Source organism: Vombatus ursinus, unplaced genomic scaffold (assembly GCF_900497805.2).
Source record: "Vombatus ursinus unplaced genomic scaffold, bare-nosed wombat genome assembly UNPS02014924.1, whole genome shotgun sequence".
Lineage (NCBI taxonomy): Eukaryota > Metazoa > Chordata > Mammalia > Diprotodontia > Vombatidae > Vombatus > Vombatus ursinus.
Genome location: NW_020954702.1, coordinates 5864439 through 5925386, shown reverse-complemented (window position 1 = coordinate 5925386; position 60948 = coordinate 5864439). Strand labels below are relative to the sequence as shown.

At 38.4% G+C, this 60948-nt stretch overlaps 1 protein-coding gene across 4 annotated transcripts; it reads right to left on the bottom strand.

The window, feature by feature from the left end:
• Nucleotides 1-8421: 8421 nt before the first annotated feature.
• U2AF1 (U2 small nuclear RNA auxiliary factor 1) lies at nt 8422-27036 on the bottom strand. Of its 4 annotated transcripts, XM_027843650.1 has the most exons (9): nt 26945-27036; nt 22209-22296; nt 18290-18356; nt 14691-14740; nt 14232-14330; nt 13663-13796; nt 13411-13503; nt 10535-10723; nt 8422-8770 (listed from the first exon to the last, which is right to left on the bottom strand). In XM_027843650.1, exons 1-8 carry the CDS (start codon nt 26986-26988, stop codon nt 10552-10554), a joined length of 747 nt encoding a protein of 248 aa, XP_027699451.1. In that variant the 5' UTR covers nt 26989-27036; the 3' UTR covers nt 8422-8770; nt 10535-10551. The 4 variants fall into 4 exon arrangements, with proteins under 4 accessions (XP_027699451.1, XP_027699452.1, XP_027699450.1 ...); XM_027843651.1 differs by lacking the exons at nt 8422-8770; nt 18290-18356 and adding an exon at nt 19142-19208 and having other exon boundaries at nt 9253-10723; XM_027843649.1 differs by lacking the exon at nt 8422-8770 and having other exon boundaries at nt 9253-10723.
• Between the last annotated feature and the right edge of the window lie 33912 nt (nt 27037-60948).

The following is a 60948-nucleotide window of genomic DNA, read 5'->3' as shown; positions in this document are numbered from 1 at the left end:
CTGAAGATAAAATAGATAAACTCCAAAACTGAAAAACTTATATACAGACAAAATTAATGCACCTAGGATAAGGGAAGTAGCTAAATTGGAAAAAAAAAGTATCAAATTTTTCTGATAGTTTGGTATTCAAGATATACAACAATTAACATATATATATACATGCACTTGTATATATACGTATATATGTATAACATTTGTTATATATAACCAAAAACCAGTCCCCAGTAACAACATGGTCCGATGATATGAACAAAAGAAGTCTCCAAAAGAAATTTTGAAGCATTAACAGCCACATGCAAGCATACTTTAAATCACTAATAGTAAGAGAAATGCAAATAAAAACAACCCTTAGGTTTCACCTCACGCTATGAAAATTGGCAAAGATGACAAAAGATGGCACTAGACAATGTTGGAGGGGTTGAGGGAAGATAGGCACACTGTTGCATTGTTGGTGGAGTTGTAAAACAATATAACCATTTTGGAAAGCAATTTGGAATTATGCAACTGCCTCTTTATAATCTATTTATCTTGCTTATATCTTGTTTGTATATATTTGTCATCTTCCATACTAGATTGTGAGCTCCTTGAGGGAAAGGACTGGTCTTCTCTTTCTTTTTGCATCCCCCTTAGCACCATGTGTAGCACATAGTGGGTGCTTAATAAATGTTTATTGATTGATTGACCAGAGGGCAAGTTGAACAAACCATTGGGAAAATTAAGGAGCAGGTCAGTTGGCTCTCTGATTGCAACTAGGATTTATTTTCATGGCTGGGACTTGGTTCCTGAGGTGCCTTCCAAATCGTGGCCTGCTGCATGATAAGCTTGGTCATAATCCTGATCATGACACACCATGTGCTGCAACTCACCCAGTGCTGGCTCACTAATGCCTTTGCTATCTACCTTGTTCATATCCTGGATGGAAGAGTTTTTGTTCTTGACAATGGGGTGGGAAGTGGATTGTGAACCAGTGAAAACCAGTTTGTCAGTTCTGGCTCCTGGTTAGGCTCAATCCCTAAGATGCATGTGTGATCCAAAGACCTTCCTGCTTCCAAGCTCCTTGCTAAATGGTGCCATTAGATTAAGTTCCCTAAATCTCTGCCCTTCATTCTTCATTCTTTATTAGGCAATACAGAAAATGCCCTTACTTGCTCAGATTCCTTAAGAACCTAGCCAATAGCTCACAAATGTTCAGATTCCTTAAGAGTCTGGCCAATATGGCAGATCTTTAATAAACCCTGTCTCTGGCTGAAAGAAGGCTTGGGTCGAATTCATTCTGGCAGGACATGTGTGTTGTGATTTTGGGGTCCCAGCACCCCTAAACCTCTACACCTCTTCATGTGGTTCCCTATACCGGGAATAAGTCTCAAATCCCAAATTCTTCTCCAGCCAAGACTGGAAGGCCCCTGCTCTGAGTCAGCCCCTACTCAGACTTTGGACCAGGGCCCAGGGCCTTGCCTCAGCACCTCCTCCCCAGGCCCTTCACCCTGAGGCAAGGACCACCCAGACCCTAGCCTCACCCCAGTCTCAGTGGTATCTCCTCCCCTGACGCCTCCCCCTCTTCTAGTGCCAGCTGATTTTTTCCCCTTGCCAGCCGGCAGTCCCCAGTCCCTAACTCACAAGAAGTGGGACTTCCTATCTCCCTTACTCCCTAGCCCCAGTTCCCATAGCGCCTTCAGGGCTTTTTCCCTTAAGCGAAGTGTCTGTCTCCCCTAATGGGACAATTAGGGTGCGTGTTCCGTTCTCCATTTCAGACCTTGTTCAGGTCAAAGAGAAACTGAGGCAACACCCAGAAGATCCCACTAAGTTTACTGAGGGCTTTAGGGATGTGAACCTACAACTTGAGCTTTCTTGGGGTGATTTGCATATCCTCTCCTCCACCTGTTGTACCACTTAGGCGAAGAGAAGAATCTGGAAACAAGCCCCAAAATTTGAGGACCATTTCGCTAGCAATGATCTCACAAGATACCCCCCAGGAGCAGCTGCTGTTCCCACTGCTGACCCAGGATGGGATTATCAGAAGAGTGAGAATAGGGAAAAGAGAGATTTATGTGGTAATTTGCCTGTTAGAAGGCATGAGAACTGCATTTCAAAAGCAAGTAACTTTTCAAAAAATTCAAGGAATTACTCAGGGAGAAAAGGAAAACCTGCCCTTTTCTAAGACGGGCTAGGAGAAGCTATTAAAAAGTATTTGAATTTAGATCCCAACTCTATTGTGAGAGTCAGGTAAAGGTTATATTTCCACAGAGAAAGAGAGTAATTCAGAGATCTAAAGAACAATCCCACGAAGTAGTACACTGTAGGTGGGAGAGGGCTTAACCCATAAGAAGTAAATTGATGGCTCTAAATAGACTCCAAATTCAAGATAAGGGTCTAGCTAGCTGACGACACCTGAAAAATGTTAGTGCGCCTGCTTAATGAACTTCATTACTATTATCTGACACACCCCGCATAAAATTAGAGCCTCATTAACTAGTCGTGGGATGTATGACCAAGGGAGGGGGAACATACTTGAGCATATCAAGGGGAAACATGTAAGGACGGGTGTAACCCGGGAAGGGATGGACCAATCCGGGCCTGGGAGGTTTTGCACCGAATTTGAATGTATAAAAGCATGCTTGCCCTTGTACTCAGGGCCCATCTATCCTTAAGAGGGGTGGAGCCTGGCCAGAAATGTCTAATCCTCTGGACGTTCTCTGTAATAAACTTTCTTGATACTGAATTTTAGGTGTCAAGCGTATTTCTAACATCTATGGAAGGGGCAACAGTCCTTAGCATGTATTTCATTAATCAGTCTGCCCCAGATATTAGGAGGAAACTGCAGAAATTGGCAATGGGACCCCAAACATCTCAGGCACAATTACCGGAGATGGCTTTTGGAGTGTTTTAACAACAGAGACTTAGTAGCAGCAGAGGAAAGAAAAAGAAGGGAAAGGGCTAGAGACAGAGAACATGTTCAATTCTTGGCTGCTGCTGATGGGGTTGGGATCTAGACCCCCAAAAAGGAAAAACCCTGGACTTTCCCACCTTTCCCACAGGGCCAAATCTCTGGCCTTTACCTGAGGCTATAATTCCAACAACTGGCCTTTTATTGTGCCTACACCCAATCTCCCCTCCATTGTCTTACCTCCCTATGGCCCCTAGCCATTTCCCACCCCTAATCCTAGCTAGGCTCCATTCTCCCTTGGCCTAGTGATCCAGGTCCCAGGAGTCCTGTTCACCCCAGTTTACTGGCCACACCCATTCCTTAGACCCCCTCCTCCAGTCATCCCAAACTACTTGGCCACTCCTAGATCCTTCCCACAGTCTTTCTGTATATAATGTCCGTCTTATATCCAGTCTTAAGTCAGTCTCAAGACTGGGAATGACAGTGGAGCCTGGGGTTTAGTAGTGGTCCCACTTGTTCCATCTCTCTCACTGAGCCCTGGGCCCCCCCTTTATCACGGCTCCGATCTCTTAACCAATTATTCTGGCCCTACCCACTCCTCTGGTTATGGGCATTGAAGCACTAAGGAACGTCTCCAGACACTCCCTCCCCGTTTGAAGACTCCTTCCTCATGCTCCCCTTTTGCCCTGCCTTTTTGCTGGGAAGGGACCTGATGGGAGCCGATCTTCTCTGGAAGTGTGGGAGACACTTGAGCTAATTGTTTGTGATTAGGGAATTCCTGGGTGAGCTACTCATGCCACCCCAACCAGGTTTGTCTCTTACAGGGTCCTAGCCATCAACTTCCAGATGATTGCTCAGGCTATCAACCTCCGACTGAGTCCAGGGTTTTCTAGCCCACTAGATCTGAAGACTGACTCCTTGAGCGGGACCCAGAGAGGCAGGGACAGCTCTATGCTCCTTGCCAGCAAAAAAGCAGTTTCAGAAGCAAAGAGACCTTTGCTCCTTACCCCAAAAAGAATTTGGATCCCATTTGTCTAAGGGATTCTCCTTGAATTCCCCTACTTGATCAGGGAGGTCTCTGGCCAGTCCCCTGAGGTTATAATCCTATCAACTGGCCTTTCATTATCACCTACATCTAATCTCCCAATTCTCGGTTACCCTTAATTTAGCCCAGCCCTCCATTGTCTTACCTCCCTATGGCCCCTGGCTACTTCCCATCCTTGACCCTAACTAGACCCTATTCTCAACCTCCCAGTCACTCCCAACAAGATCCTTCCTAGATGCCTCCCACAGTCTTTCTGTGTATAAGGTCTATCTTGTCTCCGTTAAGGTGCTCAGATTCCTTAAGAACGTAGCCAATAGCTCACAAATGTTCAGATTCCTTCAGAGTCTGGCCAATATGACGGATCTTTAATAAACTTTGTCTCTGGCTGGAAAAAAAAGAAAAAAAGAAAATGCCTTCACTTCACTAGTCCTGTAGATAAAAAGGTAGTCTTATACTGGTTCGCTGGTTACACTGGTTCCTTGACTAAAACTTGCCATCTTTATTGACTAAACCTCTATATAAGTTTCAACACTGAAGGGCTGAGAGTCTTTGACAGTATCCACCCTCTTCTCATTCCACCCCTAAGAGATTGCACACTGAGACTATTCCTACTGGTATCCGTTTTTCCTTCTCTCCTTGTGATCAGCAGGATTAGGTTCAAACAATGCAATAATGTTTTCTCCCAGTACCCACCACTGAATCAAAATTTTTCACAAGACAGAAGTTGGACTATACCCATAATTGAATAGAAATCGAACTGGGCCAGCTCTAGAATTGAGTCATAAGATGGAGTTGGTGTGGTTCACTCAATTACCACAATAATCAGAACTAGAAAAAAAATGATAACAAAATTCATCTGGAAGAACAGAAGGTCAAGAATAACAAGGGAATCAATGAATAAAAATGTGAAGGAAGGTGGCTTAGCAATCCCAGATTTCAGACTGTACTACAAAAGCCATAATCATTAAAACAATCTGGTACAGGCTAATAAATTAGTGACCTTCTTCACTGGCCACATAGAGCTGTTGAATTGAGAGAGAATCTGAAGCTGAAGAAAATCCTCTTGCCCTAGAATATGGGCATTTGGCCTTTGAATGTTGTTTGTCCTTCATTCTTGAAAGGGACCATGACATCAGGAAGCTGATGCCGTGACTTGCAAGTGAACTGGATTTAAGTGAGAGAGGACTGTGCAAAGTGACCAGCCTTTCTTTCTCCTTGGGAGCCATCTAGGTCGAGTGGCATAACCATGGAATATGGCCTGTGACCAAACCCCGTCTCTCTTCCTGTTTGTGTTATTCAAGGCAGGGGTGAGGTCAGAATAGACAGAAGCTATCTCAAGTGTGTCTTCTCCTTCCTCAGAAGGATGTAGGACAACGGGGTTGGGGGGTGGAGGTTTGTTTGAGTATAAACCCTCCAAGTCAGCTCCTCCTCTTCCTCTTGCCTGTAGGTGCTTCAGGTTCCCCTGCGATCCATTCTAAAGGTGACCTGCCTCCCCAACCCTAGGTCCCTCTCATTCTGAGCTTCCAGTTTAACCCAGTCCTACCTCATGCCTAATCAGCTGGATCACTTTCCTCAGAATCTCCTTGTATTAAGACGGCCCAGGAGCACCCCTGCATCACTGTATTTCTGTTATGAGGTGTTAAGGAACAGATCTACTTATTAGGTCCTAACTCCAAGCAAGCAACTTGGTGGAAGAGGGGAGTTTCTAGTGTTTAGGTCATACATGTATTCTGTGAGTTGAGGGATGGAGCCTGGGGTTGTACTAGTCAAATCAGTTTTCACGAGCTCACAATTTTTCTTATTGTTGTAACTAAACAATGATAACCAACCTCTTTGATTTACTACAATCTTTTTGGAAAAGTCTGTGGTATTTCTCTATTACAGATAATGTTGGCTCTTTAAACAGATATTTACCATATTAAGGAAACATCCATTTTCCTTTGCTTTCTTATTTTTGACATAAATGGTTATTGTATTTGGTCAAAAGCTTTCTTCTTCATCTGTTGAAATATTTGTGTTATTTTTTGTTATGTTTTATTATGTTTATAGTTTTTCTAATATTGAACCAACCCTGCATTCCATGCTTGTAGTACATAGATCTCTGGCAATTCTAGTTCAAGAAAACAATGTGGGTTCCTCTCCCAGTAAGTGAAGGCTCTAGAGACTGGGTTTGGAGGGGCTGAGGCTGACAAGCAAGCTGGTGATGTGGAATGGAGCATCCTGAGAGGTTAAGGTAGTGAGAGCTCCTTTCATTGCTGCTTTCTCAAGTATAAATATTTGTACATCTTGATGGAGGTGGAGAGAAGAGAATTTGAGCATTTGCTCCAGGATTTTTATCAGCTTTTATAGTACCTGGGTACACAGGAATAAGGACTAAACCTGGGATTTCATTGATGTAGTGAGGCAACCTGCTTTACCTTCTCCATACCTTAAGTCTTGAGTTACCTACAACACTGACTGAAACTTGTCCAGGGTAATAGTCATTCCTCACACCTGAACCCAGGTCTTCCCAGGCTTTGAGGCTAATCATGCTGTCATGCTGCTTTTGTATAGATTAAGCTTGCTTTATAAAAAAGGAAATATCCTAGTTAAACATTGTGGTTAACAGGGTCTTGCACAATAACGTGCATTATCATTTAAGAGTTATGACAATGAAACATAGCATTACTATGATGATTCATAAGGTAGGGTCATTGTTTTGCCTATCACTGTGTTGTAGATGTGTGAACTATTAACGATTAAACATTTTTGGAAGTAAGAGAATGCTGGCTGAAGCAACCTATTATGCATAACAGACTGCTTTGGTACAGCTGTGGAAACCTTTATACAAGCCTCCAACAAGTGATTTGATACTTCCTACAACAAGCCTAATGCTTAAGAATAGAGCATTATGCTAGGTATATTAAGACAACTCTATAAGCAGTCCCTCTGAGGTTTTTTTGTGTGTGTGTGAGGCAATTGGGGTTAAGTGACTTGCCCAGAGTCACACAGCTATTGTTAAGTGTTTGAGGCAGGATTTGAACTCAGATCCTTCTGACTCCAGAGCTGGTGCTCTATTCACTCTGCCACCTAGCTGTCCCAAGGAGGTTATATTTCAATGGAGCAGTAGGGGGAATAGTAAAACTGTGTACTCTCTATAGATGCTATGAGGTACAATTTAGTGTGCACACTGGAGCACGTATCAGGATTTTCATTTAGTGCCTGGGTGAAAGATATTTGCTCTCATTTCTTTCTTAGGCAAAAATGAAAAGCTGTGTCCTTTAACGAGCAAGATTGTTTGGATGATCTACATTTAAACCCCACTTCTAACACACTGGCTGCATGACCCTAGGCAAGTTCTTTAAATTCTCAGTGCCCTGTGAAACTAAGACTGTAAAATGCTGAGCAAGTGCTGATCTGATTTCACTGGAAAGTTGCATGCCAAGTGCCCCTAAAAAAACATCTAATGGATTGGAAGACATTGTGGACTCTGGTTTAACTGTGGCAAAAAACTACGTGCCAGTATCCAGTAAGTGAAGAAAAGTGGATGGCAGTATTGTTAAAATTCATTATACATACGCCTTGCTTCCCCTTCTCCCTAATAGCTAAAATTTCTAATAGTGAAACATTTAGCAGTAAAAATGCTGATTCAGGATAAGCAGATTAGTAAAGTTTGGACAATGGCATCTTACATAACTTCATGTTCTTTAGTACAGAAATTCAGATTGCTCTGTAGCTCTTTTAAGCCCTGGCACATCCCATTCCAACATATGTGGCGATCCCAATTGATTTGGTTTCACAGTGAATGCCATTCAGTTGCCACGGGTTGCTAATTTGGCCTAGGCCGAAGGCTAAGTGGTATTTCAGAACTGCCCTAAGAAGTTGCACAACCTGAAAACTGTTTAGAGTGGTCCAAGGAATGCTTTTAAATAGGAAAGGTTCTACATTTAGTATCAAATGTTATTCCCTGATAATTTAGACCAAAGGAGTATTTTCTCTTACTAAGATAACTGAGACCATAGAATTGAACCAATTTATTTTTATTTTTTTGTTTTTTAGGCAATTGGGGTTAAGTGACTTGCCCAGGGTCACACAGCTAGTTAAGTGTCAAGTATTTGGTCTCAGGCCTCATTTGAAGTCAGGTCCTCCTGACTTCAGGGCCAGTGCTCTATCCACTGTGCCACTTAGCTGCCCCAGAACCAATTTTTTACTAAGCCAATTTTAACTACAAAAATAGCCAAAATACATCAGCAGAAAAGCATTAAAACCTTACAACGGGCCACTTTAAGGAAAAAAAAATCAAAGTAATCAGGATGATGAAAAATTACATTTCTTATTGCTTAAGAAAAATATTCCAAAGGAAGGAAAAAATGTCAAATCAGAAATGAAGCAGAAGAAAGTATTTCATGAGTTTTCCTACTTAGATTCATTTTATCAAAAGAATGCCATTTAGAAGACTTTCCTTTTTAAAAAAGGCTTTAAAGCAAAATGCTTAAGTTCTGCAATGTGCAAATTCCTTATTTAAAAAAACTTTTATTTTCAACAACTTTTCTCCATTTGGTTTTACATTCTTTTAAACATACATCATATAATATTCACGGACAAGCAACATTTTACAGAAATAACTGGATTTTAACCTAAAGCAAAAAAAGCCAGCTGGGATAAATTCCAATCAAAAAGAAAAATTTCATGGACCCAAGTAAAGTTATCACTTTACTTCCTGTAGGCTGATTCCATGAGTTTACTTAAAGTTTATTAGCTGTTATTCACCAGTTGAGATCATAGTATACTCAAACAGAAGTAGCAACACAGTGTGATGTCATCTTTGGAACAAAACTTTCCTCTTCTTCCTTATTCCAGTCCTGTATTAGGGGCACAGAGGGGGAGGGTATGAAGTGAGTAGGTTTCCTCAAGTTTTACTGTCTGAATCTTCAGTAATTTCAGGTGAAAATGCTTAAAGAAACTTTAAGATTTTAATTATAAGCTAGGTTCACAGGAAAAATCAAGAAATACAAAGTAAAACTTCCCCTACCTTTCTTGTCTAAATGGCGATTACAAGTTTTCACTGAAATCTATGATGCACCAAATGATTGATTTCATGTTTATTTTGGAGGGAAGATACAATGATCAAAACTAAGTTAACTGGTTCACTAACTTCAAATTAATTTTCATAAGTCCCCCTATGACTAGTATGGTGATTCCTGTAGAAAAAGATCTAATACCAAATTTCTACACATCATATCTGGGTTATAATCAATGGAATTAATTTCACAGATTAGTGAAAATTTTTATCAAGTTTATTTCATAAGCATTACCTTCATGAAAAATATAGGCCGAGAATATGTTCTTTTTAAAGATTTATTGAATTTCTAGCTTTTGAAAAGCAGGGTGCTGCTCTCTCCAACAAAGCAATGTGCATTTTTTTGAAAATTAAATTGAACAGGGGGGGACTGCGTATACAGTGAAAAAGCTGATTGTTAAATACACATACAATAATAAAGGTTTGCCTACACTCTATAGAACAATCATGATAAAGTAGGCTTGGATAACACCTCTGTTGGAACTCTAATGCTTCTCTAGTCAATCACTTAGATATGTGTATTGAGTTTGCCTTTGACAATTGTCCATTTCAGCTAAAAAGCTTTTTAATTCTTAACTTTAATCTTAGTTCTGCTATGCACTGAAAAGGAGGGAAAAACAAAAACATTTTCAGCTGCCAGCATTTAAATAGTATATTAAATGATGGAAGTTAATTAACAATTATAGAAATTTAAATGCACAACCACCAATCATTGTATCACTTTACAAAGCAGAGAAATTAAATATGAATAAATCTGATCTTTAGGTAGGTGATTTTGAGAAACCTTTAAGGATATATTAGTTTGATTTAAAAGATTTAACTTGCCTTGTGGAATATCAATTGTGGCAGAATGGCCCTAATGGACTGTTATGAGACACTATCAATATTGGCATAATCTTAATACTGATCTTCTAGGCACTACTCTAATTTTGGGGCATTATGCATGAAATCCATTTAAAAAACCTTTAATTATATACAGACACCACTATCAATTTCCATTAAAGATACACTAAGACAATATTTTATACTAAAAAATTGGCTTTACTGTAAATATGCTAGTTTACAGTGCAGAGATTTCTGGTCACAAATCAAGTTTCTAGCTAAGTGTTTCTACAGAGTAAATAAAAAAGATGTTTCCAGGTCTGTTTAAATTAACCTGACACTCGCAGAGCAGGAAAGAAAATATTATAAAAGTTAATTTTTATGCATCAAGCTTTTTTAGTTACTTTTCAGTTTATGGTTTCTTCAAATAAATTTTCTATTTATATAAAGTTCACAAATCAGGTTTTAGCTATCCCCAAACATTTAAAGGGCAGGGAATCTGTATTACCTTCACCTCAAGCACTGCCAGGTCATGCATTTGACGAGGTAAAGAAATGAAAATTAATAAGACTTCCCACAAGAAACAGTTACGCCAAGAATACTGTATCACTACAAATTTTATTCAGAAGCCCATCTTTTTTTTTGTTTTGTTGTTTTTTAGAAAAAAATTCTCATTATGAACTTTGTTTGGTCAATCAACTACAAGACTTTCTAGCAGACATACAGTAAAAATGGCATGGCTCAGAATCGACCAGATCTTTCACGATCTCTTGACCGCCTCCTATCGCGTTCCCTTCCTCCACCACCTCCGCCACCGCCACCACCACCGCCACCACCGCCGCCACCACCGCCACCACGGCCACGATCTCTTGATCGAGAACGACGTTCACGAGATCTTGATCGGGACCTATGCCTGTGAATAGAAAAAAGGTAAAATGAAGTGGTTCACTAAATCAAATTATGATTTAAAAGACAGTATACAAATACAAAATTATTACATGATAGTTCCAAATTTTCCTTCATTTTTCTGAACAACTAATTTAAAGAACTGAGAATAAAGTAAGATGAAGGGATATAATTTCCAGGAAAGTATTACATAAATTAGTTTATTATTTCACATGAAGTTTGGTTAGTCAGGCCCTTATGTTTTTCCATTCCCAAAATAGCAAAGCAGACAAATAATGACAAATCACAATAAGGAAACCAATTGAGTTATTCAAGATTCATTTTGAGTTGAGCTATTATAGAAGTATTCATTGTTTTCTAAGCTGAATGATGGCAACCAACAATGCAGTTGCTATGAATAATAATAAGCCTAACTTATTAGATACAAGTCAGCTTCAAACAGCAGCAAAATTTAATACCTTTGGCTACGTTGTCAATATTAGTATTAGGGTAAGAGATGTTTGAGGGGCAGCTAGGTGGCTAGAACCCTGGCCCTGCAGTCAGGAGGACCTGAGTTCAAATCTGGCCTCAAACACTTGACACTAGCTGTGTGACCCTGAGCAAGTCACTTAATCCTGCCTGCCTCCAAAAAACAAAAACAAAAAAACCCCCCAGATCTAGAACAAATGTACATACACAGCAGCCTAATCATACTTAAACCCAAGAACAAACATTTGGGGAAGGGGCTCCCCATATTAAAAAAAAAAAAGTTGGGAAAACTGGAAAGCAGTTTGACAAAAAAGAGGTTTAGTTTAGTTCAGCATCCTATGGCACAATAAATTCCAAATGGATAAGTGACCTAAATATAAAGGCACACGTGTGTGTGTGTGTGTGTGTGTGTGTGTGTCAGTGTAAGTGTGAGAGAGAGAGAAGAGGGGAAAAACAATAGTAGAATCTTTCACATTTACGAAGGGGAAAAAATTTAACCTGGAGAGATTATTTAAGAGACAAAAGACACACTTTTATGTAATTACATAAAATAAAAAAAGTTTTGCACAAATATTATCAATATAGCTAGAAATACATGAAAAATATTATTTTCATTATTTGCTAAAATTTTGACATTTAAAGTATGCTGTGAACTGACACAGAAGTGTCATGTCCCAACAAACAAATAGTAAAAAATGTGATACTTTCAAAAGAAAAAACATCAAAAACTACTTGAAAAGCTTAAAATAATGGGAGAAATGCAAATGAAAACTCTGAGGTTACTACATAACTATACTCAAGCTAGCAAAGATGATGAAATATAGGAAAATTGGATTAACAAAGATGACAAAAAAATAAAAATGACACGCTGGAGGAGCTGCAGAAAAACAGGCACATTAACGGTCTGCTAGTGGATTTATGAACTGGTTCAGCCATTATGGAAAGCAAACTGGAACTCCGGAAATGACTAATGCGGGAATTTGTTTTTCTTTACTTTCACTGGGGGAAGGGGGGGGATGGGGACAGACTTTAACTGAAAACAACAAAATTTAGATCACACATACACACACACACACACACACACACACACACACACACACACACACACACACACACACACACACACACACACACACACACACCCCCACCCCTTGGCTAGGGCAATGGGGTTAAGTGATTTGCCCAGGGTTACACAGCTAATAAGTGTCAAGTGTTTGAGGCCACATTTGAACTCGGTCCTCCTGACTCCGGAGCAGGTGCTCTTATCCACTGCGCCACCTACATGCCCCAATAATATGTATTTTTAAAAGATAGAAAAACTTCAGTTTATTGCTAGAGAGGCAATACTAGAAAGACCTACTTACTAATTAGCTATTGGTGGAACTGGGAATGGTTTGACTATCCTGGAAAATAATTTGGACTATTATGTTGTTACAGTCTACGTCTCAGAAAAGGCTAGATACAAAAATATGCTTTCACCAGTTGCCAAAAGACTAAGTAAGTTATGGTTTACAAAAAGGAAAACAGTTATCCCTTCCCCATCATAACTTTCCCCATAGTAGTTTGGCATTAGAAATTAAATGAGATTTTTTGAGAGGTTTGTGGAAGCCACAGATAACAAAGAAAAAGTTTAGAATACATAAAATATATGTATAATATTCTCTTTCTACTATTGCTTTTCAACCAATACATCTTCCTCTTCCCTCTCCTGGTTCTTGGGTTTCTTACATAAAAATATCTTCCTAATATATAATGCTTGGCCCTTTTCCCCTTCCTTTTAATAAAATATACCTGTCTACAGTCACGTTCCAATTGTGGGGCCCTTTCTATCAAATTGCAATGACCTAAAAATGTTCACTGCTTTTCTATTAATTTTCATTTTCCTATGTTGGGGCCATTTCTCAAAGGGTATAAAGTAAGGGCTAAATGTTAGTTTTACAGTAGACAGGATGTGAAATCCAACCAGCTTAATTTACTTTAGCTGGTTAACTAAATTCAGGGTCTGGAGCAACAGAATACCAAGACCTAGATGGCTACAGCATAATGAGTTATTAATTTATTATCAGATTCAGTTCTCTAATCTATTTCTTCCAAGTTCTATTAAAAAAAAAAAGTACAGATGGCCAAATTCCAGAGAGAAACTTATTTAGAAAAAATATTGGCAACAATGCATGATATTTTCCCTTAACTATATTTATTTTTTACATTACTGAATAAAAGACTTACTTCTTACGACGACGCCCGTATAACTCCCGTCGTAGTTCTCTAGAGATGGGTTTCAGATGCATAAAGTTACAGAAGCCTCCTCGAGTACATTCTCTGTGGAGTATAATTAGATAAAAATTGTCATGTAATCACTTCATTTTTATCATTTACATTATAATGTTCATCACGCTTATTAAATTGGTATGTTGAAAGTTGTCTGGCAAATAAGACAACTTTGTTCCAAATGGACACACTCCCAAATCTCATCATTACCCCATTTCATATTGGCGACAGCAAGCTTCTCTGAAGTCAGTCACAGGTGAAAGCTCTGCATGAATTGGCTGTCCATTAAACCAGCGATTGTTTAAGTCAATGACAGCCTTTTCTGCATCTTCTTCACGGCGAAACTAAGAAATGAATAAAACAAAAATGTTTTCACATCTCACTGTAGTTAGAGGTATTTGCAACAAGCAGGTGGCTACTAAGGCTAATAAGATGGACTAGGACAGATAATCTATTTCTAGTTATTTCTATTTCTAGCCCTTAAATAGGGCTATCCAGCCTCAATACCAATTTTTAAGTTATAGAATTCTACTATGTATTGGCACTCACTTGGTTACAAAAGATTTAAAAATACTTTCTAGACAATAAATATTTTGTAAATAAATAAATACAGTCACAAGCATCAAAGTAGGCAGTAAAAACAAACAAAAAACAAACCAGTAATCAATCTCACAATAACAAAATGGCTCTCAAGAGAAAGCAATTCCAGCTCTGAATTTACTAACAAGCTGTGTACACTCATTTGCCAGTCCTCAAATTACATTTATAACTTTACTTACCTTTACATATACATTTCCTACAAGATGATCCCCAAGGTTATCACAAACATTCATCTCCTCAACTTCACCATACTTTTCTTCCATTTCCGTAAAAACCTCCTAGGTAGAGAGAAAGATCTGAGGTTAGAGCATCTTCATATACCAACCATATTAGAATATAACAAAGAATAAGTTATTTCCAGTAAATGACACAAAGTTGTTACTAAGTGAAAATATAAAAGATAGCTTTTCTTAGGCAATAATGTTAGCATGCCCTCCCCACTTCCCCCAACACAAAGGTGCTTATTATAGTTCAACTGTAATATATAAGGTAAAAAGGGAGAGAATATTCTTTTGAAATCTGACAGCCATTACAATCATCATTGTCTAATCACTTAAAATGTTCTCTACTTTAACAAGGCACTGCATCAAAAATGTTAAAGAGTTTAACTTCAAACAGCGAATTTTATATCAACTCACCTCAAAAAATTCATCATAGTGTTCCTGCATTTCAACATCACTCACTGCACCTGAAAAGGAGAGAAATCTTTTTGGTTAGAATATTGAAATGAGAGACCTCTTGAATTTAAATTCAAAAGCTAAACAACAGTAAAGTATCTAGAGAAAGAACACAAGGTAATGTAGTTGTTGAAGATATAGCATAATAAAACTAAGAGTTCTTTTTAAACAGGTGAGATTTTTAAATCTCCCATGACATTCTTAATAGTTTAAGTTAAATCAAGTTTTAATCAGCATCAGTGCCACAATTTCAGAATTGTTAAGGAAATATTTAATATCAAATTGGAAAATTTTATGTTAGATTTCCTTTTTTCTCCTAACGAGCTGGAGTGGAAGCCAAGCAACCTTGTAGATTTATTAAAATTTATGATTAAGATTGAAGGGAAAGTATTAAGTTTATTTTCCTAGTTAAAGGAAATCTTTAAGTTTACAGCATAGAAAAATGCTATAAAATCCTTCGTGATGTGATTAAAACCGAAGTACACCGTGACAAAAATAATTTGTAATAAATTATGTACATTTATGGCATCTGTATGCCACCCAAATAAATGGAAATTACAATGCTTTGTTATAGAAAGCATTCTTAGTGTATATTCCAAAAGAATTTTCTTTAAGTATGTTTCTCTATGTAACTTATACACATGGAATGAAGTTATATCTATCATTTAGGTAGATTCATGCTACCTAAACAAACTGAAATTCTTCATTTCCACTCCCCCTCATCAAATTTTAACAATTCATATGCTGCCAAAAAGGATCTACTCAAGAGAAATTAAGACATTAGAGTTTGCTAAATTAAAGTGGCTAGATGGGAGAGAGTACAGAAGACCAGTATTAATGCTAGGCCAGCCTGCAACCTGTTTTGTCTATAAGCCCAGCCCTTATAGTTTGGAAACATGATGGGGGCAAGGATGGGCAAGTTTGTTTTGTGGGTTACTTCAGGCCTTATTCTATGAAGGCCACAATTTCTTATCCTTACTCCAAATAAAAATGCCAGGAACACACTTTTCTTCCTGTTAGCTATTTTGCAAATGTTCCCACAGACGTAAAAAGATTTCAATGTATAAACAAAACTTCTGAGAACCATTGTAATTTATTAATTTAGCTTCACTTTTAATCTGCATGGGGGCCTTCTAGATTCCAGTTTTTAAAATTTGTAATATCTATGAATTGTTTTCAAAAACCAGAATTTACTAGGGATTCAAAAACAAATTCTACAATTTCTGACAGCTGACCATCATTTGTAAAAATGTTTACAAGTGAAGTCATAAGTGTTATTTCTCCACTAAACAGGATGCTCAAAAAATTACTTTAAAAAAGACTTTACTGTTCTTAAATTCATTTTCTTTTGGTGGTTTTATATCACTTTCCACCAGTGTGAAAGAGAATGTAAAATGTAAGCTAAGTTATTATTCAGTAGCTTTCGTAAAAAGTCAAAATTAGATAGGGAGATGTTTAAACTACTAGCTATAGATTTGGGGATCATCATTGATTTTAATTTTATCCATGTCACCATGCTATAGAGTTGTATGCAATTTTAAAAGTGTAAAATAGAAATAATCTGATAATGGGCTAACACTATGGGGCAAAATACATTTTGTCCTGATCTCATTAATATTGCTTGTCAGGATTTAATCATTAAACCATATAAAAATAAACATGAAATATTTTAACCATTCACAGAGTAACAGATTAAATAAAAATACTACTCAACCATTTATACCCTTTAATGGAAAACATAAGATTTTAACAGCAAAGCATGAAACAATTATTAATTTTTCCTCTTAAAACTTATGCTTCTTAAAATTGGATTCAATCATTCAGACTGAATTTTATGTTTCACTGAAACAGCTATTCTCTGCATAAAAGGGGTAAGTAAATAATTTTAAATTTCAATTAACTGAACTTAGGCATTTGGGAAATATCAGTGAAAGGGTCCTGTAATTAAAGTTCATCAGTTTAAACTGACTTTATACTTAAGATGCAAACCAAACAAACTCAACTTGTTTATGCGGAGAGGGCACCAGCTTTTTGATATCCATATATGATCAATTCTTATTATGCTACATGCATAAAGCAGTGGAGTACCATGAATGTCTATTGCATTAAGAGTCTACAGTCAACATTACATATCTAACTTAATTTTAATATTGTATTTCCAATGAAAAATGAATACACACAACCCCTGATTAATGAGTAAAAAGCAATTATCACAATTATTCAATAACCTACTTTTCTTGAAAGGAAAAGAAGCAAAATATTTAGTATAGCTGTATTTAAATATTTCCCCCTGAAACTGTCCTTTTTAAAAAGTTAAAAAAATCCTCAGAAAACACTCTGTAGTCATTTGAGAAATTAAGGTCTGTACCACTACATCAATATCACAATTACGATAATGCATTTAGTGCCTCAACTGGCAGGATTAAAAATGAACAGAAGATCAGACCGCAAACTTCTGGTACAGGTTGATTTTTAAAAGGGATCTGAAGTTATATCTATCGCTACTAGGGGCAATTTCTCAGTATTTAGGTTGTGGACCATTCATTGGACATCTCTGATTTAAAAGGTAGCGAGTTTTTAATTCCAATTTTCCCAACAATAATTAAATTCCAAAGGGTTTAAAAAAAAAAAAAAAAAAAAAAAAAAAGCCCAACCAACCAGATATTCAATTATGCAAGATGATAAAATATAAAATTGTTCTGAAGGTACTAGATTCTCCATTACTGGCCTATATCCTGTTTTAAAACAACTATCATTTAATAGAATAATATTCATATGATACTTGCCATTTGAAAAATCGGAATATTTACTAAAAGAAAAATTACAGCTCTTTTCCATACAAGTGCCCATCTGTTTTCAAACTATAGTAAACCAAATTCTGAATTCCACAAAGAAGACAAACTTTAAATTTACATTCAATGTCATATAATGATGATCTTCAAACTTTTTCCACCAAGGACCTACTGGCATTTGGCAAATACAGATTTGCTCCCCAACACCTCCTCTTCCCCCGTTTTTCCCTCCCTGAACTGTCTACCTAGTGTCTATATCCTGCAATAAGGAAAGCTCAGGGTCTCTGTGACCCTATGGAAAATACTTAGAGCAAGGTTTGTTAGAACTAAAATGTGACTTCTGAAATAGCTAAACTTTTTTTTATTTTTAATTAGGGACAAAATTTTGAATGCAATTTGGGGAAAACACACACACACACACAAATAACCAAATTTCACCAATCTCTTTTAAAAAGAAGCATTTTAAGTAAAATGTCAAATATCCTTGCTCTTAAAAGAGCATAACGCTTACTTTGGTATATTTTCCCCTAGGATGACGGTCAAGTAAAGGAGGAAATAGTGGGAGCAGACCAAAACTACTTTAAAAAGCATAGTTTCAGCCCCTATTGGAAGAATTGGGTTGGGGGAAGGGTTGAATAGGACAAGTCTCTTGACACATTTAATAAAATGTGGTCCTTTATTAAACTAAAATGGTAGATCAGATTAAGTTGACACTGAGCTCTGACAATCAAGCCCAGGGAACCAGTGAAGGAACTTGTATGAACTTACAGCGCAAACCGTCAGCAGACTGGGAAGAGTTTTGAGGGTTACGGTAAATGTTCAAGAGGGCAATGGTCTGAAATACAAAACGCAACAACTTTATATTATGGAAAATAAATTTTTAACACTTAACCGGTTTCCTTTGATGATCACTTTTGCCGAGAGTCTGTGCTGAAAAAGAGCAAGTTATTTTCTCCTCCAGAGAGGGGAAGTTTTCCTGAACCATCCTAACACTGCATAAGAGATCTCATAATATGCTATTATTGTGTTTGTTTTATCAAAACATTCCTCTTTCACAAATTGAACTAAATTATAAAAGTAAAGAATTTGCTATTTAAAACTTCATTTAACAAAATAACTAAAACTTAGAACAGCTAGGACAAAAGAGCTGCATCATGTAAACACAATAATTACATGACATGAAATCTCTTATTTCCTTAACTTTTCTTTTCTTTTTTAACGAAACAAGACCCACACTTGGGCAACTTACCTTACGGAATCCTAAATATTTTTTTGATTTCATACCTATAGAAAGAACTTGATAAATGCCAGGGGTCCAATCAGTGTAATGATTGGCTGAGTTAAAAAAAAGAAAAAAAAAAGGTTTCATATGTATGGACCTTGTCAAATCAAATGCCAAATCAAAAGAAAGGTCCCATCAGTGAGCTTTCAAAGGTCACATGATTTGTTTCATGAACAAATACAGTTATCAAGTTCTTGCTGTGCGCAAGGAGTTCCATCACCTTGTCCTGTTTGCAACAGCTTTATGTCAGCAGCTCAGAAGCCAACATTATTGTCTCAATTAGGAGTGGGCTCTTTAACACCATTCTTTAAAAAAATTTCTCCAACTGTGGGACTTACAGTGTGAGCCGTCAGCCGTCTGTGCACTGTTTTGGGGGTTACGATAGATGTTTTGAATCAAGATGGTCTGCGGGGAAAAAAAAATAAAAAGGGGAATTCTACTGGCTGCTGTGCATATATTAGACAATTGCAAAGAGACAACTTGTTTGCAAATGGCTAAACAATTTTTTTTTGCAAGTCAGACATTTCGTGTGTGTCTTCTGAAGAGTACACTAAAACCATCATATTATGAAAACAGAGTTTCTGCAGTGACTTATTTCAAGTCAGCTAGCAACCAAGAAGGAACTATAATTGATTAGTTTAATGAGTAGCCCCAAGTTAAAATGGCAAAATAATAAATACTCTAAGTCTAACATTTTTGTACCTCAAACTAAGACACTAAAATGTACTGAAATTTCTCTAATATAAACACATCCCCATGCAAAGTTTTAACCAGTACATAACTTGAGAGTATGCAGTAGGTTCAAGTTTTCTTCCACTGTTAGCAAAAGTTGGCATACAAAGCAAGTTTCTCAAATGTCAACTAGATACCTTATACAATCTTATATAAATATTTCTTGGTGAAGTCTCTGTTTACATAATACGATAATTTTAAATGTTTGTATGTTTTCCGCTCCTTCTTTTAAGGAAAATATCCTTTTAGCCCTTCTGCTTTACACTTGATCAGGCAGACTTGAAACCTTACATTTGTACCGTTCTTCTTAAAACCAAGTTGTCTGAAAAAACAAACCATGTTTAAGTTAGTAAGCTAATATAGTACATGAAATTTCAATGTCCATTATCACTGTAAGTAGCTCAAAAATGTACTGTATATGCTAAAAATCTCAAATTTAATGTTAAGTGGGGAAAATTTAAAAAAACAAAAACACCTCATCTTCAATCGTGATAACATTGCTATGACACGTGTATAAAGGAGATTTATATCTAGTTTATAAAACCAATTAGTTAAATTCCCACCCTAGAGAGAATTCCTAATAATGGCCATAAAACCTCTCCAAGTCAAAGCCCCAGCTCAAACGAAATACATTACATTTTAGTATTGTTGAGCATGCAGACAAAAAACACAACATTAAGCAGAACTGTAAAACTAAAAAATTAACTTTTGTGAATGATTATCAACCCTCTTCTCTGCCTTTGACTATCTAAACTTTTTCTAGTCCATACCCACTTAGATTTCACAGATCCACTACAGGCATTCTGGGATACAGTCTTCTCAAGACTTTGGAGGTAGGATGGAGAGCTCTACATTTATTTGGGTAGTAGTTTTATTGCTTATGTTTATAGAATTCCTGAGCTGAGGAAGGTAACACAAAATAAAAATCCTGCGCCCATGTGTAGAACATGTCATGGGTTTGCATCTGGCACTAGACATTAATTTTTACATTTGAGGAGAATAATGGAGTCCCAGTCATGATAAACAGTGCCTTAAATTAACTCTAGAAAGCAAAATTAAAATTATATGTGTAATACACATACACACCCAAAGAGAAACCAGGAAAAAAGAGCTTATGAAATAACCTGTATTTTGATCCCAACATGGCAGATTTTAAAGTCACAACTAATAATCTAATTCTGAATGGAAAAAAAAATTTCTACCTTCATTTAGCTAAAGAGCAATGCTTATGCTCTTCCCACCCCCTTCTCAATTTCTATTTCATGTATAGACTCAGTGAAGACAAAAAAATAAAATCTAAATAGGCAGGTGAACTCTCCCAACCTATGTCTTATTGGAGTATTGAAAGATTTACTTAACCACTGTACATATATTTCTTTTCAAGTGGGTCCCTTTCAACTATCAAATGAAAACCAAAGTACATATGAAAAACTGTTCTAAAAGGTTAACATTTTTTTCTTTCTGTTGTGGGAAAAACCTTACTTTTAAAGTTTATGGTATAATTTATATATTTATACATATATATTATATATTTGGCATAATTTATAATTGTTATTATTAGCATTTCCTTGAGGGTAGAAGTCTAATTCAGCAGTGCCTTGCAGTTTTATTAAAGCCTACAGAAAATCATATTTCACTCTTTTCCAAATTGCGAATAGTAAACATGAGATGGGAACAACCTACACCTTTATTTCTCCTAATTCTTTTTAGTAGATGTATGATACTTTTCTCCAATGCTCCAAAATACATGAATGTCATTCCACTTGCAGTTTCTAGCTATTTTTTTAAGAGAGTAGCAAAGACTTTTATTTTTCTTCTTCATTAGTCTAAAGAAAATGTACAAGAATTTTAACCATTCAGAACACAGTACCCAAGAATTAATAATAGGTCAACTCTAGGGGAGTAGAAAGGTACCTAAATAGCAACATATAAATAATTTATACTTAAACCCATGTTTTATGCCCTAATTTCAGGGACTTTTATTTCAAAGACAGTAAATGTCACAAGGTTTTTTTCCCTTTACTTCCAGTTAAAGAAATGGAGTAAGAAATTCACTTAAGAGTAGAGGATGAATGAATCCATCCAAAATATAAATCTCTTTTATAAACTGGATATATAAAACTCTAGCAAGTTTTTTTTTTTTTTAAATTCCTGTTCCTAACCACTCAACCAAATACCAAGTAAGTCTTAGTTGGCAAGGCCTTTCCCTACCTCTTCTAATCCCAAAGTAGTAAATCAGCTGGCAGGGGAAACTGGCAGTTAATGTGAATTAAAGCTAACAAACCATAAGGGAAGAAAATAGTAAAAAAATTCCTACAAATCAGGACAGTTTTTGCATGTAAGGTCCACATTTTTGAGTCATATTAGCCATAAGAACAATGAAGTTCTGAAATTCTTCATATGGATACAAGGAATATATGAGCAAGGTTAGGGACATGACTGATTTGCCTTGAAATCAAATACACCAATTAGCCCTGACCAGCTTCCACTACAGTTAAGATTTTTAATAGCATCTCCTGTAAAAATGACCAGTACAAGTAAAAAGAAAATATATGCACAGATACATAAATAAAAGAGAAAAAAAGGGGGGAAAGAATTATTTATTATTAGTAGCAGTCTTTGAAAACTTAGATGAAGATTTAAGACAAAAAAAATCTAGGAAAAGACACAAACCTGGCTAAAAGTTGGTTTATTATGCAACCGAGAACATCTGTCTCCATGACGACAAGCTCCAATTTTGAAATAAAATGAACAGTTGACTCTGTAAGTGAAAACAAGACCTGATTATATTGCTAGGAAAAAATAAAATACATGTAAATATGTAATTAGCACAATGATGACTACACCAGACTATTTTCCATTTAATTCAAGTGTCAGAAATATAACTAGATGAATACTACAGTTTAATTTTTATTACCCAATACCCCTTTCCATAGAATTGCAAGAGTTAATTTAATCTAACCTCTAACTAATAGTAACATCTATAATATTCCCCAAAGTTGGTCATCTGGCTGGTATTTCAAGACATCCAGGGACGAGGATCTGTTCTACCCCTGAAGAGCTCTAGTCAGAATTTTACCCCCCACCCCCACTCCCCTGGTATATTAAGGCTACATCTACTTTTCTGTGAATCATTCCTCCTAGTTCTACCTTTTGGGGTCAAGAAGGACAAATCTAATTTTTCCTCCTCATAACAGCCCTTTGAATACTTGAAAACAATAATATTGTCCTCTCCCTAACTCTTCTTACCTCCAAGTTAAATATCCCCAATTCCTTTAGCACCCCATATGGCATGATTCGGAATAGTCTCAGCATCCCAATTCATCTGACTCTCTTTCAGTTTGTCAAGATTCTTCCTGACCTATGCTGTCTGCAACTGAATATAATTCTCTAGATGTGGTCTGACAAGGGCAGAGTATAGGAGGTCTATCACCTTTCTGGTTACTCTGCCTCCTTCCCAAATAATGGCAATGCAAATCCTTCTTTCTGCAGATACCTCATTAGGCATAAGGACATGAATTCTATTTGTTTCTTTTCCCCATTTTCATTTTCTAATGTTAACTCATTCTCTTTATTGGATTAATTTTCCTATTAGCCCGGCATACTCATCTGATAAGGATCTACAATTTCCTTGGTAAAAAAAATTCCTTCCACTCACAAATATTTCATCTCCACTACAACCTAGTAGAAGGGCCTCAGTTTTTTGAGCCTCAGAAAGATTAAATTACTTTACCCCTGATCACATAGTTACAAAGATTAGCATCAGATATACGATTTGACTATACAATTTGACTAAGTCTTTTTGATTCAAGTCCAGTACTCTATTTACACCACTTTGCCTCTATCTAACGTAAGTAATACTACCTCAAAACATTGGATTTCCTCTGCCCAGCTCTGTTGACCTGACAAAATATTTTCATATTCTTTCACACAAGCTCTGGTCTCACTTCTGAAAACCTGGACTTCCGGGGGGGAACTCATTTTAGTTTTCAGTATCTCTTTGGAAAAATTTAAAGATCAAGACATGCACCTGATACCTTTTCTTTTGTTGGAGAGGTAGGGGATGATATAGACAGAATATGGTTTATACAAAAAAAAGTACACTGTGCACCAATTCCTCACAAACTCTGTATCTTGTCTTGTTTTTCCCAACGAAGAGAAAATATGAAAGTCTCAAAGAAAATATTTTAATGAAATGGGGAAATCTAACACAGGATGCTTACCAACTTCCATTTTCCCTCTTTGCATTCAAACTCTTCCCCTTTTCTAAGATTTTCTATCATTTTCTTGTTTAAATTGTAGTCTGCTTATGAGTGATCATCAAGAAAAAAAACTGTGAAATTTAATTTAGAAACACAAATATATGTAGAAAAAAAGAAAGCTTTTTGTTTCGAGCTAGCCTATACAACTTACATTGTTTTGCAAACCTGGAAGATTCACTCTGCCCAGTTCCCCTAAGTTGCAGTTTAACAATTCAGTTACAAAATATTCAAAGAAAGGCTAAATTCTAATCACAGATAAAGTATAAGTAAAGCATTGAAGCTATTCCTTTGTCAAGGAATATGAGAGAAAGACCTTGTACTTAGTAATGAGCAGAGTAAATTGTTTTTAAAAAGTGTGGGAGGCTAAGGGACTTGATACTCCAAAAATAACAAATATAAAATAAAATAAAATATAAAATAAAGCATATTCTTATTTTGTGCTAGCCACAGAAGGGGGAAAACCCCTTTCTGATCAACAGTGTACACAGCTGAATTTTGGTTAGTTTTTTCAATTAAAAAATTATATTCCCAAAAGTATGTAACAGAAATAATGTAAAAACTGGCATAAAAAGATGCTAGAAATGGCAGGTTCCAGAAATGCAAAATTATAATTTTTCTAGTGTTATACTTATTTTCTAGCTTAAATTTTAAAAAAATTCTGTGAGAGCTCCTCAGTTCTCTCCCAAAAGGCAAGTAAGAAAAACACTCAGAAATACCTGATTTCACAATGCTGTTGAATGGTTTATTTCTGTTAAACACAAGACACAGAGGCAAAAAAGATAATTGGGATTAATGATCTTCCAAAACCGAGCAGATAAGTGTTTTTGGACACAGCAGACAAGACATAATTTCTTCTAACTTTTTCAAGGGTAAACTACAACAAGTACAGAACAATGGCTATCATGGGATACAGACCTACAATTCATGGCATTAAATGAGTATAATTGCCAGGGATCTTTGCTACAAGGATACAATCAATCAACAACCATTTATTAAATAACCTACTTCTGCCTGGTATAGGGGATAAAAAGAAAGAATACCTACTCTCAAAGAGTTACAAAATTCTCTATCCCCAAACAGACTGTATAGAAGTAAAAAAGATTTTAGACATGTTTCTAATTTGTTCCAATCATAGAAAAGGTGACGTTTAAAAAATTAGTCTGTGGAAATCTGAGTCAATAGTAAAAATGAATAGATTTATGCACAAGTTTAGAAGTATTGTATAAAATGGAGCAGTTTTACATGGTTTCAAGCAAGTGACTGCTGGGGTTATTCAAACAGTTTAAAAAGCTCCTAATGTCAAATTTTGGGAAAATTAAGTTTGGCATACAAAGAATGATTTGTTGTCACAGGACCTGGCTTGGAATCCCAACTCTGCCACTTCCTTCCTGTGTGACCTTGGTCAAGTCACTTAATTTCTCCAGACCTCAATCTCCTCATTTATAGGGGGTTAGACAAGATTTCTGGTGTCAAAACCTTCTAGCCCATAAAAAATTCCTGAGTACAACCCCTCCAGATTAAAATGTAATTGGGAAATGTTTAACAAAGAAATAAAAAATAGAACATAATGTTAAATTGTGTTTCTCTAAGGCAATATGCAGCCTGCAAATTTTTTTTTCAGATCACTTTTTATTGGAGTTTGACATCAGTGGACTAGATGGCCTTTATGGTTTTGGCTCTAAGTACACAAAAATCTATAATCCTAAAATTAATCCAATTCACTAAAATCAAGCAGGCCAAGGCAAAAAAAAAAAAAAAAAGCAGCAAACTATTTTATTTAGCTTTTCCCTACACTTATTCTTTTAGAAGTGGCTACAAGACCCTAGGGCACCTTTCTATTTGAAGAGAATAATAAATATCACAGGCAACCCTCCTCCAATTAAGAAGAGCTCCTAATCAGTTTCAACATGTTTTCACGAGTTGTACACATCCATTTCTTGGGTTACTGTCTATAAGGGTTCATACCTAAACACTCTTTTGGCTAATTGTGTTAATATTTTATATTTTGGAAATCTAAATCTATTTTTGAAATCTAACAAAAAGTACCAAAAATTTTGTGGACCAATTTTCCTTCAATTCAACAAACATTTATTAAACACCTAAGTTCTCCTAGTTTCCTTGACCCCCAATACTTTGCATTAACTCATCTCTGAACACAGTAATTCCCTCTAGTTGAACATAAGCTACTCGAGGGCAGAAGCTGTTTAATTTTTCTCGTCTGGCACACAGTAATCGCTTAGTAAACGCTTTAAGTGAACCGAAAGGTCTCTTTTCGGAGGTGACACTTGAACCGAGTCATGAAAAGAGCTACGAGTTCCAAGGGGCCAGATATGAGATAATTCTGGGGGAAGTGGGGAGAGGAAAAGAAGCCTTTGCAAAGGAAGAGGCAAGAAAGATCTGGAGTATGTAGTAACGAGAGGAAGAGTAACGTTTAATAAACCTGATAAGAGCTTTGTATAAAGTATTTAGGGCAAACTGCCCACCCTCTAAAAGCAAACTTCAATTGCGTCCCAGTCTGAAACAGTCCGTCCCCCAGTGGTCGGTGAAGAGCGGACACGAAGACTTATGAAACACTCGCTGTGTCTGGGAGCGAGGGGCCACATAAAGGGCCGGGGAGCCCGCACCCCCAGAACCGGCCCCGCGGGCGCACACGCTCCGCTTCCCTTCCCCCCGAGGCGCCGCGGTCCCTCTTGTCCTCGAGCCCGCCATGTGGGACGGTGAAACTGCAACGACTCCCTGCTGTCCTCTTCTCCGACCCCGAACAGCCCCGCCGGCGCCTCCTACGTCCCTCCGCCCGCTCCGAGCTCCATTCATCCACTTGGAGTAAAGCTCCACGAGAAGGCGGCGCGTGGCTCCCCGAGAAGCGCTGAAGCCCGCCGCGAGCTCGGGCGGGGGGAGGGGGCGAGAGGCGGCCAAGGGCTTTATGAATGAACTGGCTCCACGAGGCCGGGCGCCCGCTCCTTCCCGCCGCCGCCGGCTCCCCTCCCCCCACGCCAGGGTCCGGGCCTACGGCCGCCCCGCTTCCCCGCCGACCCCAAGCGGGGCTCCCACAACGCCGGCGGCCCCTTCCGCCCTTCCGCAACGCCGCCTGCCTCAAGACCCCCCACTACGCCCTCCCGAGAACAAGGACCGGCGGCTCGTACTCACTTGTCTTTTTCTGTGCCGAAAATGGAGGCCAAGTACTCCGCCATTTCCCACCCGCAGCCGCCGCCGCCGTCGCCGCCACCGCCACAGCCGGACGCTGGCGGACACGTCACCCGAACGCGACGGCGTCAGTCACGGCCCGTCCTCTCCACAAGAGGGGCCGGACCCTGCGCCCAATCACGCTCGCGCTCGGCGCGGCGACGCGGCCGGGCGGGGCGGGGGCGGGGGCGGGGGTGGGGGTGCCGCGGCACTGCTCCGCGGAGGAGTCCTTCCCGCCATCTCGCCTCTGCTCCGTCCTCTTTCGCCTGCCGAGTTCCTACTTCGGCCCACCCTTGGTGGGTTCAAAAGAGCAGGCTTCCCCGCGTCCTTTCGTTTTGCTTTTCACCTATTTCCTTGTCTTCCTTGCCACCTATCAGCTTCACCCAGGGTTTTAAAATTTTTACGTGTTTTTAATTGTCTCCCCTTTCGCCTTTCTTGCTTTCAAGTTTTCCCCATGACTGGAACATCCCTTATTAAGCGTGTTTCTGCTGAAACTTGGTGATAATCAAGGGGCGTTTTGAAAACACCACCAAAATAAATGAATAGGCAGCCCCAGATTTCCCTTTCTAGGCAAAAAGTTATGCGTTATTTTAAGTCCGTACCCCCCAGCTTTGACAACCCCAAGTTTTCACCGTTGGGGCTGGGGTGATGGCTGAAACCCCCGGCGTGGACCGACACGTGGCCGAAGAACTGCCCAAGCTGGCTTTATAGATCTGCTTCCTGGTGTTAATTTTTACTTAAATTCTAATGTTAATTTTTACTTAAATTCCAGTGTTAATTTTCACTTAAATTCACCTAATTAACAGCTAGCCAGTATTGCTTTTCTCTCTAATTAGCTTATCAGTTTCTATGCCTCTTCCCTCCTTGCCCCCACCGAAACCAGCCTGGCATCTTTTGGAAAACCTTTGTGACTGTATGTAAAGTAAAACCAGAAGAACACAGATAAGATACAGATTCCCCAGGGTTCACACAGACCGGGTCAGTTTCTGGCTCATTGCCCTCACTGGAGTTCTCTATGGAAATATCTATAATATCATGGCATATATAGTAAATTAAAAGTATATAGAAAATAATGTAGCATATAGTTTAAGTTTCCTTAAATGAGGGTAATGGTGTCTCCAACTACTGAATGGACAGCTAAATGTACACTATGTAATATTAGGTGTGGGGGTAGTCTGTATTTCACCCATGATGGAAAATGCTTGTAAAAGACTCACCTAAAACATTCCCTGAGAAAAGATTAAAAACACGTTGGGATTTCTTTTAGGAGGTGACCAGTGGATTCTTTAAATTTCTCCTTTACCCTCTGGTTCTAAGGTATCTGGGCAGTTTTCTTTTATGAGTTTTTGAAATGTGCTGTCTAGGCTCATTTTGTTGCTGTTCATAGCTTTCAGATAGTTCAATGATTATTAAATTATCTCTTTTTCATCTGTGTTTCAGGTTGGTTGTTTTTCCTATGAGATATTTCATATTTTATTCTATTTTTTTCAGTTCTTTTGATGAAGTCTAGAGGTTTAGGGGTTCTGGAACCCCAAAATTACAACATGCGGGTCCTGCCCGAAAGAATTAGACCCAAGCCTTCTTTCAGCCAAAGACAAGGTTTATTAAAGATCCGCCATGTTGGCTAGACTCTTAAGGAATCTCAACATCTGTGAGCTATTGGCTGGATTGTAAAAATATGAGCAGTGTCTAGATTATAAGAATCTGAGCATGGTAATGGAGACAAGATGGACCTTATATACAGAAAGACTATGGGAGGGAAGACAATGGAGGGCTAGGTTAGGTTAAGGGTAACAGAATTGGGAGATTGGACATAACCACAAGGAAAGACAAGTTGATAGGACTATAGCCTCAGGTGAAAACCAGAGATTTGTCCACGTGGGAAAGTCCAGGGTTTTTCCTTTCTGGGGTCCAGATCCCAATCCCATCACTTTGACTTTTTATTTCTTAATGTATCATGGCATCATTAACTTTCATTTGGTCAATTCTGATTTTCAAGGAGTTATGTCTGGCCTAGACTTTTGGCCTTTTATGCTTTTACAACTCAGGCTGGGAGCTTGCATCCTTTTAGTGCTGCCACAGTGGTGTGATTCCCGGCGAGGTTTGTTCATTCTCCTCCTGCTCTGAGCTCTGCAAGTTTCTGACCCAACTTGGGTTGGTCAGCTTGTTCTCCATTGGAGGTTTTAGAAGATTGCTAATGGACTTATCCTCTGTTGGCCCGATGAGAGTCTCTGCAGGTTCAGAATAACCGAACTGATGGATCTCCTTTGTTCTGGGACTCCTGCCCTGATTATTCCACTGTGGGTTATACTGGACCAAAGGTTAGAACCGAGACACCACTCTGCTCCTGGTGTCAGAGCCACACAACTACTATATGCTTCCAGAACTTGTTCCTTGCTCAGTACCACAGCTAGGGCCAAAGCTGAAGACCTCCTCTCTTGGTCCTGGATATGTGACCCAGAACTGGGTAGTATGGGTGACCAAGATGCCAGATGGCACTTATTCCTGTTCCCAGGGCTTATTTAGGGATCCCTTGGGATCTGCCCTAGGTCTTCCTACCCTTATGTCCTGTCTCAGCGCTCTTTCAATCCCTACATGCCAAAGTGTTTCCTGGGTACTGCATGCTCCTGGCTAGCATTTTCCTGGCTATCCTCATCCTCATTATCCTCAGACCTTTTTGTTGATCTCCCTAAGTCACTGTAAGCTGGAAATATGATTCTCTATGTCTTTTTCTTGGCTTTCTTTATCAGAATTCAGTCTGGTGCATTTTCTATACTTCTGAACAACATTACTCCCACCCCTCTCAATTGAGAACCTTGCCTTATATTTTACTGAAGAAAAAAAAAATCATTCCATGAAAGATCCCTCTTATCCCCCCTTCATCTCACATCAACCAGATGCCTTTTGCCACTATGTTCACCTTCACTCTTGTCTCACATTACCACTTCTAGGTCTGTATCCTAAAGAGATCATAAAAATGGGGAAAGGACCCACATGTACAAAAATATTTATAGCAGCTCTTTTTATGTTGTCAAAAAATTGGAAATTGAGGGGATGTCCATCAATTGGGGAATGGTTGAACAAGCTGTGGCATATGAATGTAATGGAATACTATTGTGCTGTAAGAAATGAGCATGTGGATTTCAGAAAAACCTGGAAAGACTTATATGAACTAATGCTGAGTGAAGTGAGCAGAACAAGGAGAACATTGTACAGAGTAACAGCCACACTGTGTGATGACTGACTTTGATAGACTTAGCTCTTCTCTGCAATGCAAGGATCCAAGACAACTCCAAAAGATTCATGATGGAAAAAGCTATTCACATCCAGAGAAAGAACTATGGAATCTGAATGCAGATAGAAGCATACTATTTGCTCTCCTTTTCTTTTGTTGTTTTGTTTTTCTTCTTCTTCCTTGTGGTCCCTCCCATTGGTTCTAATTCTTCTTTATATCATGACTAATGTGAAAATATACTTAATATAAAAAAAGAAGAGGTGACTCTTTTCCTTACCAAGGCAAACCTGTCTCTACATGCATCCTTGATCCCATTCTGTCTCTTCTCCGGCAGATTGCCTCTTCCATCCTCCCTACTCTCTCATTTATTTTCAATCTCTTCTTGCTAACTGTATGCTTCACTACTGCCTACGAAAATGCCCATGTTGGGGCAGCTAGGTAGCGCAATGGATAGAGCACCAGACCTCAAGTCAGGAGGACCTGAGTTCAAATCCGGCCTCAGACCAAACACTTGACACTTACTAGCTGTGTGACCCTGGGCAAGTCACTTAACCCCAATTGCCTGAAAAAAAAATGCCCATATCTCTTCCATCCTCAAAGAACCCTTACTTGATCCATCCATCCCTGCTAGCTAGCATCCTATATCTCTCCTGCCTTTTGTGGCTAAACTTTTTGAGAAGGAGCTATGTACAATTGGTGCCTCTTCTTCTTTTTCTCTCCCTCTCTTCTTAATTGTCTACCTTCTGACTTCTAACCTTATGATTCAACTAAAACCACTTTCTCTAAAGTTACCAATAATTTCTTTGTAGGAAGGAATGGGAGACATCCCCACATATAGAAAGAGGCCTACTTGTGGCAAAGAGAGGCTGTTGTATGACTCAAAAGGAGGCAGAATAGATATTTCTAGCCTCTTCTCTCCCTATCTTTCTCCAGAAACTTTCATTCCTGCCTGGAGGGGAAGCAGGAGGTTGGGGCAGGAGGCCTTTCTGCTCTCCTCAGAAAGAGGGGGTGCCTACTGAGTCTAGTAAATCTATCTACTATATGCCTACTATATCTGTCTGCTCCCTTAAATATTATTAGTCTAGAGGGTATGAACAGGTTCATCCTAATTTCTGATTGCTTTGTCACTTGGGTGGGGGGAGGAGGGCCCCAAGTTCTATATCTGAGTCTTGACCCCTTTCCCACCAAATACCAGTTCCACAATGAATAGAATAGAGAATGGCTAAGAAAATCCATTTATCCAAATTGGTAGCAAAACAGAAATCAGAGAAGGTATACATAGAAGAATATATACCAGCCAATCCAGTGTGAAGAAGCTCTCTCCTTAGGAGCTAGGTAACTCAGTTCAAATAGGAGAAATTGTCCTTGATCTCACCAATCCACATTCAACAAACTCCAGTGGCTCTCTATTACCTCTAAGATCAAATATAAAATCCTCTGAAAGTGAAAACCCTTCATGACCAAGACACTCCAACTCTAGACTCTAAGCATTTTCACTGGCTGTTCCCTATGCTTAGAATACTCTCCCTCCTTTTTTCTGCCTCCTGCCTTTCCTGGTTCTTCTCAACTAAACTTCTACCTTCTATAGGAGGTCTTTCCCAATTCCCTTTTAGGGTAGTGTCTTTTATTTGTTGGTTATCTCCAATGTATCCTATAAAGAGCTTATTGGTATATAGTTGTCTTCATGTTCCCATTAGATTGTGAACTCTTTGACATCAGGGACTGCCTTTTTGCCTTTTGTCTTTCTTTGTACCCTTAGCACTTCTTGGCACATGCTTGGTACTGTGACTGACTATAATGTTTTTTGGGAATTTTCATTTTGAGGTTTCTTTCAGGAGATGACCAGTGGATTCTTTCTATATTGACTTTGCCTTCTGGATCTAAGAAAACTGGGAAGTTTTCTTTTTATGATTTCTTTTTTTTTAAAACTTTATTTATTTATTTATTTTTTCAGGTTATACATGTGTAGTCATGCAAAACACTTCCATAGTAGTCATGTTGTGAAAAACTAAGTATATTTCCTTTCATCCTATCCCACCCCCCCATTTATTCTATTCTCTCTTTTGACCCTGTCCCTCCTCAGAAGTGTTTGCTTCTGATTATTCCCTCTCCCATCTGCCCTCCCCTCTATCATCCCCCTGCTCTGTTGTCCCCTTCCCCCCCTTATTTTCCTGTAGGGTAAAATGGATTTCCTTAACTAATTGTGTATGTTATTCCCTCCTTAAGCCAAATCCTTTGAGAATAAGATTCACTCATTCCCTCTCAACTTCCCCTATTTCCCCTCCACTGTAAAAGCCTTTTCTTGTCTGTTTCATGTGAGATAATTTATCCCATTCTATCTCTCCCTTTCTCCTTCTCCCAGTATAATCTTCTCTCACCTCTTAATTTTATTTTCCAGATATCACCCCTTCATCTTCAACTCACCCTGTGCCCTCTATCTATCCATATATATACATACATATAATTTTTCCCCCCTCCCTCTACCCTAATACTGACAAAGGACTCATGAGTTACAAATATCACCTTTCCATGCAGGAATGTAAACAGTTCAACCCTAATAAGTCTCTTATGATTTCTCTTTCCTGTTTACCTCTTCATGTTTCACTTGAGCCTTGTATTTGAAAGTCAAATTTTCTATTCAGCTCTAGTCTTTTCATCAAGAAAGTCTTGATTGAAAGTCCCCTATTTCACTGAATGTCCATTTTTAACCCTGAAGGATTATACTCAGTTTTGCTGGGTAGGTGATTCTTGGTTGTAATCCTATCTCCTTTGCCCTCCAGAATATTATATTCCAAGCCCTCTGATCCCTTAACGTAGAAGCTGCTAAATCCTGTTATCCTGATTGTGTTTCCACAATACTTGAATTGTTTCTTTCTGGCTGCTTGCAATATTTTCTCCTTGACCTGGGAACTCTGGAATTTGGCTACAATACTCCTAGGAGTTTTCCTTTGGGGATCTCTTTCAGGAGGAGTTTGGTGGATTCTTTCCATTGCTATTTTGCCCTCTGGTTCTAAAATATCAGGGCAGTTTTCCTAGATAATTTCTTGAAAGATCATGTCTAGGCTCTTTTTTTGATCGTGGCTTTCAGATAGTCCAATAATTTTTAAATTCTCTCTCCTGGATCTATTTTCAGGTCAGTTGTTTTTCCAATGAGATATTTCACATTGTTTTCTATTTTTTGGATTTGTTATACAGTGTCTTTATTTCTCATAAAGTCACTAGCTTCTAATTGCTCCATTCTAATTTTTAAGGAAGTATTTTCTTCAGTAAGCATTTGGACTTCTTTTTCCATTTGACCAATTTTGCTTTTTAAGGCACTCTTCTCCTCATTGGCTTTTTGGACCTCTTTTGCTATTTGGGTTAGGCTATTTTTTAAGGTACTATTTTCTTCAGTATTTTTTTGGGGTCTCCTTTAGCAAGCTGTTGACTTGATTTTTATGATTTTCTTGCATCACTCTCAATTCTCTTCCAAGTTTTTCCTCTACTTCTCTTACTTGCTTCTCAAAATCCTTTTTGAGCTCTTCCCTGGCCTGGAACCAATTCATATTTTTCTTGGAGGCTTTGATGTAGGAGCTTTGACTTTGTTGTTTTCTTCTGGTTGTATGTTTTGATCTTCTTTGTCATCAAAGTAAGATAATATAGTCTCACTCTTTTTGTGAAGTTTGCTCATAATTCCAGTCAATTACTTGAGTTAGAAACTCTTTGTTAAGGTAGGGGTCTGCTTCCACTGTGGAGAATGTAATGTCCCAAGCTTCCAGGTTTTGTGTAGCTGTTTTCTGAAATATTTCTAGGGACCTGTAAATTTTCAGTTCTTCCAAGGTGGTATGATAAGGGATGAGGTCTTTACTCCTTTCCTGGCCTGTGCTCTGGTCTATGAGTGACCACAAGCACTCTTTTCGGCCTTGGAACTGTGAGGAGGATTTCCTCTCCACCACCACTACAAGCTCCAACATGCCAGTACTCCTCCTCGCCTCAGGAATGCCACCCAGAACTGTGACCCAAATCTAAGCAGGGGCAAAGCAAGAGAATCCTGCACCAGCAGAGGGATCCCTGCAACCCCCCTCTGATCTGCCACTCAATTTCCCCTCAGTCTGTGGCCCAGAAACTCAGGAAGCAGCTGCTGCCCCTGGGCCGCATGTGGGGACTGTGGCTGGGACGGCGCTTCTCTCTCACTGCAGTCAGACTTTTCCTACGGACCTTCTAAGTTGTCTTAGGCATTCATGGGTTGAGAAGTCTAGGAACTGCCACAGCTGCCCATGATTCAGTCTTCTAAGGGCTTCTCCAGGTTCACTGAGGCCTATTTTGCCTGCGCTCTCACACCGAACTTCGCTCCTCTCCCTGCCCAGCACGATATACTTTCTGATTAGCCATCCAGGTTGTCTTGGGCTGGAAATTTGTTTCACTCTGTCTTTTTGTGGGTTCTGCTGCTTTAGAGTTTGTTTAGAGCCATTTTTTACAGGTATTTGGAGGGGTTTGGGGGAAAGCTCAAGCAATCACTGCTTTTACTGCACCTTCATTTAATTTTTAAATTAAATTTTTTAGCTTTTTTTTTTTTTAAAGCACTCTCTTCTAGGAATTTGACATGAACTTGTATCCAAGCTGTGTTTTGCTCTGAGGCTTTGCTTGTACAAGTTTTGGAGTATTTCTCTTCTGGATTTGTGTCTTGAGCTTTCCTGTAACCATAATAGCTTTTTCCCCCTTTTTGGGGGGCAAGATTCTTTTTTGTTTACTCATTCATCTAGCCTACTTCCTGACTTTAGACTTTACATTAGGGCTGGGTTCTGCACACTTCCGGGGGGGAATGACTGAGCTGAGTTTTTGACCTCTTAGGTCCTTTTGCTACTTTTTGGGGTTATTGAATGTTATGTTATTCCAGTATCTCAGGGACAGGTCAGGCTGGGGTCCTGTATATTTTTAGTGCTTCTAAGATGGTGTGATACAAGGAAAAGTCTGCTCATTGTCCTCCTGCCCTGAGCTCTGCAAGTTCCTGATACAGGTTTAGATCTATGCAACATTCTTACTGGTTTATTCCTAGTTGGAAATTCTAGTAATCTGCTACTAGACTCAGCTGCTAACAGCCAGCTAGAAAGCTCTTTTTGTTCTGAGTGACAGAATTGTAGGCTCATCTTTGGTCTGGGGTTGCTGCCCTGTTATTCCATTTTAAGCTTCAGAATGGATTGAAGGCTAGAACTGAGACCACATTCAGCTCTTAGGGCTAGAGTTCCAAAGGCATTGTTTTCTTTGGAACAGTTTCCTTCTAACTCAATACATAGTGTAGAGCTCATGACCTCTCTTCATCCTGAAATGCTATCCTTAAGTACAAGTCCCCACCATAGTTTACCCTAGATCTGTAAACCAGAATTGGGCAGTGAGTGATAGAAATATCAGTTGGCACTTGTGTCCATAGCCTTTGCAAGATTGTCCCTCATAGAAAGACCTCAAGGTCTAGGTCTTCTTCTTTTTTATTTTTATTTATTTATTTATTTATTCATTCATTCATTTATTTATTTATTTATTGGTGAGGCAATTGGTGTTAAATGACTTGCCCAAGGTCATACAGCTAGTAAGTGTCAAGTGTCTGAGGCCGGATTTGAAATCAGGTCCTCCTGACTCCAAGGCCAGAGTTTTATCCACTGCACCACCTACCTGCCCTTCTAGGGCTTCTTCGTGACCAGCCTTAGTTCTTTTTTGGTACCTTTTTAGTGGAATGATCTGCATAGGGTGCTCCTTGTTCTTTGTGTTCACAGTTCTATCTCCCTATGCTGACTTGGGCTGGAAATATGCCTCAGTGTGATTTTTTTTTTCTTGGATTTCCTGATCAGGATTCATTCTAGTGTCTTTTCTAGATCTTTGTGGAGGGGTTTCATTGAAGGACTTATGCTATACTTCCTTCTTCTATTCTGCCATCTTGGCTCTGCTTACTTCATTATATCATCTTAAGAAAGTGATATTTTGTTTCTTCATTGCATATGTTTATTCCCATGGTTTCTTTTTACTGTATTATTGCTACAGCTAATGTTTCTAGTGCTTATGTTAAATAATAGTATTGGTGTTGGGCACCCTCGCTTTACCCTGTTCTTACTGGAAATGCTTCTAATTTTTCTCCATTATATATGGAGTTCTTGGTTTTAGATAGATATTATTTACTGTATTAAAGAAAAGCCCATTTCTTTCTATGCTTTATGGAGTAATATGAATAAGTGTTAAATTTTATTGAAAGCCTTTTCATAATATACTGATGTAATCATATTTTTTAATTATTTATGTTAGTAACATAATTTATTATGTTTATAGTGTTTCTGATGTAACAGTAACTACTCTGGCCCCCACTACCTTTAGACTAGGTATGCTACATTTCACTCCTCCCCAAGAATTCTCCAGTATCCTTAATAGGTATCTAGTCTGCCATTTCATCAAACTCTCACAGTTCATGTTCCCTCAATTTTAGGAGGTCCTCAGCAGCTCAGTTCCATTAAACAGATTAGCTTTTACAAAACAAATTTACTTCAGAGGTGGTGGTTGTTGTTGTTGTTTGTCCTTCATTTTCAAAGAGGACCAGTGACATCACAGGTGATGTCTTGACTTGCACTTGAATTGGATTTAAGTGAGACAGAGTTGCAAAAAGATAACCTCACTTTCTCTTCCTGAGTCATTGAAATTCAGTGGCAGGACAAAAGTCAAGACAACTGGTGATGACCCAGAATGCAACGGATGACCTTGGCATCTTCAGTGCCTCATCAAGCTTTCAACAAAGTCTTCACATGCTTGGGGTAGACACCCCCCCTCACTCACCAACAGGTTTGAGGCCTGTTGGTTACCCTCAACCTGGTTTAGCCTGTCTGCCAAGAAGATTTACTGGAGTGTGGCCACTGTGCATGCTACAGCTTCTTGGAGCCACAGGTGAGAGTTGGGTGAAGGTGGACACCAAAGGTGGATTAGCAGCCCTGAAAAATGCTCCGCAAGCCCTCATACTAGAGGTGCTAGAAGGTAGCACAGTGGAAAGAACACTGGGCATGGAATCAGGAAGACTCATCCTCATGAGTCCAAATCTGACCTCAGATACTTTTGCTGTGTGACCATGGGCAAGTCACTTAACCCCGTTTGCCTCACTTTCCTCATCTGTAAAATGAGCTGGAGAAGGAAATGGCAAACCGCTTTGGTACCTTTGCCAAGAAAACCTCTATAAAAGGGGTTATGAACAGTCAGACACAACTGAAACAACTAAACAACAACAACAAATGACCTTGAGCAATTCACTTAACTCTTCTAGATGTTCATTGTCTCCTGTCTGAAATGAGTGGGCTAGACTAGAAGTCCTCTGATGTCCCTCCTTCTGGCTCCAGATATTGAAGAGGTAGAGTAAGAAAAAACACACGTTCTCTCCCAAAACCTGGGGCCATAACATCCCTCTATATTCTCTCAGTCTCTGGGGAGTAGAGGAGGATTGAGTTCACAGGTAAACTCAGTTAAGTCCAAAGGTGCCCTCTTCCCTAGGCTTGCACCCCAGATTCTCAGAGTTTCTTTGCTTATCTGGCAACAATAGCTGGCCTGGAATCCTGACTCCAAGGTTTCCACAGCTTAAGTTCCCAAGTCTGGAAAAGATAAATGAAACAAGACCAAAATCTCAAACCCAGTTCTTGGGGTCACAGGGTCTAAAGGGAAAGAAGGTAACCCTTCTCCTACACTCAGCTTAGTTCATAGTGCTGTGCTTCAGGTGAATGGTACCTTCACCCCTGGATACCACCTGAAAGAGAGGGACGGACTGTCCTAATAGGTAGTTTTAAAGACACAGCTTGTTCTGCAGTGCAGCCAGTGGAGAAAAGCTTCTCTCACACACATGATAGGAAAATGTAGAATTTTTTTTTTTTCCTAAAATAGGTCTCTTCAGTCACCCATATCAGTGCCTCCATATTAGGTGATTTGGGCATGAAAGTCCCATTACACTGAACCAACCCTGAATTCTTGCCATAAATCTAACCTGGTCACAGTGTATACTTTTTAAATATACCTATCTATTCTAATGATTTTTTTTTTTTTGCTTTTTTTGGTGAGGCAATTGAGGTTAAGTGACTTGCCCAGCGTCACACAGCTAGTTAAGGGTCAAGTGTCTGAGGCCAGATTTGAACTCAGGTACCCCTGACTCCAAGGCTGGAGCTCTATGCACATTGCCACCTAGCTGCTCCTTCTATTGATAGTTTATTGAATAAATTCATGTCACTATTCATTAGGGATATTGGCCTATAGTGGAGTTTTTCCCCTTTGCTTTATTATTATTATTTTTTTTTTAGGCAATTAGGGTTAAGTGACTTGCCCTGGGTCACACAACTAGTAAGTGTCAAGTGTTTGGTCTGAGGCTGGATTTGAACTCAGGTCCTCCTGACTTCAGGGCCAGTGCTCTATCCACTGTGCCACCTAGCTGCCCCACCCCTTTGCTTTATCTCTCCCTGGTTTAGGTATCAGCACTGTATTTGTGTCATAGAAAGAGATTGGAAAGCTCACTTTTCCTATTTTTACAAACACTTTATGTAATATTGGAATTGATTGTTCTTTGAATGTTTGATAGAGTTCACTTATAAATCCAGCTTGTTCTCAAGTTTTTTACTCTGGGAGTTTATTTATGGCTTGTTCAATTTCTTTTTTTTTGATATAGGGTCATTTAAATAATCTAGTTCTTCTTTTGTTAATCTGGGTATTTAATTTTTTAGTAATTATTCATCCATTTATTCTGAGTTATTTTTATTTGCTTATAATTGGGCAAAATAGTTTACTTTATTTTTTAAATTTTTTTTATTTTCTAAATTTTTATTCCTTAATTTAATTTAAATTTTATTTCCCCAGCTATATGTAAATACAAATTGTTAAACATTTGTTGTTTTAAAAATCTGAGTTCCAAATTCTCTCCCTCCTTCCCCTCCCCACCTTGAGAAGGCAAGCAATTAGATATAGATTTTACGTGTACAGTCATCAAAATATTTCCATATTAGCTATGTTGCAAAAGAGAACACAGACCAACCCCAGATTAATAAAGTAAAAAAAAAAGTATGCTTCAATTTGCATCCAGACTCCATCAGTTCTTTCTCTGTAGGTGGATAGCATTTTCCATCATAAGTACTTTGGAATTATCTTAGATCATTGTATTGCTAAGAATAGCTAAGTCTTTTATAGTTGATCATTGTACAATATTGCTGTTACTATGTACAATGTTATTTTTATTCTGCTTATTTCATTTTGCATCAGTTCATGTAAGTCTTCCCAGGTTTTTCTAAGAGCATCCTGCTCATCATTTCTTATAGCACAGTAGTATTCCATCACGATCATATATCACATTGTTCAGCCATCCCACAATTGATGGGCATTCCCTCAATTTCCAAATGTTTTTGCCAGCACAGAAAGAGCTGCTATAAATATTTTTTGTACATATATGTCTTTTTCCTTTTATCTCTTTGGGATATAGATCTAGTAGTGGTATTGCTGTGTCAAAGGGTATGCACAGCTTTTTTGTTTGTTTGTTTGTTTTAGCACTTGAAGCACACTTTCAAATTGCTCTCCAGAATGGTTGGATCAGTTCACAACTCCCCCAACAGTGCATCAGTGTCCCTATTTTTCCATATCCCCTCCAAGAGTTGTCATTTTCCTTTTCTGTCATATTAGCTAATCTGATAAGTGTGAGGTGGTACCACAGAATTGTTTTAATTTACATTTCTCTAATCAATAGTGATTTAGAGCATTTTTTCATATAGCTTTGATTTCTGAAAACTGCCTGTTCAAATCCTTTGGCCATTTATCAATTGGGGATTAACTTGTATTCTTACAGATTTGACTCCGCACTCTACATATTTGAGAAATGAGGCCTTTATCAGAGAAACTTGTAAAAAAAATTCCCCAGTTTCCTGCCTTTATTCTTGGCTTCATTTTTAATTTGATGTGCTAAATATTATCCATTTTATATTCCACAATGCTCTGTATGTCTTGTTTTGTCAAAAAGCCCTTATCCACAAATCTGATAGGTAAAATATTCTATGTTTCCCTAATTTGCTTATGATATCATTCTTTATGTCTAAATCATGTACCTATTTTGACCTTATCTTGGTATAGGGTATGAGATGTTAGTCTATACCTAGTTTCTGCCAAACTGATTTCCACTTTTCCCAGCAATTTTTGTCAAATAGTGAATTCTTATCCAAAAATCTTGGGTCTTTGGGTTTGTCAAACACTATTACTATAGTCATTTACTACTGTGTATTATGTACATAATCTATTCCACTGATCTACCACTCTATTTCTTAACCAGTACCAGGTTGTTTTGATGATTACTACTTTGTAATACAGTTTGAAATCTGGTACTGCTAAGCAACCTTTCTTCACATTTTTTTTTCATTGATTTCCATTGATGTTCTTGACCTTTTGTTCTTCTAGATAAATTTTATTATTTTTTTCTAGCTCTGTAAAATAATTCTTTTGGCAATTTGATTGGCATAGCACTGAATAAAGTAAATTAATTTAGGTAGAATTGTCATTTTTATTATATTGTCTCAGCCTACATGGAAGCAATTAATATTTCTCTGATTTATATCTGACTTTATTTATGTAAAAAGTTTTTTGTAATTGTGTTCATATAGTTCCTGGGCTTGTCTTGGTGCTGGACTCTCAAGTATTTTATATTGTTTGCAGTTATATAAAATAGAATTTTTCTTCCTATCTCTTCCTGCTGTGTTTTGTTGGTAGTATGTACAAGTGCTGATGATTTATGTGGGTTTATTTTATATACTGTAGCTTTGATGAAGTTGTTAATTGTTTCAACTAGGTTTTTAGTTGATTCTCTAGGATTCTGTATGTATACCATCATATCATCTGCAAAGAGTGATAGTTTTGTTTTCTCCTTGCCTACTCTAGTTCCTTCAAATTTTTTTTCTTATCTTATTGCTATGATAGCATTTCTAGAACAAGATGAATAATTGTGGTGTTAATAGGCACCCCTGATCTTATTGGAAAGGCTCCTAGTTTGTCCCCATTGAGATAATGCTTGTTGATGGTTTTAGATAGATACTAGTTATCATTTTAAGAAACACTCCTATGCTTTCTAGTGTTTTAAATTAGAATGAGTGTTGTATTTTGCCAAATGGTTTTCTGCATCTATTGAGATAATCTTATCACCCTGGGGAGACAGAACTTTCCTGCCAACTTCCTAAGTTGTCTTGGGCTGGAAAATTGTTTCTTCTGATGTTTTGTTGGTTCTGCCACTCCAGAATTTGATTTGAGGCATAATTTTAGAGTTGTTTGCAGGGTAGGGTAATTTGGGAGAGCTTGGGCTATGTGCCATCATCTTGGCTCCACCTCTTCTCTTCAATTGTTTTGACTTCTTTTTCATTTTTGAGATAAATTATTTAGTTTTTCACTCTTTTAAAAATATTAACTAATTTTATTTTATTTATACTCCCTCCCCCAAACCAGCTCCTTGTTTTATTTATCAGTTCAATTACATTTTTTTTTTGCTTTCAATTCTGTTAATTTCTTCTTTTTCAGAATTTCTACTTTGTTGTTTCTTTGGGTTTTTTTGTATTTGTTGTTCTGTTTTTTTTTTTTTTAGTTGCATCCCCCATTCATAGATCTTTTCTTTCTTTTATTGGTGAAATCACATGGCCATATAAATTTCCCTTTAAGGACTGCTTTAGTTACATCCCATAAATTTTGGTAGTTGTCTCATTATTATAATTTCTTTGATGAAATTTTCCATTGTTTTATGTTTGGCCCACTCTGATTTTAAGGACATTCATTTCTTGGGTAAATTTCTGTTCTAAAGTATCAGTTCGCTACATTCTTTCCTCCCTAGCAATTCTATTTTGTGTATCTTGTTTCATTTATTCCAAATATTTTTGTGATCTTTGTGGTCAGAACATTTTTTTTGAGGGTCTATTTTGACTTGTTATGGAGTTACTTTTTTCTTCTCTATTTACCCGTTGAGCTACAATCAGTACGCAGTATTTTTTTTGTTATTGTGTTAGGTCTTTTCTTTTTCATATCACCATCCTTACTGTCTGGATTAAGGCCTTGTGCTTGGGTCAGACTCTGCTCCTGTACTCTTGGATGGCTAGGGAAGGTCTCTGGATTTAGTCCACTAGACACAGGTTCTCTTATCCGAGAAGCATGCTGTAGATGGAATCTTTTGTCTCTATGAAGGTCACTCAATCAATCAATAATATGCCTATTATTTGTTAGGCACTAGAGATTCAAAGAGAAGACAAATGAAGTAATCTCTACTTTGGGGGAGACAACACATGCATGTATGTTTAGAACATATATACACGTATTTATGTATGTATATATATTTATATACCTCTATATAAATATCTATATTTATATACATATGCATATATACATATACATATATGCATACACACATACGTATGCACACACATACACAATTAAAAATAAATACAAAGTAGTTAAAAATTTGGAGGGAGAGAGGACACTAATGATTGGGGGGATGAAGAAAGGCTTTGTGTGGAAGGTGGTCCTTGAAGGAAGTGAGGGATTTTTTGAGGTAGGGATGAGGAGAGAATATATTCCACATATAAAGGACAGCTACCAGCTATTAATGTCCAAATTCCTGTGTCACTTAATCTTAGCTACTTAGAAGTAAATGATTCTCCGCTCCTACTTCCTGTTCTCATATCCCTATCCTCTTCAGCCCTTTCCTTCTATGTTCTGCCCAAACTCTGTTCACTTCTACTCTGCCCTTTGGAATTTCTGTTTCATAATTAACAATCTTTCCTTCATTCTGAATCTCTTCAGTCTTCTTGCACTTATAGAAACCTAGCTTCCCCCATATAACATTGCATCCTGCCATCCTGTCCTGTCACACTGGTCCTAAAGAGGGAGTCAGAATACTCCTTGCTCCTCATTGGCACTTTAAGACTGTTCCTTTGGAAATGTCCTCACTTTACAACCTTTTCTCCTTTGAAGTTTATTTTAATAAGGTTTTTCATCCAACATAGATCATAGTGGCTATTGTCTTTGGGCCTTAAGGTCATTTTCCTCCTTCCTCAAGATGTTCAGTACCAGTCTCAATGTTTTCCTTTCTTCCTCAACTCCTTTCCTTTTACTGAAGTTCTTCAACTTTTATGTCAGTGCACCCTAACCTCCCTCAAATCCCATGACCTACTACTTCATTTTACTTCATCCATGCATAGTCATATCCTGGATCTCACCTTTACCGCAAGTGTTAACTTCCATGATTAAAAAAAAAAATTCTGATGTTCCTGTATCAGACCATAACTTATCATTCTGCCTCTCCCTATGCTTTATCCCTCCTAAACCTATTTTCACCCTTTATTAATGCTCTCAACTTCTCTATGCCTTGGAATTTCTCAAACTATTACTCCCTCCTCTGATGCCACTTTCTTGATTGACTTCATCATGTTGACCTCATCTAAGTGTGGAGTCTAACTCCATTTTCCTCTCAAATCTCTTTCCCCGCATCCTATCATTGCTCATCCCTTGTCCAATCCCATCTGCATTACTTCTACCATTTTCCTCTCCTGCTCCTATATAATAATTATGTGCTGTTGAATGGAACTGGAGGAAGTTAAGCAACCGAGTTAACTACGTACCCAACAAATTTATGTCATTTAAGATGGCAGCTAGGTGTTGAAGTAGATAGAGTGCCAGACCTGAGGTCAGGAAGATTCATCTTCCTGAATTCAAATTTGACCTTAGACACTTATTAGATGCATGATGCTGGGCAAGTCACTTAAGTCTTTTTGCCTCAGTTTCCTCATCTGTAAAATGAGCTGGAGAAGGAAATGGCAAACCACACTAGTATCTTTGCCAAGAAAGTCCCAAGATGAGGTCACCAAGAGTTGGACATAACTGAATAACAACAGACAACAAAACGATGGCATGGTGAAAATAATAGCTATTAAAAAACCCTCCCCCATAAACTTGAGGTACACTTTCTTACAAATACACACAAAGAGAAACTCATAACTGGTACTGTTTTAATGTCAGTCAATAAGCATTTATTGAGTGCCTACTATGTAGCAGGCACTGTGCTAGAGAAAGGCAAAAGACAGTCCCTGCTTTCAAGGAACTCACATTCTAATGGGGAGAGACAGCATGAAAAGAACCATGTACAAACAAGTTACATACAGAAGCAATCTAAGATAATCACTAGGGGAGAGGCACTCTCATTATGGTAGATCAGAAAAGGTTTTTCCTAGGAGATAAGATTTTATCTATTACTTGAAGAAAGACAGGGAAGGCAAGAGGCAGAAAAGGTGAGGGGGAGAGTATTCTAGGCATAGGGAACAGCCAGTGAAAAATGCCCTGAGGGGTAGCTAGGTGGCGCCTTGGAGTCAGGAGGACCTGAGTTCAAATGCAGCCTCAGACACTTGACACTTACTAGCTGTATGACCCTGGGCAAATCACTTAACCCTGATTACCTCACCAAAAAGCAAAAAAACAAAACAAAACGAAACAAAAAACGAAAAATGCCCTGAGTCTAGAGAAGAAGTGTGTTGTTCAAGGAATAACAAGTAGTTGTCTAATGTTACTGGATTATAGTGTGTGTGTGTGTGTGTGTGTGTGTGTGTGTGTGTGTGTAAGGTATAAGAAGAATAGAAAGATAAAAAGGGACCAGTTAGTAAAGGGTTTTGAATTTCAAACAGAAGATTTTATATTTGATCCTAGAGGTAATAGGGAGCCACCGGAGTTCATTAAGTTTGGATGGGGTGGGAAGGAGGGAAGGCAAGTAGCATGGCCAGATCTGCACTTTAGGAAAATTAACTTGAGCTGAGTAGAGGATGGATTGGAGTGGGGAAAGACTTGTGGCAGGAAGACCAACCAATAAGCTATTGTAATAGCCCAAACATGAGGTGTTGAGAGCCTGCACCAGGGTGATGGCAATGTCAGAGGAGAGAAGGGGGCATCTATGAGAGATGTTATAATTGTCAAATTGATAGGACTTGGCCATAGATTGGATGTGTGTGTGTGTGTGTGTGTGTGTGTGAGAGAGAGAGAGAGAGAGAGAGAGAATGATGAGTTAAGGTTGACATCTAGGTTGTGAGCCTGGGTAACTGGGGGAATGGTGGTGCCTTTGGTGATAAAGGGAAAATTCAGAAGTGGAGAGTCTTTGGGGGGAAAGATAATGAGTTCATAGTGACCTAGATGAAGGTCCAGCAAAACAGATGGAGAAGAACAAGCCAGACAAATAGGAGGAGAATGAGGACAAGAGGGTGATAGTGCCAAAGGCTAGACAGAGGCCAGGAAGGAATCATTGATAACTTTAAAGAGAGTATTTTTGGTTGAATGATGAGGAAGGAAGCCAGAGTGAGTTAGAGAGGAAGTAAAGGCACCAATTGTAGTTTAGCCACAAAAGAGAGGAGAAATATAGGATGATATGTTGCAGGGATGGATGGATTTCAAAGAAGGATTTTTTGAGGATGAGGACAACCTGTTGGAGAATACAGGGTAGAGTAAGATCAATGACACATGTAGAGGGGTCTGCCTTGGTAAGGAGAAGGGCCACCTCTTCATATGAGACAAGGGGGAAGGAGGACATAGTGGCAAAAGGCATCTAGATGATTTGAGATGAAGAGGGAATAAGAGGGAGCTCTTATTTATTGGTTTTCTTTTTTTTTCTAATTAAATATGAGGCAAGGTTCTCAGCTGAGAGGGTAGGGGAATGGGGAGTCATGGGAGGCCTGAAGGGGGACGAAAAGGTTTGGAAGTGGTGCCTGGAATAGTGAATTAATTAAGGAGTAAAGAAATGCCTTAGAGCAGTGATGACCCAGTTGAGGTTATATACCATAAAGTTGTAGTGCACTTCCTGAGCACAGTTTTGTGATTTTTCTCCAGCTTTGTTCAGTAGTACACGGCAGTGATACAAGACTGAGGCTTGGCAGGTCAAGATTGGTGATATAAGAGAAGAGTACAGTGTAGGGTTGAACTGGTTTACCAATGGGTCAAGATGGGGAAGGGAGGAGAGTGCAGGGTGATGGCCAAGAAAGAACTGAGGGGTCAAGAGAATGTAGGTCACAGAGTGGACCAAGAACAGAAGTTGGGGTACAAAGGCAAGGGGAGAGGTATAATAACAATAAATTGTAATCAGATAAGGGAACCTCAGAGTTCAAGAATATGGAAATGGTGTATTTGTGGATTATTGCAAGATTAAAAATATGACCATTTTTTGTGTGACTCAAGTGAAGTGGAGGAGTATGTTATGTCAAAGTTGAGGAACTCTGAAGTCCAAGTGTTTTTGAAAGTATTAATATGTATGTTGAAGTCTCCTAGCATGATGGCAGAATTTGAAAGGAAAAAGACTGTGAGTCAGTCACTGAAGAAAGAGAAGAAGTATTTTGGAGGTCAGGAGACAACAGCTACCCAAATTTTATTTGGGAGGTAAATATTGCAGTGGTATGCTGGAACCAACTCACTAGGTACAATTGTTAAATTATCAGTATAAACGTTTATACCTCAGCAAATACTATAAATCAGGGCTAGCTTTATTGTTTGTTGTTTGTTTAGACTTAAAATGATGGGGACATTTTTTTAAAATAGTGGGAAATGTTAATAATGCAAATTGAATTTAAAAGTGTGTTATATATATGAATAAATATATTTTTTTTTCTTTTTGGAGACTTAGTTGTTTTTTTACCAGCACAGCCCTGAGTAAACCTCAAAGGAGAAGAGGTTACTGAGTTATGATGATAGAGGGAGAACCTAGAAGTGGCAATGGGAAACAAAGGAATATTTCAACTTTTCCATTTCAGAGGAATGAGTGAAAATAATGTTAAGTATTATCCCCCTGGGAGAGAATAATAGGAATGTATCGTGTTTTAAATAATTATCAATGCACACTTACAAATCTTGTGTTTTAAGCATTTTTTTTTTTGGTGGAGGAGGAAGTAAATAGTTGCCTATACCTGATCTAATTTGTAGAAATAGACCCTATTTCTACAAGGGACCCTGTTAAACCTTTCTGGAGAGATCTTGGACATGAATCAAAGCTAAAAAAACTAAGAGGTTTTTTCCCAAGGTTCCAGAGTAGGAATATAATGAGCCAGGGATTATGAAAAGAGCCTTATTCTCTCTTTAAAGATCAGGCTCTCCAAGGATTGAACATGGTTCACTTGAGTCCAGAACTGGGCCCCTTAGTGAGAGAAGGTACCCTATACCTTATAGGTATACCTATACCCTATACCTATGCATTATACATAGAAAAGGAACCTTATCCACAATAAGGTATTAAAGATTCAAAATAATTGTTACCCCTCCCAAAGAATCATTTAAAAGAGGAAAACTTTAGATGAGTTGGGAAACTGATGGGGAAGGGATCTGAACTCCTAAAAAGAAAAGCCTTGGACTTTCCCTCATGTTCAAGTGCTCTCAACTGCCCTTTCATTGTGGCCTATGCCCAATCTCCCAATTCTCTGTTACCTCCTGGATACTTTCCACCCTAGATCCTATCTAGGTCCTATTTTACCTCCTAGTTACCCTTGAGTACTAGGCCACTCCTAGATCCCTCCCACAGTCGTTCTGTATATAAGATCCATCTCATCTCCATTAAGGTGCTCAAATTCCTTAAGAGTCTACCCAATATGGCAGATTGTTAGAATCACGCTCACCCTCTCTTGGTGTTTTAATAACCTTTGTCTTTGGCTGAAAGAAGGCTTAAGTTGAATTCATTCGGGCAGGACCCATGTGTCACTATTTCGGGGTCCTCACACCCCGAAACCTCAACAAAACCATTTTTCTATTGAGAATTACTGACTCATAGACAAAAGACAAGATAAATAGCTTTTTTTTTTATAATTTATTTTTAGTTTTCAACATTCACTTCCATAAGACTTTGAGTTTTAAATTTTCTCCCCCTCCCACTCCTCTCCCTTTCCAAGGTGGCATGAAATCTGATATAGGTTCTACTTATACATTCATATTAAGTATATTTTCCCATTAGTCACGATATAAAGAACAATTAGAACTAATGAGAGGAACCACAATAATGAAGCAATAAAATAAAACAACAAAAGAAAATGAGAGCAAATAGCAATTCCACATGCATTTAGACTCCATAGTTCTTTCTCTGGATGTGGATAGCAATTTCTATCATGAGTCTTTTGGAGTTGTCTTAGATTCTTGCTTTGCTGTAAAGAGCCAAGTCTATCAAAGCCAGTCATCACACAATATGGCTGTTATTGTATACAATGTTCTCCTAGTTCTGCTCATTTCACTCTGCATCAGTTCATGTAAGTCTTTCCAGATTTTTTTGAAGTCTGCCTGTTCATCTTTTCTTATAGCACAATAGTATTCCATTATATTCACATACCACAACTTGTTCAGCTATTCCCCAATTGATGGGCATCCCCTCAATTTCCAATTCTTTGCCACCACAAAAAGAGCTGCTATAAATATTGCTATAATATAAATATAAATAAATATATAGCTATATATTTAATAAATAAATATAAATATATGAATATATTTACTGTTATAAGTATAAATATTTATAAATATAAAAAACCTCATTTATTTTTGTTTTTTTAAAATAAGAAAATTTTAACACATTAATACTCTTAAAAGTATTACTGTCACTTTCTAGTGGCTCCCACTAGCCTTGGTGGTTGTACTCCTAATAGACTACACACTCTTTTTTTTTTTTTTTGGCTAGGCAATGGGGTTAAGTGACTTGCCCAGGGTCACACAGTTAAGTAAGTGTTATGTGTATGAGGCCGAATTTGAACTCAGGTCCTTCTGAATTCAGGGCTGGTGCTCCATCCACCGCGCCACCTAGCTGCCCCTATACACTCTTTAAGAGAAAGGAAATTCCTGTCATTTGAACATTACATCTCATCCTGTTATATCCACTCTACCAGAGCACTCTGAACATAGTAAATGTTTTAATACATATTTGAAAGGTTGAATTGAATTAGGTAGATATATTTGTAGGACTTCTTGTTTGGAGGGAGTCCAGGGAAAGAAGGCAGATGCAATATTTTTCTAGGAAATAAAGTAAAAGGATCACAAGATAAAAAGCTAAGAAGCTCACAAACAAAGATGTTACCTTGGTTAAGTTACTTAACCTTTCTGAGACTTAGCTCCTTCTGAGGGGTTGGAATGAATGCTATTATTCTAACTTAAGTTTCATTAAGACACTGTTATTTACATGCTTTGCACAATTTTGTTGGGCAGAATAAAAGAATCTGAGGATAGAAGGGCTATCTAATACACCTCAGGCCTGAATAAAAGAGCCTCTTGACAAAACACCTGAAAATGTCTTTGTGTTTAAGACCTCCAATGGGGAGAACTCACTATCTCCCCAACTAGCCTCTTCCACTCTCAGGCAGCTCTAATGGGTTAGGAAGCTCTTCCTACAATAAGCCTGAACTGACCTTTTTGCTTTATTTATACCCATTGCTTCTAGTTCTGTTCTCTGGATAAGTTTTCCCTCCCTTCAAACATTTGAAGAGAACTGGGAAAGGGCCATCTTCTCTAAGTCTTCTATTTTTCAGGCTAAGCATCTTTAGTTCCTTCAGTCAATCTTCAAATGACATGAACTTAAGTCCTTTCACCATCTTTTTGTTGCTTGCTCCCCCAATTCCCACTAGGTCAGGGGTGGGGAACCTGTGGCCTCAAGGCCACATGTGGCCTTCTAGGTCCTTGGGTGTGGCCTTTTGACTGAGTCCAAGTTTTACAGAACAAATCCTTTTATTAAAGGGATTTTTTCTGTGAAGTTTGGATTCTGTCAAGGGGCCGAACTTCAGGACCTAGAGGGCCACATGTGGCTTTGAGGCCGCAGGTTCCCTACCCCTGCTCTAGGTTATCAGTGTCCTTCCTAAAATATGCATCCAAGAACTGAACACAATATTTCAGATGTGGTCTGACCAGGGCATGACAATCACCTCCCTAGATCTGGCATTACACTTTCCTTAATGCAGTTTAAGATTACATAAGAATTCTTGTCTGTCAGATCGCATTATTTACTTATACTGGTATACTTCAGCATACATTTCCCCGATCTCCACAACTCCATCCCAGCTGCCTGAAGGAATGCTCATGCCCTTGATCTTGTTATCACCCACAAGGGTTTCCTTTCCTTAAATAGGAATTCTGATATTCTTTTCTCCCACAGTAATCTCTTATCACTCATCACTCCCTATGCCTCTCTCCTAAACTTGTTCCTAGTCCTTGTTCTCATCTGTTTCATCATGACTTTTTGTCCCTCCACCACCCGTCAGTACTCTCACAGCCAACATCCCTGCTTTGGTTTCACCTTCCTCCCTCCAAGTCTTGACCCTGTAATTAGCCTGTTCGATGCTATGCTGTTTTCGATTCTCAAATGCCTCGGCCCTGTCTCCAATTTCTGTTTATGCATGGCTAAACTCTAGCCCTGGATAATTTTTGCCATCCACCTCCTTCACTCCTATTGTGTTGAATACAGCTGGAGAAAATGCCTCAGCGGAGCTGATCTGGTTCAGCCATTTTTTTTCAGTCATGTCCAACTCTTCTTGACCCTATTTGGGGTGTTCTTGGCTAAGGTACTGTAATGGTTTGCCATTTCCTTCTCCAGCTCATTTTACAGATGAGGAAACTGAGGCAAACAGTGTTAAGTGACTTGCGCAGGGTGATACAGCTAGTGTCTGAGGCCAGATATGAAATTAGGAAGATCAGTCTTCCTGACTCCAGGTTCTGCACTCTATCCACTGCACCACTGAGTTGACCTGGGTCCATTGATGTTATCTAATAGCAACCAGATCTTCACTGTAGCAGGATAATCTTTTTGCTTATCCCTAAATAATTCTCAAATGAATTCTCTGCAATGCTTGTTCAAAACTTTTCCTTATCAAGCTTTCTACCTCATCTTCTCTTCACCAAACCCCATCTTTTTAATCTGACTACATACTTGCTGAGAAAACATTTGAACTCCCTCTTCTCCCTTACTCTATATCTCAAAACTCCTTGAACACTATCCTCCACTCTCTCATTCTTTACTCCAGTCTCTACTATAGGAGTATCACCTTCTCCTTAAACCCTCCCCCCCATTCTGGCAGACAGCTCCCATAATTATCTTTTACTTTTCTAATCTTCATTATCCTCTTATCTACTGTCTCACCCTTTGTTGACTGCCTAGGTCTGCCCCCATCCTTATAAAACCCACACTTCACTCTATACCATCCCCTCAAGTTATTATCTTCTGTCTTATCTCCATTTCACAAATTGCTGGAGAGCTGTCTTCTCCTTGCCTCTACCACCTCTCTTCTCAGTCAATTTTTTTCTTTTTTATTATTATGAACTTCATAAACATCAACAAAAGATCATTTCCATATGTAAAGAACAGGAAAAGATGATGGCATATGAAATTACAAATCTCAATTATGCACAGCATGTTGTTAAATTATACAATAAAATTAACATGGCATTTCCAAAACTGTCCTTGTTTTTGTCTCTTTTTGAGCTTCCTCCCGCTCTTTTCTGTGTATTTTTAAAATATTTCTTTTCTTTCTTTTCTTATTTTTGGCATCACTATTACTACCTTCTCTCTTTCCCTAGAATTCTTCCTTCCCCTCCCTCCCCCAAATCAAAGCCCTCCCTTATAACACAAGTATAGCTAGACAAAAAAAAAAATCACACCTTGGCCATGTATGAGAATTTATGTCTCATTCTGCATCTTTACTTTATAACCTCTCAGCCAAAAAGTATAAAGCATTACTCTTCACTTGTCTCCTATAATTACGGTTGATCATTACATCGATCAGCATTCTTAAGTCTTTTGTATTGGGTACTCTCTGGCCTCATCTTCACAGAAAGAACTGCTTATTTCTACCCACCCTCAGGATTCTAGGACATTATGAGGGTTTGGAGAGGTGTCCCTTCTCTAATGCTATTAGCTCAAGCTAGGACAGTTTCTGTTTTTTTTACTTTTAGGGGCTAGTAAATACCCCCCCCAAAACACTTCCCAGTTCCAATTAAAAATAATTAGCTTTTACAATGAGATAATTACTTAGAAGATATAGCAAGGACAAAAGAATAAATACTTCTCACCCCCTAGCACTTTGGGGGATATCCTCTCCCCTATCCTTTCTCAGTCTCTGGGAAGAACGAACTCTAATTTATCTCAGGTTTGACATAACATTGGTCCCGCTGATTTCATGTCCAAATGAAGCATTGGGGCCAAATGAGTCCTTGCTCAACCACTGCTGAACTGGGTCCCAAAGGTCATTCTTTGCTTCTCAGGGCTTTGATGTTAAGCTGGCTATAAAACCTGAATATTGGGATACTGGAGCACCTTCTTTCCTAGCCTTTTGAAACTCACAAGATCATAGTTTCTAATCCCTTCATCTAAACCAGAAAAGAACACATGTGGACAGCAGGAATGAGGTCCCTTTCATGGGGGCCTCATCTTGGCCTCAGAAGGAAGGACCTGAGGGCTCTTCCCTTACATTTTTATTTCTCACTGTTTGCCCTCAGTGAAAGAGTCAAACTAAGAGCAGCTGAAGGCTGTGATACTGACTCAGGACTTTTTGAATGTTTTGCAGCTAATTAAAGAGCCTTCTGCTCACCACTTGGTTAGCCAGTCAGAACCTCTTACACATTGTCTAGGCATGCTCCACAATCTCACCAAAACCCTTCTGTGACATGTCATCATGGCTTAGCTAGAAACAAGTTTCCTCACCTCTTCCAAATGGAGAATTGGCATCAGCTAAGCACAGTGATGCTGTTGGTGCAGGGCAGACACATTAACACTTTCAAAGTTGTTTTCCGTTATAATGTTGAGGTATTGTATAATTTATCCTGGTTCTTCTCACTTCATTCTGTAATCATTTGTATAAGGCTTCTTTTCCTGAATCTGTCCCTTATTTCATTTCTTGAGGTACAATAATATTCCATTATGTTATATAAGACAATTTGCTCAGCCATCTCCCAATTGATGAGCATCCCTTTTATTTCCAGATCTTTACCACAGTAAAAGTGATGCTATAAACATCATTGTGCATAAGGATTCTTTCCCTTTTTTGAGCTCTTGAGCATATGCTAATTAGGGGTGTTGCTGAATCTAACTATGCACATTTTAGTGCCTTTGGGGACATAGTTCCAAACTGTTCTACAGAATGGCTAACCAATTCACAGAGCCACCAACTTTGCATTAGTGTGCCCATTTTCCCATATCTCCAATAGCAATTACCATTTTCCTTTTGTCATCTTTGACAATCTGATGGGTTTGAGGTAGAACCTGAGCACTATTGAATTAATTTGCATTTCTATAATTAGTAGTGATTTTGTGTTTTTCCTATAGTTGTAGAGAGCATACATACCTTCTTTTGAGAACTGCCTGTTTATGTCCCTTGACTGTTTATCTACTGGGGAATGACTAGTTTTTATCTATTTGAATCAATTCCTTATTTACCTTGGATAGCAGTCATTTCTGCTTTCAGGATTTCCCCTCCCAGTTAACTGTTTCTCTTCACTTCTAACTGTGTTGCTTTTGTTTATGCAGAAACTTTTCAATTTTGCATATTCTAATTGCCAATTTTATCTCTGTGATCCTCTCTAGCTTTTGTTTGCTCAAGAATTAGTCTCCCATCTTTAGTGGTGAAAGGTATATTCTTCCCTGATCTTGTGATTTGTTAATGATGTGACCTTTTATATCTAAGAAATGTGTTCATTTGGAGCTAATTGTTGTTGTTGTTGAATCATTTTAGTCATGTCCAATTCTTTGTGACATTTTGTGTTTTTCTTAGCAAAGATACTGTAGTGGTTTGCCATTTCCTTCTCTAGCTCATTTTACAGATGAGGAACTGAGGCAAACAAGTTTAAGTGACTTGGCCAGGGTCATGAATCTAGTAAGTATCTGAGGCCAGATTTAAACTCGGCAAGATGAGTCTTCCTGATACCAAGCCCACTGCGCCACCTAACTGCCTTCAATTGTGGGATATCATGTGAACATTGGCCTGTCTAATTTCTGCCAGACTAATTTCCAGCTTTCCAACAGTTTTTGCCAAATAGTGAATCCTTATGTTAATAACTGGGATCTTTTGCGTTTATAAACACTATGTTACAATGTTTGTTATGTTGTGTACTCGATCTTTTCTACTCACTGACTTTTCTATTTTTTAGGTAATACTAAATAGTTTTGATGATTATTGCTTTGTAATAACAGTATGAGATTTAGTTCTTCTAGGGTCCCTTTCTTCCCACTGTTTTTCATTATTTACCCTGCAACCAGTCTATGTCACTGTGAGACAAGTTTTGGCTATATCATAGAAACCCATGGTAAGTAGGAGGAGCAGATTCTTTCCACACCATACCCTTCTCCTCCAACCAGTCATTGACAGCAAGTATGATCTTCCCTTGCTCTACTCCCCTCCACCTTAGAGGACAGAGTTTTCTCCTGAGGCACCTCTGTTTTGAGTTACACTTGTCTCTAGTTTAACAGTAATGCCTATTTTAAACCTAGGATTGAATTGGTCTCAACCTATTTGGGTCATTTCTCTGCTAATCTTAGGACCTCAAAAATTAATCATCAGAACATAAGATTCTTTTTAAGCTTACAGCTGTTAAGTAAGGCTTTTCGTCTGGCTTCTAGTAAGAAGTTCCAGGTTCTCTTTAAAGGACTCCAAAAGGGGGAAAAAACTTTGGGAAGAAGCAGACATATAGAGAAGCTAGACTAGTGAATGTCCTTGGTTTCTAGCTTGTTTCAGTAGAGATTTCTCGGAATTTTCCCTTAGGTGAGATCAGGGCCTCTTTATCTCTTTCTCTCAGCTTACCTGAGATATCAAGCTTGTGTATCATTTGGAATATTTTAATTTAGAGGTCAAAAGGGAAGTCACTGGAATTTACTGAGTAGGGGGCAACATGGTCATACCCATACTTTTGGGATATCACTTTGGTTATAGTGTGGAGGATGGGCTGGAAAGGGGAGGGACTGGAGGTTGGAGAGTATTAGGAGACTATTAAAATGGTAGTAAAGATGAAAGGCCTGAGGTGGAAGGTAAAGCTGCCCTGCATCCATTTCAGGGAGGTGCTGGAATCCTTGGGAACTAAAATTGTGAGTGGAAAGCTTCAGACCATTCCCTTCTAGCTGATCCAAAACTTTCATCCATACTTCCCTTGTGTTCTTCCTAAAGACAATAATGTCATCAGAGTATGATCTAATACTTGTAGATAGTTCATGTCTCCAACTTCTCTCTCTTAATCAGTCTTTGGAAAATATCAGGTGCCTCCAAAATGCCTTGGGATATGTGATCAAACTGGTAAAATTCAGTTGGGCAGAAAAAAGCTGTTTTCTATTTGTTTTCCTCTACCATATTAATCTGGTAATAGCCACTGTAATTACAATTCTTATGAATTACTTTTTTTTTTTTTGGTGAGGCAATGGGATTAAGTGACTTGCTTAGGGTCACACAGCTGGTAAGTGTCAAGTGTCTGAGGCTGGATTTGAACTCAGGTCCTCCTGACTACAAGGCCGGAGCACTATTCACTGGGCCACCCAGCTGCCTCATGAATTACTTTTTCAGGCATTCCACATTTCACTTATTCAGTGAAAACACACCTGTCCTCTTGCTGAGCTTCTGCTTCAACCACTCCTTCATTCTTTTGGGGAAGAAAGGAGGATCCTCAAATCAATTTTCTCTGAATTTATTTTAGAAGTTGAAGAGGCAATACTGTCATGATACTGTTACCATTTGACTCTGGACCCTTACATGCCTCAGCACAGGCTGCATAGATGGTCAAAGCATACATATACTGACTCCCAGCTTCTTGATTGCATTATTCTGCTAATATCTTGAACAGACTAGGATTGGTTCCAATTAGAACTGATACTCCATAAACATATTTTGGGGCTATACACACTACAGTGTATGCCCAATGTTTTGTTGATACAAGCAATTTTTTTTGTATTCTAAGTTACTCAGGGATTTGTGAACTTAAAAAAAAGTCTGATAACTATATTTCAACATAATTTATTTTCTTGTAATCTTACATATTTTAATTTATGCATTTAAAAACATTATTCTGAGAAAGGGTTCGGGGCAGCTAGGTAGATAGAACACCGGCCATAAAGTCTCAAAAAATCTGGGTTCAAATCTGGCCTCAGACCCAACACTTGACACTTACTAGCTGTGTGACCCTGGGCAAGTCACTTAACCCCAATTGCCTTAAAAAAAAAAAAAAGAGAAAGGGTTCAGAAGTTTCACTAGACTATCAAAGGGAACCATGACACAAAAAAGTTTAAGAACCCCTGTTCTTGAGGCTGCAAATGTTTTTTCTTCAAATATCTCTTATAAAATGATGGTCAGGTATTCCACACTCTAAGACAGCAGTGGAATCCACATGCTCATTCTTCACCATCACCTCTACATAAGTTCTATGAGTCCAGGTGGAAAAGACTTACTGGAAATTTTCGATGAAGTTATGCTCATTGCTTGTGGAGAATATGGTGACTTCCTTCCTTGACCACCCCCTCTCCTTTTTTGAAGTTGTTTCTGTTGCCCTTTGCTTCTATACCACCAGAGTTCCCTTCTGTTCATGAGATCATGTGACCTGCATATGACTATCTTCTCCATAGTAATAGCAGAATGAATTTCTGCCTTTCTGTTTTTCTCCTGGTGGTTTGTTTTTTTTTTAACCAGTCTGGCATGGACTTCATGCTCTTGCCCCATTACCCTTTCAGATGAAACAGGTCTGCCCACTTTTAACTGTATTTTTAATGAGGTTCAGGTGACATTGTACTTATTTGCACAGTTATTCCCCTGCATAGTTTCATTGAATCATGCATTATCAGATGTTCCTAAGGTCAATTAGAGTTTTCTGTTTTTGAGAGTGAGCCTCTCACTGCACCTTTATATGAGTCTATATGATGTCATATACTCATTGTTTTAATGTGGTACATGACCAATATGACAGCTTTGCTACAGCCTCACTTATGGATGCATTCAAGTCACACCAGCCTACTACTCCTTTAGTGTCTTGTCTCAATTGTGTCACATCTTTTCATTTTTTTTTAATCATATTACAATATTCCTCTCAGTATTATTGTCTCTAGAGATCTGTCCTTCCATGACTAAAATTGGAATGGTAACATCCCTTTATGTTGAATGATACTGACCAGACTTTGGAAGCACCTTTTTCTTTTTTTTTCTTTTCTTTTTTTGGTGAGGGCAGTTGGGATTAAGTGACTTGCCCAGAGTCACACAGCTAGTGAGTGTTGTGTCTGAGGCCAGATTTGAACTCAGTTCTTCCTGACTCCAGGGTCAGTGCTCTATCCACTATGCCACCTAGCTACCCCTGCAAGCACCATTTTCACCAATACTTCAGAGCCATAGAAAATCTCAATATACTTAAAACAGTATTCAAATGAGGAATGTTTGGTTGTTGTTCAATCAGGTCTGATTCTTCATGTCTCCATGGACCATAGTACATTAGGCCCTTCTATCCTCCACTATCTCTTGAAGTCTGTCCAAATTCATGTTCGCCTATGTAGGTTACATGTACCTTCAAGAGTCTGTCATGGCTCACAAAGAAGCATGAATAAATATTTCCGAGATAGAATCTCCTTTGCCCACACTCCTCCAGTGGACACTTTGACTCCTACTAAGAGGGCAAGCAGGAAGCTAGAGCCTGAGTCTGACTACTTCCCTCTTCTCAGAGAGAGGGGTACTGGACTAGAATTATATCTACCTGCCTCCCAAAACATTGTTAATTTAGGGCAGTGCTTTTTAAACCGTGGGACGCAACCCACGGTTTAAGAAATGCTGAAGGGGTTACAAGTGGTAAAATTTTAAGAAGCCCTGGTCTAGGGGGTGTAATCTTTAGGTTCAAGCTGAGATCCTAATATATAATAGTTAGCATCTGTATAGCACCTACCATCTGCTAGGCACTGTGTTAAGCACTTTATAATATTATTTCATTTGATTCTCACAAAAGCCCTGAGAGGTAAATGCTATTATTATCCTTGTTTTACAGTTGAGGAAACTAAGGCAGCCGAGGTCAAGGAATTTGCCCAAGGTCACACAGGTAAGTATCTGAGGCTGAATTTGAACTCAGAATTTCCTGACTCCAGGCTGTATCTATTGTGCCACCTACTGCCCCTATCTAGTTCCTGATCACTGTCCTTTAATGGGGAAGGAATGCCCCAAGTTATATATCTAAGACTTGACTCCTTTCCCACCAAATTTCAGTTCTGCAATGAATACATGAAGCAAAAAGCAAACAAACCCATTTATCTAAGCCTGTAGCAAAACAGAAAACAGAGAAGACATACATATGAGACTATAACAGATACCACAGGGCAAATGAGCTTTTCTACTAGGAGTGAGATGTCTTAACTGAGTATCAGCTCCTCTACCTGTCAGCTTCTTCTCAGAATCTTTCTCTCTCTTCAGGGACCTAAAGAGGATCTGGAGCTCTGTATCTTCTTTTTTGAAGCTGGAAGTCAGAAAACCAGTATTTCCCTTCTTCCAAGTTCTCATCAACTCCACCCCTCATGAAACCATGGAGATTGACTCTTTTCCCACCAAAAAGGAGACTCTCATGCAAATGGGCCTTGAGCCATGAATTATATGGCTATATTATTGCATCTTGTCTTGGACCTGGTCATAGGTACTGATTCTTTGTGCCATTTAGGGGACCTAGCCCTTGCTTGATGTACCATCTTTCTCTACTATAGTGGGCCTAACTTTGGGACTTTCTCTTAGATGCTGTACTTCCATATGATTTATGGGAGCTAGCAATCTGTCTTTGTATAGACAGAGCCAGATTTCTCACTTTTGATACACAGAATATGGAATCAGAATAACTTATAAATGAATGCTCTAGTTCTTTTTTAATTATTTAATTATTTCACCAATTACATGTAAAAACAACTTTTAACATTTTTTAAAATTTTAAGTTCCAAATTCTTTCCCTTCCTCCCAACCCCCTTCATTGAGAAAAAAAGCAATGTGATATAGGTTATACATGTTCAGTCATGCAAAAACATATTTCCATGTTGCATGATCTATTTCTAATGACAAGAATCTTGCCCCAGTTTTCCATATAGGTGAAAATCCAAGTATAAAGCCCAGGCTTTATAAATAATATATATATATTATATATATATATTTATATATATATAATATATATAATAAACATTAGTTTATTCATTAATGTTGCAACATTTTCACAGCATTCCTCCACTTGCAGGGGAGGATTGTGAGCCAATTTCCAGATACTCTTCTCTACCTGAATTTTATTTGGTATTTTGAGTGTCATGACCAATGAAACAGTATACATACTCCACCCTAAGGTGACCTGATAAATAGAAGACTCCCTCAACCAAGTTGCCCATCCTTTTGTTGGATCTCATTTGAATTTGTTGCTGCTCTTTCCTACAAAGACTAGGGCTTAGGGGCAGCTAGATGGTGCAGTGGATAGAGCACCGGCCCTGAAGACCTGACTTCAAATCCGGCCTCAGACCAAACACTTGCCACTTACTAGTTGTGTGACCCTAGGCAAGTCACTTAACCTCAATTGCCTAACAAAAAACAAAACAAAAAAAACAAAGACTAGAGCCTGTGCTCTTGACTTCTTCCTATTTTCCCAAATTCTCCACTTCAACCCAGAACACAAAATCAGTTCCAATGTACACTTAAAATTTCCTACAGTGTAATAAAACTTAAAGATTTAATTCAGTTAAACAAAAATAGGCAACAAGAAGTCATAAACACATTTTTCATATTAATCATTTAGCCTGGTAAAGGTTTAATGCAGAAACTGTGAATGCAACATGTCCAAAACACTTTCCTTTTTCAAATTTCCCTATTATTGGAGGGCAGAGCTAAGATGGCAAAGAAAAGGCAGGAATTTGCCTGAGCTCTTTCCCAAACCCCTCTAAACAACTTTAAATAATTCCTCAAAAAATTCTGGAGCAGCAGAACCCACAAAAGGACAGGGCAAAACAGTTTTCTAGCCCAAGACAACTTAGAAGGTCAACAAGAAAGTCTGTTGTACCTGAATAGAATTCATTTCTAGCCCAAGACAACTTAGAAGGTCAACAAGAAAGTCTGTTGTATCTGAATGAGAGTGGAACACAGTCCAGCGCAGGCTGCTGCATACCAGTAAACCAGCAGTAGGCCTTGGGAGCGAATAAATCAGTGAATAAATTTTCAATGTGAGCATTTCCACTAGATTACCAACAAAATAATACCTCAAGCCTTGATTTGTAGCATTTGCTAACTTCTCACATTGAAATGCTCACATTGAAAATTTAGCAATCAATTTTTTCCAGCTGTTATGAACTTCCTCTAGCACAGCCCTGAGTGTGATCAACCCTAATAATATGTAATTGAAGTTTTCTGCTCCTATTCTATTGCCTCTCATCTCTTTTACTATCCCAGTCTCTGATTCCCAGTCCTTCCACTTTCTTTTTTTCTTTTAATGCCCTATTTATTACCATGACCCAAAGCTGAAGTTTGTTTTGTTTCGGTTTATTTCCAACCCTACATAACCCTTTCTCATAATCTATACTCTCCCTATCTCTACTGTTTCCTTTTTACTTTTAATGTATTCCCACAACAAATTTTTTGTTTGTGCATGTATGTGTGTTCAGTTTATCTGAGTGAAGTTCATGTGTTGCATGCACTCCGTTCCTCTTTCTCCATGTTTGTGTATTCCTCTTTTCACACTTCTCAATTATGACAAATACTAAGTTCCTTCTCATTATTTCTCATTTATTCCCTAGTATATTTTGTTTCCTCTC

What these genes read in the sequence shown, in the direction of transcription:
- U2AF1 (XM_027843650.1), bottom strand. Translation starts at nt 26,988, where the DNA reads ATGGCGGAGTACTTGGCCTCCATTTTCGGCACAGAAAAAGACAA. An exon ending in TTCGGCACAGAAAAAGACAA is followed by an intron (nt 22,297 to 26,944) that starts GTGAGTACGAGC and finishes TTTCACTTACAG; the next exon opens with AGTCAACTGTTCATTTTATT. An exon ending in TAGGAAATGTATATGTAAAG is followed by an intron (nt 13,797 to 14,231) that starts GTAAGTAAAGTT and finishes TTCATTTCTTAG; the next exon opens with TTTCGCCGTGAAGAAGATGC.